The 70349-nt window shown below is 39.5% G+C and overlaps 8 protein-coding genes across 17 annotated transcripts in view; 6 read left to right on the top strand and 2 right to left on the bottom strand.

Moving 5' to 3' along the window:
* The window catches only part of LOC131676764 (uncharacterized), a 36155-nt gene extending 22976 nt beyond the window's left edge, over nt 1-13179 (bottom strand). Inside the window, exons 1-2 of one of the 4 annotated variants that reach the window (XM_058956062.1) lie at nt 12856-13179; nt 11902-12764 (exon numbers count right to left, since the gene is read on the bottom strand). In XM_058956062.1, coding sequence (XP_058812045.1) covers nt 11902-11961 — 60 coding nt within the window. In that variant the 5' untranslated portion in view covers nt 11962-12764; nt 12856-13179. The remainder of the gene's footprint in view (nt 1-11901; nt 12765-12855) is intronic. The other 3 variants (XM_058956063.1, XM_058956064.1, XM_058956065.1) reach the window with 3 other exon arrangements.
* Nucleotides 13180-17088: 3909 nt separating this feature from the next.
* Nucleotides 17089-21876, top strand: LOC131676762 (uncharacterized). Of its 5 annotated transcripts, none has more exons than XM_058956058.1 (9): nt 17089-17313; nt 17768-17919; nt 17978-18202; nt 18271-18526; nt 18656-18776; nt 18894-19103; nt 19306-19538; nt 20113-20366; nt 21024-21876. In XM_058956058.1, exons 1-9 carry the CDS (start codon nt 17212-17214, stop codon nt 21235-21237), a joined length of 1767 nt encoding a protein of 588 aa, XP_058812041.1. In that variant the 5' UTR covers nt 17089-17211; the 3' UTR covers nt 21238-21876. The 5 variants fall into 5 exon arrangements, with proteins under 5 accessions (XP_058812041.1, XP_058812039.1, XP_058812038.1 ...); XM_058956056.1 differs by having other exon boundaries at nt 18891-19103; XM_058956055.1 differs by having other exon boundaries at nt 18656-19103; nt 21024-21174; nt 21484-21876.
* Nucleotides 21877-25798: 3922 nt separating this feature from the next.
* On the top strand, nt 25799-27337 carry LOC131676760 (golgin subfamily A member 6-like protein 26). 2 transcript variants are annotated; one of them, XM_058956053.1, is made up of 5 exons: nt 25799-26265; nt 26323-26378; nt 26645-26703; nt 26768-26823; nt 26885-27337. In XM_058956053.1, exons 1-5 carry the CDS (start codon nt 25925-25927, stop codon nt 27249-27251), a joined length of 879 nt encoding a protein of 292 aa, XP_058812036.1. In that variant the 5' UTR covers nt 25799-25924; the 3' UTR covers nt 27252-27337. The 2 variants fall into 2 exon arrangements, with proteins under 2 accessions (XP_058812036.1, XP_058812035.1); XM_058956052.1 differs by having other exon boundaries at nt 26627-26703.
* A 201-nt stretch (nt 27338-27538) lies between these two features.
* LOC131676759 (PDZ and LIM domain protein 7-like) lies at nt 27539-33487 on the top strand. Of its 2 annotated transcripts, XM_058956051.1 has the most exons (4): nt 27539-27973; nt 30005-30156; nt 32475-32614; nt 32724-33487. In XM_058956051.1, the coding sequence occupies exons 1-4, from the start codon at nt 27803-27805 to the stop codon at nt 33098-33100; spliced, it is 840 nt and encodes a 279-aa protein (XP_058812034.1). In that variant the 5' UTR covers nt 27539-27802; the 3' UTR covers nt 33101-33487. The 2 variants fall into 2 exon arrangements, with proteins under 2 accessions (XP_058812034.1, XP_058812033.1); XM_058956050.1 differs by lacking the exon at nt 27539-27973 and having other exon boundaries at nt 29716-30156.
* LOC131693439 (uncharacterized) lies at nt 33145-34398 on the top strand. Its single transcript, XM_058981245.1, has 3 exons — nt 33145-33160; nt 33674-34217; nt 34281-34398. Exons 1-3 carry the CDS (start codon nt 33145-33147, stop codon nt 34396-34398), a joined length of 678 nt encoding a protein of 225 aa, XP_058837228.1.
* Nucleotides 34399-36463: 2065 nt separating this feature from the next.
* On the top strand, nt 36464-37466 carry LOC131676758 (probable small nuclear ribonucleoprotein Sm D2). Its single transcript, XM_058956049.1, has 2 exons — nt 36464-36941; nt 37011-37466. Coding segments are annotated over exons 1-2 (360 nt in total). The 5' UTR covers nt 36464-36939; the 3' UTR covers nt 37369-37466.
* On the bottom strand, nt 37382-38481 carry LOC131676757 (proteasome subunit alpha type-6-like). Its single transcript, XM_058956048.1, has 3 exons — nt 38259-38481; nt 37864-38196; nt 37382-37807 (listed from the first exon to the last, which is right to left on the bottom strand). The coding sequence occupies exons 1-3, from the start codon at nt 38332-38334 to the stop codon at nt 37476-37478; spliced, it is 741 nt and encodes a 246-aa protein (XP_058812031.1). The 5' UTR covers nt 38335-38481; the 3' UTR covers nt 37382-37475.
* A 10101-nt stretch (nt 38482-48582) lies between these two features.
* On the top strand, nt 48583-68443 carry LOC131676756 (battenin). Its single transcript, XM_058956047.1, has 5 exons — nt 48583-49035; nt 66495-66634; nt 66697-66855; nt 66924-67284; nt 67347-68443. Exons 1-5 carry the CDS (start codon nt 48817-48819, stop codon nt 67773-67775), a joined length of 1308 nt encoding a protein of 435 aa, XP_058812030.1. The 5' UTR covers nt 48583-48816; the 3' UTR covers nt 67776-68443.
* The last annotated feature ends 1906 nt before the right edge of the window (nt 68444-70349 follow it).

Below are 70349 nucleotides of genomic sequence, written 5' to 3'. Positions count from 1 at the left end.
TTTTGTTTTCAAGCTTAAAGGTTATTTTTCTAGGCACCGGTGATAGGCCATAGGTACGTATAACCTCAGGTAGTCTTTTAGTTACTGAATTGAGAAATCAAGAGTACTTATTCAAAAGGTCCTAAGTGACATTGAGCTCGAACTGAGAAAAACGAGGCTGAAGTTTCATGGACCTAAAACAAATCCCTATTAGAGAATAAATATGCGTTTTGATTGAACAATTATGCCAATATAGTCTAAGGACTATGCTCTTTAGGTAAATAATACTAAAAATATGAAATGTTTAGTGCTAATGTAGTTTTTAAGCGCTTTAGAATGATGCGTCCTACGACGCTGCACATAAGGCTTTTTTCAGCAAAGGTGGCTCTTACGACGAATATTGAATTACTTCAAAGTTTTCGACAAAATGAGCACCGGAATACGAATGTTCTTCATTACTATGGTAAATAGTTGCACTGGATTTAAAAGGTCGTGCAGAAAAAAAAATGCGGGAAACTTTAGTTTATATTAACAAACCATTGGCTGGAAGTGGTTAAAACCAACGAATGGCATGTTACTTTAGAATAACTAAGCTTCCCAATTATCATTTAATTTATTATCCTTTCTAAATTCAACTTCGAAAATAAGTCGCATGAACAGAGAAAATAATTTCTTTTATTTTGATGCTTAGGACGTTTTTACTAGGTACCTATGTGCAGTGGGAAAAACATAGAATGAAATGAATCTTGCGTCGTTTTTGCATGGCGCCTATGAACAGTTGCAGTGGTTTTGAAATATTTCGCGCATAGGTCCTTTCAATTTAAAAGGTCTCAAGTGCAAAATTTCAAAATATGATCATGGAAACTTTGCGACTTTTTATATAATGTTTGTTATTTTGATAAATACTGGGTATAATGAATCCTGGTTTTCGGTATTCGTTAGCTATGCTGTAATCCCATGCTGTGCTGCAAATAATTCAGTTTGTTTACATTTGTCACTAAGGACCATTTGAATCAGCACTCTTGAAATGTAAGCTACTCAGCTATCAAAGAAAATAGGCTCGGGGACTTTCAAATTGATCCAGATCCGAATCGAGTATGATTCTCCAATAGGAATTCCAAATAAAATTAACTACGATTATTTACTGATTTACGCTCAATCTTTAATTTAAAAAGCTCATTCAAGATTCTGCTACCACTGCTGGAGCTGATAACGAAAGACAACCTTCTCCCCCAGTACCACTATCCCACAGAAACCATTCGAGCAGAACATTCTCACAACTCTTTCACACATCGAACAGACGAAAATTGGAGGGAAAACAATCGCAGCAGTTCCACACAGAACTTAAAGCTCGTTCGCCTCGTTGTACGCTGGAGGATGGAACCCGCGCAACCACGAGGAGAGACCGAAACAAGCAGAACCGGTTTCCAATCTTCAATCCCATTCCGTCCAACTCCTTTTATGTGCGACAGCAGCAAATTGTACAAAAATAAACCAAGTTCGAGACGTTCGAAGAGTGAGGAGGAATAGAAGCAACCGCACAAGGAGGAAAAATATTTCACATGCTTGCTTTTGAAGATCTTCTGGTGCTTTTTTCTCTCTTTGGAAAATACTATTCCATTGTTCTTTGACCTCCCCTTCATCGGACAGAAACGTGTGTACGGGGGCCATTTTTTGTGGACTGAAGAAGCCACCAACTAGGTTTTTTTCCCTTTCTGTTTTGTTTTTGGATTCGATTGTGCCTGTGCCCAAAAATTCTAACCAGAGGATCAGCATTGACTCTTTCTTCGCAGTCATGGAGGATTTTTTTGTCGCTTGCTGGATTAAAGTGCCAACTTCGTTCGCATGTTTTCCGCGTTAGCTCGCTCCTTTTGGTAGGAGAATTTTTCCTAGTTTAAATGAGAAAAAGGTTCCCCTTCGTGTCATCGTGTGTTCGTGTCATCACGTGTTCTGCTTTTATCCTCTATTCGATGCACTTTAGCAACATCCTCCCCGCGTGACTGTTGTCCTGCACAACAACAGAGTTGCTGTGGCTGCAATTTGTTTGGTTTGTTAGCTCCCTCTCCCTCTCAATGGCACGGGTAAAAGTGGAAAGGATGTTTGTGTACTTTTGTTTTGCTTCCGATTTTCGTGATTAGACTGTTCATACAACTACTTCAACACACACAAGAACTAGCCAACATGTGGCCCTGGAAAAGTTTGCGAACTTTTTAAATACTCTACCACTACCATAGAACCACCGATCGGATTCAGGCGTTTTTTTTTTGGCCAAAAAACCACATTGATTGTGACCTACTTCTTGCTGCATTGGTAATTGGATGATTTCCTGTGCGGTAAAGCTAAGTTTTTCCTAAACATTGATGAAGAGTGAAATGGATGACTGCTGGAAGTCTGATCTAACGTAGAACAGAATGACGCTAAAGTTTTTATTTGGGAACGATCAAACAGGGGTGACATGAATAAAAGTAGTAACCATGTTACCCATTTCAGTCAGTCGTTAATGTTACTGGTGAGGGTAGAGCGCCAGAAAGCTCATTCCATTTATAGAACAGTTTTACATAGAGCATATTGAAATTGCGTCCAGCGAATCTTATCAAGATTCGACCAAATTTCTGGAAACTAGCTAATTCGATGATTCTTATCCGCTGATCTACAAAAGAGAAATAAATGTAGGTATATAGTAATCCTTCTGTAGAAAATAGCAATAATCCGAAAGTAAACAACCTTGAATTTTTATTGGCTTCAGTTGGCTACTGCCATTGCATGAGTATCAAACACGAATAGGATAGCTTATCTCTATTGCTTGAACCCGAATGATGAATTTTTAACTCCAAATACACTCTATTTCTGATTCGATTGTAGGACTCGCTAATATCCTATTCTGGATCAAAACAATCACAATCATATCGACTAATTTTGGTTAAAATTTCTCAGGTACCAGGATTTTCTGTACTTTAAAATAGAGGTGCTATCAGCGCTTACCCAACCTCGCCAAACATTCAGCCACTTTAGTTCTGCTTATATGCAGAAAAACTAAATCGTCACGATTGCTTGTAGCAAGAGTCCATCCGCTCGAACGAGCTATTAATTCCGTTCGCCAGACAATGGCAAAACTTGAAACTACAGTAGATTATCTCAAGACCACCAGACCAGACGAAACTCATTATCTCTGCTCGCAGATACAAGCTCCACACGTTTCGTCTTCAAGTTCATGGTACTCTGATGAAAAGCTCCCCCAACTATACGCTACGGGATTGTGTCGGTTTCTCATCCGCTCTGCTACAAGTTCGCGACTCGACTCGCAGATTGTATCTTTCTTTTGGGTTGAGTAGTGTGGGACCGTCACCCCGTGTGTTATGTTACTCTGGGTTTTTCGATAGTTTTGCTCCAGTTAGACCTGTGTGTTGCTCTCTTTCGCCCGGAGTTCTCCAGCCATTCAGGTTGGTGTCGGTGGGAGGACTTTGCAATATCGGTCCTCTTTTGTTGAAGGGAGCAGCTATTTTTCCACCCTCGTTGAGTACCGTAAAACGGGGGGAAATTGATGTTTTTGAAAAGTTTTTCGACAAACTTTGCTGAAATGATTCAGATGTTAATTGTTTAATTTCCCAATAAATACTGGTGCAAAAATATTAGAAATTTTCAAATTGTTGGACCTGTCACGTTTTATTATGAAAATAAAATACATTTAGTAGGTCATGGGTATCTTGACTTGACTTCGTATCTACTAAATACTGATGAGGCAGTGTTAAAACTGATCGAAATGTTACAGGTAAATTATCTAACTTTTACTTAGTTTTTCTTTATAAAACAACATGTTTTCTTCTAATCTATTTGACACGGCTCAATGCGTTAGCATAACTGTGCCGTGCATCTTGTTTTTTCACAAGATGGAAAAAACAAAGTTACTGCCAGTCCGCCGGGTCTTGTTGACGCAGCTTGTTGCTGCGTGTTAGGATTTCTTTTCTTGGCGGGTATGCATTAGCTGCGTTGCCCTCCGCGACTAGATGGTCAGTTCGTCTGCCTTCTCTCGCTTTTTTTTCACGTCCATGTTATCGGTACTGCTTTCACGTCCTGTTCATAGAGACGTTCTAATTAGTTTTTTGTTCTTACAAATCGCTGTTATAGTTCCGTCTTCATCGTCACTTGTTTCTTTATTGGTGGTGTTGGTTTGGAGGCATTTGGCGCAACCGTTACTTCGCTATTGGTTATGGTTATAGCTGGTGGCTTATCGGAACTGAGCACGATCGTTTAGCAAGCGGTTGTGATTTAGCATACAGCCTTGGTTGTAACAGATGAAATTTTCTTTAGCAACCTCTGCGTAATGCCTTCCGTGGTATACCAGCTGATCACTGAATTGGTACGGAGAAATCTGTCCTGGGTACGAGTTTCATAAAAGTATGAGTAGGTATGGCAAACGTTCTGTGTTTTGATCATTTTGTTTGAAGGAATTATCACACCACATGATCAAAGTTACTTCGATGATCAAAGACGCCCCGGTTCACAATATACAATGTTACATATTATACACATGGCACCCTCATTCTTTGCTATGCAGATCCTCTCCATATAGATCAAAATGTTTTGGAGTACACCTATGAATATTTCAATCGGAGACGAATTTGAATTGTAGAACATTTTTGCGCCATCACTGTTACAACATACGATCGCAGCCGTCTAAAATTGTCTCTTCTAGAATTTCTCTAAAGTTGCGCATTTAAAATACAGAATCAAACCTTTGCAGTAGGTTGATCACAAAAAACATGATCCCGATCGAATCACGTAAACTACTGGCAATCAATGGCACATAATCTAGGTTCGGAGTGTTTCAGCCTCAACAAAAAATTACATAATAAAACAAGACCTTTAAAAAATAAACCTTCGCCTGATACGCAACAAGGAACCGGACGGAAATGTGTACCAAAATGTGTGTGTGTGTGTGCGCGCATCGTCAAACGAAGCATGCCCCTTGTTTTTATGTGTGTAAACAATTCCTCTTCAGAATAGTTGTTTTTTTTTCCCATCGCCTGACAGACAGGATTATTTATTACTCGATTCAACCATCCATTCCTGGATTCGATGATTTGCTAGTGTTCGATGTGGGCACCCCATAAAAAATCCTCCCGATTTTCCCTACGACGAAATCGGTTTTCGTCGGCTGAATCGCCCGACTTTAAAACCGACGAATTTATAGATTGTTGCACCGACTCTTATAAGAGTTCAACATGGGCGTATGTCAATGAAACAACCGACGAAATCAGTCGACGTAACACGACTAAATCGGTGGATGCAAAACAATTAAATGGGTCGATTTATCGATACTTATAAATAAAGGGAACCTAGTTTGCTTCGGGAATTTCTGTAAATAAGTACAAAAGAATATTTTGGAATAGAAGAATTTATTGGTGAATTTTTTTCTCGCTAGCTATTATGAAGGGAGTTCAGTAGGTATTTTGAACTAGCACTAGCAATTAGCACCAGCATTCACTGCAGAAGCTATTCACTGGAAAACAAAATAAAAATTAGCTCCACCAGTCTTCAATAGGCAACGTCAATACACTTACGTTTGAATGCATAACCGATAGACAGTCTAGTATCTGTTCCGCTGTTAGAGGAAGTCACAAAATCTCGACGGTTGCTAATACGAATACGGAATATTATAAAAACACAAACGGAAAACAATGCAACTGAAACTTACCCAAAACTATCCGATTACCGAATAATTTTCGTATTCCGAAATTATAATCGGAATATTTTCCATTGCTCGTGCAATTCAAGTAATATTTGAAATAAAAAACTTCAGACCACTGGTTTTGTCAACCTCGCTGTCAATAAGCAAACCGATTTCGTCTGTTGAATAATATGTCAATTAAATCATGCTTCTATGTTCCCAACCGATGTCTCAGTCGATTAAATCGAGCACCAGATTTACACAGATTAAATCTGCCGATTAATATGTTAATTCGCAAATACATCCGACGTAATCCGATTTAGTCGGTAAATTAATAGGTCGATCTCGAAGACCCCCGATTCCGTCGGTCGAGTGTGCAATTTCGCAGCTGTCAAATTTACTATGGGGCAGGGTCAAATGTCTTGAAGGTTTGACTTTGAGCAGCCATTCGATGCCATAGTTGAAATGCTAGTGGGGAGCTGCACGCAAGTCGTATATCAAGCATCGCTTATCTGTGACGGCATCAATCAGGGATCTGAGAAAGCCGGTAAATAATTACGCTTGTTATCTGTTGAACAGTTGAACCGGATTTGGTAAAATCGATTTCAAATATTTCCTGGTGGGACAATATTGAGATTCTCTAATATCAATAACACTTCGACAAAATAAACAACTTGAATTTCCGTCATTAGTACATCAGGATCGGTTTTTATGAGCATATTTTTTGTAAAAATTGCCACAAAAGCAAAATAGAAAAAAGTGACATAAGTGACTATTTTTGGTGTACATTTGAGTGTTGGTACAATCGCATAATTAGATTTTGTAAAAAGTTAGAATCTAATGTTTCGCGTTTCACTCGTCAGTAACTGACGCTAACTTGCTGCCAGGTAAACGATATATCCAAACCTACACCAAATTGGCGCTAGTTAGACGTAAAATCCAAACAGTTCCATAACATGTGTGCACGTCCAAAGCTACTGGCTGGTACCGAGTGAATTCTCGGTTAGTCGAACATAGAAGCTCCAGAGTGCTGACGAGTATGTATAGGGAAACGAACTGCCTTTTGGCATGAGAGCCAAACGGCTGTACATAAGCGATTTTTATTTTTCCTAAAGGAAGCAAAAGATTTTCTATACTAGGTCACGTTCTCAAGTTATACGCTTTTAAAACCAAGAATACTAATATAGATGTTTGAAAACAGTCTTACGGATAAGATCACATAATTTCGAAACCGTCCATTTTAGAGGTTTAGTATCTTCTAAGAAATTTTATAACCCATCTTTTGAAAAAAAAAAAAACAAAAAAATAATTTGGGTGGTAATACCCCTAGAAGTAATAAGAGAGAATAAATAAATGTTTAAAAAACAATATCTAGAAACCCTGTCCAATGCTGCACAGAACAGGAACCGAACAAACTTGATTTTAAAAATTGTTATGCACGATAATTACGTGCTGCTTTACAGTGATTGCGACCGAGACAGGCCTATCTACCCATATGTAGCGAAGAAGAGAACCCAGAGGTAGCAGACTGCTGATTACTATCGTCGTGATTTTCCGGCCCTTGTCGTTCTCGTTGGTGCAATTTTGTGATGTATTCAAGGTCTCCCCTCGGTATGCAGTGATATCTATGCGTTCAAGCCTATCTAGAGATTCGTATGAGACCGCCGTGCTGCACATACATAGGAATATGCTCGACCACCCGAGGGAGAGTGAGAGCAAGAGTGCAGCAGCAATAGCATGAGAATGGAGACTCGGTGAAATATTCAAGGACACCGTTTTGTGTTAGCTGTTTCGCTGTAGTTTAAAGGTTGGAGTTTTGCGTGGGTGGCCCTCCGTTTCGTGTATGGATCCGCTGGAAGGGTTGTCTGGCAGCATAGAAGAAGCACCAGGATAACAGCATTTTTGCAGTGTCGTTTGCGCGTTTGTTTTTCGAATAAATAGTCAACTTCCGAAGCATGGTGGTGGACATTTAAACAACTGACTTCACTACTCAGCGTACCAATTAGTACTGGATCTCTACAGGACAACCGCTCTACTTTTTCATTCTCTTGCAAAGCCCATTCTGTAAAAACCTGGAAAGGTGGGAAATGTAACTTGGCTAATAAATCACTTCACGCACCGTGAATCGGATTCTTTCGGTTAGGTCAGTTATTCTGGATTTTTCCATGTCCCCCTTTCTTCCATGGCTCGGTATATGTGTTGAACCCTGTTTGACACATGACTGCCTGGGCCTACTGCATGCTACAGATTATGAACGACGAAAAAAAAACAGTATGTGAATAACTAACCGCTCAATTCTCTGGGAATATTTTGAACCTTCAATTGCTTTTCTTCTTCCAGTCTTCGTCGTAGTGAGTGTTGTTGCTTATTTCCGTGTGATTTTAGGCAACGTTGCTTTGTAATTCATTTATGAGCTCGCATTTGGGAAATGTGTGACGGGCGGGGAAAACCAATAAGAAAGGACACGTCGTAAATTTAAAGGGGCTCCTAAGAATGAAATGGGTATGGATTGGGATTATGTTTTCGCTGGTAGGATTTTCACTGGCTTACGACAAACTTTCGATTTCTGAAGCATATATAGTGTAATTTTAATCAGACAAAACAAGTTACGAAACACGTATCACTCAGTAACACTATAGCGAATTGCCACTATAACAAGCCACATCTACTGTTGGTAGCTCAAATCTGTTCTCGAGCAATAAATGACACCGAAAAAAACACTGAGAGGTGATACATGATGATTGAGAAAGTGCCGTTCCGAGCGAAGGGGCTCAGTACAATTTCACTTTAAACCAGGCTAATAAAAATTCGCCTTGACAAACTTCCATGACGTTTATGGCCATCCATCAACAATTTGGGACTATGTAGAATGTAGATGCAATAAAACTGAGCAGCCCTCATACCCACGTATATGCTAATCCATCAATAGAAGGTGGCACAGGCGTTAAGTGATTTGATCCCAAATCTCTAGGTTCGAATTGAGTGCCGACTCTTGGCGCCGAAATGATAATAAAAGTGAGAGAAACACAAACCCATCCGGGGGGTATTGACCTTTTTTCGGGTTTGGCAAAACTTGCTAAAAGCAGATACAGAATAATGTCAGCAAAAGAAAGTTGCCGTCGAGAATTTGTTCACGTTGAGAACACGTGGTCGAACTCGAACGAAATCGCCGGTGGGTGACGAAGTTTAGATGCAAATAGTAGGTGAAATAATAAGGTTTTAGAAGTTTTAGAAATACGACACAATTTAACATAATGGAATACAATTCGCTATCATGACACACTTCAAATCGTAGTAGCCTGGTTTGAAATTTACCCAAATCAATGACAGTGCATCACTTGCCAATACAATGCTAAATGTACATTAGGGTGGGGCATTGTTATATGGAAAAATGTAATCATAGCCACATCAACCGAGCACAGCACTTTTTTGGTTCCTTTTGAGGTCCCAAACAACTGTGCAAAATTTGGGGTCGATTGGTGTTGACCCGGCGTAGCGCATTGCGTTTGAAATTTGTATGGAGATTAGTATGGGAAAACCTACATTTTTGCATTTTTAATTCTACAGACTACAATTCTTTCTGTAGTGTGCCAACAAATAGATAGAAGTATAGTACAGGATATGCTGAACAACTTTGCCGAAGGATGTATGGTGTTAGAATGTCTCTAAGCCATGTTATAGCTGTTCAAAGTTCGATACATCTAATTAAATGCCAAAAATCATTTTTATTGCCAACACTGCGGGTGTACCAATGGTATTTCATATAGCATTCCAAAATAACATTATATATTTTAGTTTTACCACATTGATATGTTTGGATGAATTATTCAAAAGCCTTAGCTCAATTTCATTAGCGTAGGTAGTTGAGCAATGTGGCGTAGTGAGGGGGGGGGGGGGGGGGGGGACTTTAATATGTAGAAATTCGAACTGAAATGTTGTCGAGTTGGAATGTTCAGATGAATTATTTCAAAACAATTACACAATGTCCTACGCATAATTATAACGATGAAATAAAACATACTGTATCCCTTTGCCTTGACTTTTATCAATAGAAGTTACGTTGCAGACTGAATCAACTGATGTCGATTTGATATGTCAGAGGATTATATTTCGGTTTAATACGCATTATGATTTGATAGCATGCTCATTTCTATGCTGTTCGATCACGAGGCGTGAAGCAAATTTCTGGATTTCAACATGAAATGCACCAGATCCCTACAACAATTTTTGCTTCAGGTGATCTAACAGCATCGAAATGAGCATCCCATCAATAATAGTGCCTATTAAACTGAAACATAATCAATGCAATCCTATGACATATCAACTCGACATCAATTGATTCAGTCTGTAACGTAACATCTATTGATAAAAGTCAAGGCAAAGGGATACAGTATGTTTTATTTCATCGTTACAATTATGCGTAGGACATTGTGTAATTGTTTTGAAATAATTCATCTGAACATTCCAACTCGACAACATTTCAGTTCGAATTTCTACATATTAAAGTCCCCCTCCCCCCCTCACTACGCCACATTGCTCAACTACCTACGCTAATGAAATTGAGCTAAGGCTTTTGAATAATTCATCCAAACATATCAATGTGGTAAAACTAAAATATATAATGTTATTTTGGAATGCTATATGAAATACCATTGGTACACCCGCAGTGTTGGCAATAAAAATGATTTTTGGCATTTAATTAGATGTATCGAACTTTGAACAGCTATAACATGGCTTAGAGACATTCTAACACCATACATCCTTCGGCAAAGTTGTTCAGCATATCCTGTACTATACTTCTATCTATTTGTTGGCACACTACAGAAAGAATTGTAGTCTGTAGAATTAAAAATGCAAAAAGGTAGGTTTTCCCATACTAATCTCCATACAAATTTCAAACGCAATGCGCTACGCCGGGTCAACACCAATCGACCCCAAATTTTGCACAGTTGTTTGGGACCCCAAAAGGAACCAAAAAAGTGCTGTGCTGAAAAAACGATCATTTTGCCCCACCCTAATGTACATCTGATTTGCCAGGCACTTTGAAGGGGAAATCTGGGTTACAGAGTCAAGATCCGATAATAATAGTACAAGATATTAAAAATCTAGATCCCAGTATAAAAACACAAAGCATCGGATTTCTGTTGAACAACTCATTGGATTGAATGACTACTCGTTGAGAGTTTCACCCATAACCTAACTTCATCAACAAAAACAATCGCGACTCTATTTATATCAGGGTATTGTTTCCCAAGACCAGCACTAGGTACCTAGTATACAAATCTGGCGTGCGATCAGGTTCGTTGACATGCTGTGCAATCAGTCTGTATTCTCTTCACCTCCTCCTCCTTGCCCACGAGAGAAACAATCCGAGATGGAAGGATCATGGTGACTGATGAGTGATGAGCAAAAGCACGTGCTTTTTCGCCATTAGACAAGCCGCTCCCGAGCCCCCTTTGATCAAAACTCGCATAGTTACAAAAGAGACCTCGCGAAAGAACGGCAGCAGATAGACAGAGAGGGAGAGCGAGTGAACGCAAAAATAAAATAGTCAAAGTAGAATGATGACGAGAAACCGGCTTTTTTCTGTTGGCCTTGAACTTCATTTTCCGTGCGAGTACAGAGCGAATGCCGGCCGTAACATAGAAACAAAAAAATAGAACGAATGTTTTCCTATTTGGTAAATGTGCTGATCAGCGCGTGTTTTACAACTAAATTAACTAGCATGGAAAACACTCCACAAGATGTAGTCTGCAATCCACTTGAAGTTGAAATTTTTAATGCATAACATCTGCCGTTGCAGCTGCCTCTTGCAGCCGGTCAACCATTTAAAGGGTGCATGCTATTTGAAGAATTGCGCTCAATGTGAAAGTGGTTAAATCTAGAGAAAATTTTCAATAGGACGTAACATTGAGAGCCTCTGTTTACTTTCGCTTTCGTTTATTACGACGTCATTACAATACTTTGTACTAATTTTCCAGTACATATCGAAAGCCGACGGTTTTTACTACAATATTATGCAAAGAGTAGAGTAGTAAATGTTGAAATGGCCGAGTAATGAACAGAAGAGAAAGACCTCAAAGAGAATCTCATTGTTACTTACGTCCTATTGAAAATTTTCTCTAGAAATATGTGTTCGAAACCCACATTATATGCGAAATATGACCCTTATGAATGAAAGAAGTTGACACAAGTTAATTATGGACCTATGCAGTCAGAAATATTATTAAAAATATTAAAAAAAATTTACTTACGTTGTATTTGTTAAGTAACACATCGTGAAACCCGTTGCTCATTTCTTCCAACTCGAACATTTTAACAGACAGGATCAAGACGGCTCATACACTTCCTCAAGGGTAGATAAATATATTTGATTTATGGTCGCACGTTTATTTCGATTTTCCCTCTGCCGCTCATTAGCTCATATTTTTCCCTTATCTTCTCCACTTTTGCAAATCCGGTCAAAACACAACACAGCAAATCAGTCCACGTTTCCCGGAAGAAGAAATGCACAGCAAGACGGACGAGGGGTACTGCGGTTGCCTAGTAACACTCTTCTCTCCCGTAAAAAGGGGTTTCCGGAGAGCTGAGGATGCGGTGGTCGGACACAAGTGTCGTAGCAAAACACGGCAGGCCGTTCTTCGATGGCGGGAAGTGAAACGAAAAGAGAACGCACTACTATATCACATCGGAAGATTATCCTTCTTTTCTGTCTCTTCGTTTCGCACAGCCGTCGTACGTCTAGCAGGGATAGGCAGCCACAGTAATAGCAGGGACACACCGCAGCAACAAAACGTTCGGTTTACCTTTCACGCGCACTACACTCTTCATACGAACCACTCTCGTACTCGACTAAACTCCAGGAATGGAGGGAAATACAATTTCAACGAAAGTTTATCGTCCCCAGAACTCAGCAACCGGCGCCTTCAAAGTGTTGGTGTCGCGCAACACAAAACCGCAGTCGAACTAAAAATTCAAAATACTCGTTTCTGGTTGGTTCTCTGCAAAATGAACTTTTCCGTTGGTATTGGTGAGTGCCTTTGTTCATCGACCTCACTTCACTCAAAAATTGTACAATTTCCGTGTTCGTCCCTGTTCACTCAAGAATTCACATGTCCTGGAAAACCATTTCGTCACTAACGATTAAATTTCATCATTCCAATCAAAAATATTTTTTTCGAATCAAAATCTCTTCCGGTAATAATTACCGCCAAAATGATCTGTCGTAATGAGAACCTGTTCTGTCAACAACCCGACATTAATTTTACCGGGAGACAATGGATGTCGATTTCAAAATGGCGACCCTGACTGTACTGTTCACTTGAGCACTTCAGAACACTGACCGCGAAACCGGCAATCGCTTTTTTGTTGCTGATAAAAAACTTTTCACATCCAAAATTAATGCCGAATGGTGAAGTACAGTTTAACGAAACGGTGACACTATCTTTTCACTGTCGTACTGGCGGCTAACCGTGCTAATTTGAGTACAAAAAAATTTGCGAGGGAAAACGACTGAACGTGCTCCGAGCGCTGAGAACTGAGTGAGATACCTTTGTGGGAACAATTCCACCGGCAGACGTGCTTTCTGCTAGCATACAGGCGGCATGGACGTAAAATGGTATCGCACTCATACATGGTAGTTTTGTTTGTATACAAACCCCATGCAATCGTTTTGCGGGGCATGGCAGGCACCATGCGCTTAGGCACACTGGCACGGCTATTTGCGTTGGTGTGAGTGTTTTACTGGACAATACACGTGCATGACTCCCTTGAATGGTGTGATAGATGACTAAAGGGTGTACCAAAAGTGACGATAAAAAAATTTATAAGCGATGGAAATTTTTCAAAATGGGCTACTCTAAGTGCAGATTTCTTCACCCTCGCTTAACTTTTAAACCAGCCCGAATAGAATTTTACAATAGCATTTACCATATAAACAATCATAAAACAATAAATATTATAGTTACTACTGTTACATCATTGTTCGTAGCAGAGTTTTCGCAGTAAATTTACAATAAAGTTTCATGTAACAATCAATTCTACTGTTCAGCAAAAAACTGATACAGTAAATTCACATTCAATTTTACTGTTTCTAGAAAAAATGTATTGTGAAAAATCGGTTTTTTAATGTTAAGATACATAACCACCCTCCTTATTACTGTAAAAGTTGATTTTACATTGAAATTAGAACTTGCTGTAAATATTATTGTAAAATTACTGAACTGTCACAGTGAAAATCATGGTTTTGTTACTATACATTTCTATTCGGGAGGTTCACCAGTACGTTTGAACCTGGCTTAAGCGTTAAGCGAGGGTGAAGAAATCGGCTTTAAGGTGTTTTAATATTGACGATTTTCTCATCCGTAGTGCGGGACAGAATAATAACTTGTAAGAGATGTAAAAATAACAATATTACATTTTTCCAAAATAAATATTATGAATAATTGCCATATTATAGATGTAAATATTTCTGTAAATTCAAAACAAAACTTCATGGAACATGTCTCTCGACAAACTGTTTGAAAAAGGAAAAATGAGGACGAAAATATGTTTTTCCATGATATAATTGGAAAGCATAAAAAATTGTTTTGGAGTTTTATGCGTTTTTATATTTTAAACTGCGAAAACATTTTTTTCTGTAGTTCAATGGACTCAATGCGCAAATGAATCATGTTTATGTACATTTTTCTTGATGACAGATTCACTACCATCCATAAACTAGCTTTGTTCATTCAGTTGTTTTTAAATTACTGTTTCCTAATATGAATTCTCTTTTTTCACTTACCTACCTAATTGAATGTAAAGAAAAGTCATGCGCTCCAAAGATACGAAAAATTACCATTAAATAAAGATAAAAATCTCGACAAACATATGATTACGGCCTAAAAGCCAACTGACAGTTGGCTTTTAGGCCGTAACAAATCCACTTTGAATGGAAATTTCGGACAAACCGTTACACGCCAATCACAGATGTTGGTAGTAAAGGAAAGAGAAAAGTTTTCTCTTTCATAAACTGTTGTGAACTGTGTTCGACTAGTAACGGTTTGTCTGGAATTTCCATTCAAAGTGGATTTTGACAGCTGGCTTTTAGGCCGTAATCACATGTTTGTCGAGAAATGTAATCGAATAATTCTGGCGTCTATCCTGGGCGCACTGCTTTCCACTCCATGTATATTTTTTCGCAGTGTTGAATGGTCAGGTTTAAGTACGATTCAGACGATACATCAGCTTCCGTCAACGTCAACGAAACGTCACCGTTCCGTCAGGATAAGTTTAATACTTTTCTGTTGTGCCCGTTCACACATGCCGTACGTCAAAACATTCCGTTCCGTTGATGTTGTGTGTGAATGCCTCCATTTAACTGCATGTAACTTATCCTGACGGAACGGTGACGTTCCGTTGACGTTGACGGAAGCTGATGTATCGTCTGAATCGTACTTTAAGCCCGATTAAGACGATACATCAGCTTCCGTCAACGGAAGAGAACGTCTACGGAACGTCACCGTTCCGTCAGGATAAATTAAATGCGTTTCTCGTGTGCCCGTTCACACGTGCCGTACGGCAAACCGTTCCGTGCTCTTGATGTTGTGTGAACATGAAACTAATTTTGACGTTCTCTACCGGTGACGCAGGCAAGGTGATGTATCGTGTGAATCGTACTTTACCCTCTGCTTCTTGCTGATCGTTCTGTCTGCGTCCTTCGATGAGGCTTCGTCAGCATCTGGGTGTACAGTTTACAGGCTCGTGACTTCCCACCGTATTTTGCCGTTCGTCACGATTTGGAGCCATCTGAATTTTGGGCGTATGCAGTCCCTCCGGTCCTTGGCTCTCTGAACGAAGGATCTGGACAGATTCATCCTTTTGACTACATCCCTTATCGAAGAATTGGGATTTCGCTAACTCTTTCACTATACGCTTGTGATCCTGATCACTAATATAACATCTATTCTGACCGCGTTTCTCCTTCCGTTCGATGTTCAGAGTTTGGTAGTAACGTTTAATCACACGACTCACCGTTGACTGCACGATTCCGAGTTGTTTTCCGATGTCTCGATGAGAGAGTTAAGGATTTTCCAGGTGCTTGCGCAAAATCAATTCGCTTTTCGGGTGACGCCATTATTTTTAATTTTCGGAAAACTGACAGCTATAAAAATACAGTATAAACAATACACTCTAAACTGCTTCTACCCAAATTTTCAAAAGAAAATACTCAATGTGTTATTTTGTACAGCGTTTTTTTCTGTGAAGCAACTTTATTTGGGACTCCCATTAAATTGAAACAAATCATCGGAAAGTGCACATAGCACTTTATGGCACGAAAGTTTTGTCCCTTTAAATTTATTTACAACGACATACCCAAATCTCAGAAGCTGATAAGGTTTCCTATGCTAACAATGCGCCTCATATCATATTTGTTTTGATTTTGAATTTATTGTTTTAGAGTAATGAAAATGTCAACTGTAATAGGCATTAAAATGGCATCGGTGACTACCGTATCTGGTTTATAGCTAGAGGTTTTTGGGCTCTACAGTACCCAGGTAACTAATAAGCAAGCAGAATGCGTCTTAGCGGCTACCTGATAAGCATTTAAGTCGTTTCAAATGCTATTTAAAAGTCGCTTTTGGCAAAATATACGGCTTCATTAGTGCTGTGCCATGAAAACGCGTTTTTACTGCTCTTGTGCATTCAGAATGCTGCTTACTGAAAAAAAGTTTTTAAACAGTTTTTTGAATGCTGATTAACAACAGTTATGCATAAAGAATACTAATATACTGCAAGATGCATCTAAAATGCAAATTATATGCTATTTTACTGCATACACTAATGCTTGTTGGTTACCTGTTTTAATGCTTGATATTCGTAGCACTTATAAGCATTTGCAAAGCATGTTTAAAGCTTGTAGACATTTGCAAAGTTGAAAAGCTGTTATATAGTAAATATAGTGCTTGCTTTAGTACTTAGGGGTTTTCGATGGTTCGAATTGAATACCAAATATTTATATCACTACCGGTGTACCAAATTGAATATCAAACGAACTTAGCCTTGATTTTTGTTCAGATGAATTTCTCAAAAGCAAATTTTTCATAGACCCTAAACAGTTTTGAAATAATGATTATGTTGCCCCACCCTAGTGTACACTATACAGTGTATAGTGTACACTAGGGTGGGGCAACATAATCATTATAGTATACACGCTTATCTTCGACGGGATAAGCTCACGCTACTTTCTGATGGTTCGATCTATTACTGATGATCATCGAAAGGGACTCATCGATGCATCGTTTCGTTTGTTTACCAAACGGAAGCCACCCCACGTGCTCGATCGTGCGTAAATGAATCGCTCGTTCGGGAACACGATCATATCCCGGCCAGCCGATCCCCCGATGATCGGTAAAAGTGATTCGATTGATTCGAAGGTTCATCCTCATTAAGTCACCGTACGCTCGCAAGGATAGTTGTGCATTGTAGCGAATGCAAAAGATCTGTTTTTGAAATATTTAAAAATTGATTTTGTATTTTTGTATCCCGGATCTTTTATCTGTTGAGGTGTGAAGAACTTCAAGATGGTGCTGGATATAGCTATTGCCAGATACGACAACACTACTCCGTTTGGGTTCAAACTCGTCGGCGGAGCGGATTTTGATGTTCCCCTGCAGGTCGTTAGAGTGAGTTGGGAAGGGTGAAAGTCACGTAAATTGTTATTTTCAAAGAGTTCCTAGTTACTCAGTCAAAAATTTAAAAAATCCGTCAATTTTGAAAAAGAAAAACGGTTATTGGTTACGTAACGGAGGTAAAACTCTGACAGAAAATAAACAAGCAATCGATCTATGTCAAGATGTTTCCTATGATACGCTTTGTAAACACCTTCAAAAAGCACTGAGTTGGCGTCAACCGTGTGCAACAATTTAATCAAAGAAATTTATTGAAATTTTCTCACTAACGGTCGCCATGTTGGAAAACGCGTCAGCTGTTGAATCTAATCTAAAACAAAGTTCGACAACGAAAGGATTTTTTTTGCCAGCGATCGACGAGTGCAAAGTGGATCTCACCGATCGCGATGCGTACGTTAAAAATAGATTCAATTTACTATCAGAGTGCGCTTTTTCTTTTCGACTGTAGATCATACCCGGAAGCATCGCCGAGGAGGTTGGCATGCACATCGGTGACGTGGTGGTGCGTATCAACGATATACCAACCAATAATCTCTCGTACTACGATGCCCATCAGCTGTTGGCGTGCGCTGGGAATCGATTTGTGCTCGGCATTTTAAGGTTAGTTCCGAACGACGATATGACTTGATTTGTTTATGCTAGATGAATCGGATTTCAGGGCACGAGAAGTTCCGCCCCAGCAGCGTGTGGTCAAGGAGCGTACTCCAACCGGAGAGGTCGAGTATATCAATACTTGTCCGAAACCGTTCTGTGCAGCCAGCGTGCAGAGCAGAGAAGAGAGAGAAATCGAAGAAAAGATCCCGGATGTACCAATCACAGATGAGCAGATTGCCGAGATCCTCTCCGGAGAAGCTGAAGTGCTTAAACAACATAACGTAATTGGGTAGGTTATTTGGTACTGGAAGGATTCTGGAGACGAGTCAATTCAATTGTTCTCTATTCCTCTATCAGGGTTAACTTCAAAAGACTGATGCCCGCATCCGAAGTGTTTAAACAGAGTGAAGTATTCAAAACGCTCAACAACGAGATTTTACAGGGCGAAGAGAAGAAGCGAACTACGTTTATGCAGAAACCATCGCGACCTCCACCGAAGACACGCGAAGAGCGATTGCGCGAGTTGAATCCTCCGACGGAACGCTATCAGGTACGAATCGTGAAACAGCCGAAACCGAAAATCGCACCCGACTACAAGCCACCCAAATCGCCGGTAAGTTTTCTATCGCGAGTAGTCTACATTAATAGTCTTCTACTGTCGACGAAAGTTGAAGGCCACACGATCGAATTTCCGCTCGTTGTCGCGAAGTGTTCAAAGTTGATTGTGTACGATTTGATCTAGGAGCCAGTTCCTGAACCAGAGCCAATACCACTGTACGACGAATATCTCACTGCTCGAACGGAAGCTGAGGTGGAAACAATTAAGATTCTAGAAGCGGAACAGCCAGCAATGCAGAGCACAGGTAACACAGGCTACCCCGATCCTACTTCCGATGACCCCTACATCGATCCGGCTGAAAATCCCGATCCCAGTCCTGACACGCTTTGCAATGATTATAACCTTGGCCCTGCGATAGTAGGTGATGCTGATGTCCCAGTGGACGAACAGGAGGAAGAAGCAGAGACATCGGAAGAATTCCGTGCCCAGTTGGAGAACGTCCAGAAACAGTTGGAGGCCCTATCGAGCCTACCTAACACGATCCAAGCCACGATTTCTGCGCTTACCGAGCAGTTATCTGCTCTAGCACAACCAAAACGAAAATCTAAAAGTGTTACCCCACGTCCTGAAGGTATTAGAATATTTTGTGATCTCGTGGCACTACACAGCATCACAAATCACATACACACAAACACACAACTTATTCCGTCTGTAGTAAGAAAGCTCATAGTAATTCTCTAGGGTGGGAAAGCCTTGCGGGTATGGCAAGGCTGAGCTATCGATTACGGGCGTGCGTGTAGTGTGTGTGACAATGTGTAACTATTTTCTTACAGAAGGGTCATTGACGAACGTGGTGCACAGCAGTACCGAAGCAGCATCGGAAATCGTTGCGGAAGTGTCGGAAACGTTTGAGGTCACCGAATATTGTAAAACGGAAACTGAACCCACTGATCAGTTCGCTAGCTGCGACGAGGGAGAACACATCGTTTTCACCGAGGAACAGTTGGAGAAATTGAAGGAAAAAATGAGGGAACACGACATTGAGTGGACCGATCGGAACGATAAGGTAAGTTGAGGGACTCCAGCGGTTCCTCCGATAACCGATAACATAGATGATTCTAAATGTCTGGAAATGCACTACACTCGCGTTATTCAATACAGAAACCACAATATCAGACAGTGGATTGGGCAGTCAAGTCACGGATGTGTTACTTGGCTCGGTACGATGAAGAGGAAGTAGAGTACATTACACTGCCACTAAATATCAAACCGGAACCGGTTGGAGAGGAAGAGCTACTGAAACAGAAACAGATCATACGCAGATATCTTAGGACACTTTCACAACTATCGAAAACACAATCTTCACCCGAATCTACGCCGGAATTTACACCCCCTATATTTAATCCACAAATTATAGAAGCACAAGGAACAACATTCTACCAAATAGCTTGATTTTAACAACATATTGATTTTACCATTTAGCCACAAATGACACACAGGGAACCTAAATGTTGTGGATATCTTACCTCGGACTTTGGGTGGCTTGCTTTAACTAATATCTAGTACTATTCCATTACAAATCCTCAATCTAATCGCTTTCAATCCCCGTCATCCTTACTAATCCACACCCACCCACGCAGAGTTCGGAAGAATCATCTCAAGGGGGTACGAACGACGGAAACACCCGGACGGCGGTTCAAGATGAACTCAAGATGCAGGTCGTCAAGAAGAAGAAGAGAGCCGTAAGTGCGTTCGGTCCGTTAACACCCCAGGAACGTCCCATTTATCTGCCGGGTGGTCGCAAATGGCGCAACGCTAAGGACGCCTTCAACGAGCAGTTCATCGCCGAAGTTATCAGCTCGCAGGCCGAACTGATCCAGGGAACTACGTTAGGGTAATTAGAGTATTATTATAGTTAAAAGTTGTTCTTTACAGGCACCATGGTGATCATCATTCAAAGTTAGTCGTTTTTCATCTGACATGATTTTCGCTCATTTCTCTCGTAGGAACTTCTACGAAAGCCCCCATCTGGGATACGACGATAGGTAATGTCATTACTTTGTGTGCGTTGATGTCCCCAGAATCGAATACCCCTTGGCAGAGCAGGTCTCGGTTCCGTGCTTAACATGACCAATTTGTGGCTAATGTCAAACACACTGCACTCAACACCACATCAACTTTCATCATCACGTCACGTTTAACTAATAAATCAAAGCCATATAACAACCGTCATTTTGTGTTTTAGGTGAAATTTTGGAACTACTACTGGGCAGAAAACAAGGAAAAGAAACCCAAGGTCTATCGGTATGTATACGGCATCCGTGTCATTCTCATGGTCTAACTGTTTCCAAATTTTAAAGAACTACCTCGAAAAAGTTTTCAAACTGCGAAGTTCTGGTTGAAAAGTTCGAGCAGGAGCTGTTCAAAAAGGTAAAAGTTTGTCCTCATACATCCACACTTCAGAATTCGTTTTGCTAGATGTTTCCTTCGCGAACAAAGCTCTCTAAACCAGCAACCTGTTCCTAATGGTTGTTTTTATACTCATCTCTAGGGTTAACTTCCTCAAGTACCAGAAGCCAGAGAAAGACCTTAGTTTCATCAAAAACAGCGACGTCTACAAATTGATCCACGACAAGGACCCACCGAAGACGGGCATCGAGCTGCGTCCGGAGATGGTGCTGGCCGAGGAAGATGTGCGGAAGGTAATGCATGACGAAACCATTTTCCAACCCCGTAAATCTCGGGTGTTCTTGTACCAAAATTGACCTCCTCATCTATTTCATCCGTCATCCGATCGTTGCTCACCGACATCGACAAACTGTGATTGGCATCTATTCTCACGATTCTTCGAAAATCCTGCACATCTCCCCCACCGGACCTCGTGATCTCCTGTAAAACTCGATTTGATTTGGACTGGCACGTGCCAAATTCGTTCCCAATGACCGAAACAATAACCATGGTTGGTAAAAATAACTGGATCGGATCGAAATCAAAACACCGCCCATGGACAGTGTGTGTCACCGTGTTGAAACAACGGATCAAAGTTTGTGCATATTGTATACTGGCGTCGATTGTTTTGCTATGTTTGCCAAAAAGTGGCGAACTTATTTTTATAACAAACAACCTCACCAGCCGATGGTCAGATGATTTTTTTCGAACCTTCTCCTACTTCCCAACTGCGCCGTGTTTGTAGAGCGTAAGAATGTTGTTTCAGCAAGCTTTTCAATTTCATTACTTCATTTCGAGATTAGTCGAACTTTTAGCCAATTGCATCATATAACGTGTTCGATAGACTGTAGGTCACCTTAGCAACCAACTGTAGTTATTTTTATCACCTAGATTAAATGATGCATTATACTTTTAATTTACTTATAACATTGAATGAATATAAAACGAATAAGTGATCATTCGAGTTTCACTGCATCCGAACAAGCCCAATGAATTGTCGACAAATGAAATCAGTCATCACGATATTGCCCAGAATCATGGCCGTATGAATTACAAATTCTCAGGCTACTTGGTCTTGGTCCGCCAGCCTTTCATCCGATATTGCTGCTTAACGCTTAACGTTTGCTGTTTCTATTATCCTTCGGATAACAATACTGCAATGGCCATGATTAAGGGTTCTTAATTGTAACGGGTAGTACCAGTGTCTTGTATAAAGCGATGCCAAGGCAAGGCTTACTGATTACACAAACCTTAGAGAAATCTAATTGCAGTTGCAGTGCAACACATTTTATCATCTTGCAGCGAATACTAGGATCAGTTTCGTTTCAGTAAATCGTTCGCTGCTTTAAAATCCTCGTTAGTGTAATCGTTAAGTAAGTCTTATACAAAAAAACTATTGCGAATACGCATTAGACAGGGCTGAGTTCATTGTGTTTTAGCAAGAGGTGAACCGTCGCATAGTATGTGGTTGGATGATTCCTCCATTTAATGACACTTCTTGTAGCCTTGAGCATTTCCTAACTTGACCAGGCGTACTCTGTGGAATTACTTCTAGTACTACTTTACGTAAAGCAAGAAAGTTTCTAATCTTCTTTGGATAAATAGTATTTATTGACAGCGTGGTGGTAGAGCATCAAAAATGTTGGCCCTATATCCCTTGCTTCCAATCATCAAACTTCACCTTAAGATTGCTAGGTCCATGTGCATAGCATGGAACAGAATGCTGCTCCTATGATAGCCAGCGCACTCCCATTGCCACCCAGTTTAAAATGAGCTTACATTTGCTCACCAGATCCATAGGAAATCGCCAAAAGCTATAGATCATGTTACCATTTTTAGCTCGCGAGTTTTCCGCAGCTATCTCACTTGATCCACGAAATGGCGCGACATTTGAGCCATTTCAATCTTGACTCTTCTCTTACTTTTCGTCTCCATCTATCGCCATTCAATTCTCGTCTCAGTGAGTCGTTTAGCTGTTGATTACATTTAACTCCTGTTTTCCGTGAGTCATTCAGCTTCCAGCCTTATCACGAACTACTCGCATAGTCCCCGGCAGTGAACTCACTCTACTCCGAAGGAGAGTTCCCCGTGGAGGAATTGCTCCCGACATCGATAGCCGTTTGCTTGAATCATTTAGCACCCAGCTTTATCGAGCCGACTAGACGGCTATAGTCCGGCGGTGAAACTACTCCGACTGAGAACTCCTCGGTGGCGGAATTTCTCTCGATACCGATGCCTGTTTCCTGAGCCAATTAGCTCCCATTATTGTCATGATACTGTCGGATAGTCCACGGTGGTGAATCTATCCTAATCCCGATACCGATGTTCGTTTCTGTGAACCATTTAGCTTGCCGCTTCGTCCCGATCTACTCGCTCTAATCTCCGGGCGGTGGACGACCCGATCTCGACGAAACTCTCAGGCGATGCTGGGTCATCCTATCGAAAGACATTAAGCCGAATTCTCATAAGGCCGAATGGGCAATATACCTAAGAGCCATTATGCCAAAGAAGGTTGGAAGTGATAACAAGATTTAAAAGAATGATCCCCCTTGCTGCATATTTACTGACGTAGTAGAATACATAAATATCATTGACCTGCGCCACATCACTTCAGTTACAGCGCTCTTGTTTCTTAGGACATAAACTAAATCATAGCCTTTATGTTGAAGAATTCGGGCAAATGAGCGGATCAGAGGTTTGCTTGCGAGGAGCCACTGCTTCCCCTTCGGATCCTTGGTAACGGTTATGCGGTAAACCTGAGCAAATTCTCATGGGCTCAGACACCATACAACCTCTTAAAAAGACCATAAATTTGATCCGTGCCAAGTTTCACATTACTCAAAACACCATAAAATGGTCTCTATAATCCGTAATACTCAAAAACTATGTTTTTTATATGCGATCTACCGGACCATGGTGATGGAGTTTTCATGAGTTGATTCCTTTTAAAACACCATCAAAACACCATGAAGTGGGGGTGAAATTGGACCATTTACATGGGGGTATTAAGGGCTTTTCATTTGCTCGGGAAGCCATATCACACTGACCGATTGAAAATTTATCTCGAAAACTCAACGTAGGGGTTAGGTATTTTTTACATAGAATGTGTATGCAAAGCTTGAAAGAAACCGGTAAAGTAGTTTTCGAATGGCAGGTAACACCGCAAACCATGTTTTTGCAGAGACGTTCTACAAAAAGCTTCGTCATCAAGTCGTTCGTCGCTATTTTTGCATAGAAAAATTACAGAATGTTATTGAAATGAAATTATAATGTACAAAAGTTTCGATCAATTCACTTCACGCAAAGTTCTAAAAAAATCACAAACAAGTGTTTTTTCAGGCTGAAACCCTTACTCCCCCCTTTAATGATTGCTTTTACAAATAGTGTAACATATTATAATACATGGAGCATTCATTTCTTCAACAAAGTTGGTTGTAATAGCATTCTCGAAAACTTTACTGGAGACATTGAATTTCGTACTGAATTAATTTTGGTGTGGCTTTGATCACCAAAACTACCCCCTACCTACACCACTACACCTATCGATTACGTCACAATTCGCCGTAAGCAGGTTGCCACTAACAACCTTACGCATATTGGCTTGTGACATATAGCCGTTACACGAGTGTTTGTCCTTCTCGTAAAACTTCCGTGTTTCATTCACGCGTTTGCTCTTCGTTCGATCTCGAACGATACTACAGCATCCACGCCCTTGCTGCGGTCTTCTCTTCTATTAGTTGCTGGCACTAGCCCTCAAACCAATCATTTTCTTTATTGAACACTGTTGATGCCCTTATAAACTGTTTCAAGAGACAATTGTTTTGGCAGATAGCTACATCATACAAGGAGGGGGATAAATGTCAAATGATTTAAAATACTGTAATTTTGTTTTCTAGCATACTTGGATTACTTCACCTTTTACATTAGATCGCCAATGATTCAATATGTAGATACAGATCAAAGTTACCGAATTGCCATAATTTGTACTGTACGTCAAGTTGAACAATATTAGTTGTATGTACAGGAAGTAACATTGAATGCCACAAACACGAAACTATTTCACTATTAACCCGCGCAAATATTTTCAAAAGGACCGTGGCGCCAATATCAACCTCGATCTTTTCACTCGAGCTTCTTCATAGTCGCATGATGATCATTGCCAACAGCATTGCGAACTGTCTAACAACAGGCGTTTTAGGGAAAGTTTCTCATAAAACGTAGTTTTTTTCGTTAGGAAAAAGTATCGGATTGGATTACACCTAGCAGCTACAAAACGGCTTTTGGCAGACATCAGACAGAAAAACAAGAACAATGCATCATTAGTATATCTATTTTAGGCTACGATGACAAATGCACGATCGAATGAAAGAGAAATTTTCCCGATCATTCTCTCCGCTTTTAAACCACCCGTACCGTGTGGTACCCAATCGATAAGTTGGCATCTGAACTGTTGTTAGCTCACAAGTAGCAAAGATTGGAATAATGACTGACTAGCGTCGATCTGTCGATTAGAGCTCTATACCGAAATTAGCATTAGATATTTACAACTATCTAATATAAATAACAACGATCAGTGAAGACTGTGTACTTGTCAAGTGCTGATTTCAATCAGAGGGAATTTCAACCTTCAGGTTCAGAGCTCTGCAACGTCAGTGACCGACAGCACTACGACAGTGCACGATCAACTTACGCTTCACCGAAGAGCTCTTTTTTCGCTATTTAGATAATAATGACTGCAGACATCCGATCGGGAAGCACACTCATCCACTAACTAAAAAGAATTCGGTATCCGGCCGGATATGCCGAAGATGCTTCACAACCTTTACGTCGGATCGGCTTCTGTCCGATCTCGTGTCGGGTGACATTGAGTAATCGGTATTTTAAGACAATCTTCAATTGTTTGATAAATTTTAATCGATCAACTGCTTGCAGCAGAAGTAGTTCATCTTAATAGACTTCCGATCATTGAAAGTGGGTTATTCGGTCAATCGCTGCGTGAAGAAAATGGACGTTCCAGTTGATGCTCAAGAGCTTGCTCTGCCGCCAATCGAGGCGTTCAAAAACTGTCAATACCATGTTCGGGTTAGTGGAACAACGGTACTGGACAAACGGATCATGTCCTTTGTGGATAACTTGTGGGGTTTCGAGGTTACCGGAGGGGTTGATCAGTTCGAACCTCTGACGGTGATCGCGGTCAAACGGGAAGGCTTGGCGCGGCGGGCCGGTATCCGGGTGAATGATGTGATTACTAAAATCAACGAGACCTACGCTGACAAGCTAACGCTGGCGCAGGCCCAGGAGTTGATCGCGGAATCCGGAAGGACTGTGAAGATCTTCGTTAGGGGGTAAGCTGGCGATTGAAAATAGTTGGTGTTATAATTCAACATTTGAATGCATTACAGTGATGTTGAGGAAGAAAGTGAGGATGAAATGACCGTGGACTATTGGTTCCAACCTTGTAAGTACTGTGACGGAGAAAACATTCATCTACGTGTCACACATCACGCTTCATTCGGACGATCATTCTCAAAAAAGATAGAAGAACTTTAGCAAACAAACTGAACGTGATTAGCGACCAATAGTGCACTCTCTATGTTTCTTTCTCTCATCCGACCCCGCGAGACAATCTCATCCTTTCTTTATCCTATCCCATCCCATTTCCGTGTCGAATGTTTGGAACAGTGTTCCACACTTGTTGATCAAAAGATGGTTTCTTTTCCTCAGTAAGTGACGCCGATCGATCATTGTTAGACTGGGAAGCAAGGATGCGTGCAAATCGAAACGTAAGCTACATCTGATTGACGGGTCTGAGTTGTATAATTCTAACCGGAACCGATTTTTTTCCAGCCGGACAAATGGAACGGACTTTGGCCATGGAACGATCGTAGGAAGGTTATCTATAAGTAAGTTTATACTAAATTGCTGTTGTCTTGGCAACCCCAATGTTTTATTTTCCTACTCTAGAGAATCCAACTGCTACATGGTCCCGAGTGTAGCAGAAGACAAGCGAGAACGGGAACTTAAGCTGCGGGTCTCCGAAATGGACTACAAAAAACATCTGGTGCTCGAAAAGGAGGAAGCGGAACGAAAAGCAGAAGAACAACGTCAGGAGGAGGCCAAACAAGCTGAGAAGGATCGAAGAGCCGAAGAGGAAGCATTTTTCGCCAAGTTTGAAGCAGAACAGAAGCGACTGGAGGAACAGAATCCCCAACAAGCCGCAGAAACCGATCAGTATATTGAGGAGCTGATGCAACAGGAGAAATTACTGGCCGCTGGAGACGGTGAAGAGGTGAGCACCGATTTTCCGGCGGAGATAGAAAGAGATGTATAGCAATCAGTTAGACTAAGCGGATTACATTCTATTGACGGTCAATTTTACATGTAAATAATAAATATTTTATACAGTTTTATTTCTAACAAAGATTTCCACGGCCACGTAGTATTCATTCATCCGATCCTTTCCTAGAACCAAACTCCCAGAAGACGAAGAGACAAAGAGAGTAGTGCAGTTCTAAATTTATCGATCGATCGAACACGACCTGAGACACGAGGGAACACGTTGTCCTCGTTTTTGCTGGGTGCGATGCACAGGCTCTCAAACTGTACTTTTACTTTTAGTTCAGATTATCTTGACCAGTGGACCCGTTGACACGTACCTGCCGTTTCGTGAGTCGGATTGTTTTCTTTTGATTATATTGTCGGGAGATCGCTTCCAGAAACTGGAGTGTAGTGAAGCTCTTCTCTCTGTGCGTGTGCTTCTTAGCAGTGCTGTTGTGAATTGACAAAGAATTGGAATTACTCAAAATCATCAACCGATCGTTAACTAGGACGAATACGTAACTGAAATTATCCACCCGTGTATCGAAACAGAAAAGTAGAATAATGCCGGAGTTTGTGATTGAAAAACGCAATATTCCAGTGCTAACGATCGCGTCCAACAGTAGAAACGGTAGAACAGGTGGAGGTGCGGATGGAAATGGAACCGGTGAAAATCCGCTCGGTTTCCGCATTACCGGTGGCGCGGATTTTGAAATGCCGATCACTATATTTCAGGTGAGCTAGAGCGGTGCACGGCAGAAAAAAGTTCGGGAGCATCATTTGCTGCAGCTTGGAATGGGGAACGTCCGCCGTCAGCTGGTAGACTGGTAGGTGATGCCTGCCTTCACGTGGAACTAGACGATCGAATGATGGTAAAAATAGAACGCCGGCTCTTGCTGTATTAGCAGTTGCAGCATAACTGCTGAGCGATCCGGACGTCATTGCCGGCAGAATGCATTCGCTACGCACTTACATGTTTTGTGATGCCGATCGCGATGAGTGCGCGAAGTTGATCACATAACCTAGGATGCAACAGGTTTGGTTGGGGTAGAACTTGTATTCAATTTGTTGCATGAAAGATAGCTTTCACGCAGGCGCTTTGCGCTAGAGATGTTGGCAAATTGTTGTTGTATTCGAAGACTACATAGAAGGTTTATAACTAATGATAGTAGCAGCTATTAAATTCAAAATTTTCTATCCGAATTATGTCAGTCAAAAGAACAAGTATCTGAGAGCAATTCAAAAAATGAAGGAAAAATATGAGATCAACGATGAATGAGAAAACGAAATTGAATTTTATTCCACTCATTATTTCAGCACATTCTCGAGGTAATTGACTACGAAGAGGATGGTATGTCTCGGAGAAAATTATGATGCCGTCACCACAAGCTTGGCATTGGCTCGTGAGGTTAGTTGGTTATCGCAAAAATGATCCTAAATAGCGGAGACATTGTTTATGTGGTTTAAAATTAGGTTTGGCGAAATGGATAAATTATGGTCTGTCGAAAGACAACTCAAACAAAAATTACAGGCAGTTGATGTGGGTAACAGTCGTTCAGGCTGTACCATAACGTGCGACGTAATTGTATAGTGATCTCGCGACTTTGATTTACAACATATTTTGGATTCGGTTACAATTTCAATGTAATAACCATTGCAGTTATTATACGATTGGAGGCGCTTCAGATTAGATGCCTATTGCTAGAATTAGAATTGCTTTTCTTGAAATTGCTGTGTGAAACTGTTTCGAGACACTCAATATTCAAATCGAATCGGACGAAGCAGTTTTCCAAAATTATCAAACTTGTATCCACCAAATCGATTAAGTATTTCTTTCTCATTTATTCACAAACTGCTAATCAACATACATTCTACAGATTAACACATATTTTAAAATAAAACGACTGAGACTAGACTACGGCCACTTAGATTTGTGCCTTGCCGTGCCTTCCCATCATTTTCCTGGGTAGAATGAAATGAGTAAGTAGAATTAGAAGGGTTGGAAAAATTACAGCACAAAAACAAACAGTAGGTAAGTTAAACTCACAAGTAGTTCAAAAGGCCTGCGAGAAAATCTAAAGCTCTTCACCGCACTGGATTAAAAACACTGCGGGAAATTGCTAAGGTAGTTCCAATTTCAAATTCCCACCAACAATCCAAACAAAAGCAATAAACTTTCCTTTGGTGCGAAAATACGACTGATTCAAAAGGGTAGCATAACTGTAAAAGATTATAACAGCATTGAATTAAAATTCCTGATTTCTAGTTGCTCTTCTCTTGATGATATTGAGTTTATAATTACGCCATTGCTTTGACGTGTTGAAAATGAAAAAAAAATGTTTTCGCCTCACTATAAGAGAGAACAAATCCCTTTCTCATCTTCGATTGCCTGAGTACGTAGGCTTGAGAACAAATTTTAAAAATATCAATAACCCAACACACAAAAAGAAAAATTTAAAAAGTAAAACAACTCAGACTCGACTGATACTGTGCCCGAGCGAACGGCTTCAGTCTAGTGTCTATTGTTTGACCGGACACACCATCAATAGCTCGGTCGGTCGCGCTAAATTGTCCATGGCACTGGAAGAACCACAGCTTGCCACGGAAGGCAACTCCACCGGCGGCGAACAGCACCCCGTTTCGAGAAAACGCGACGATGCTCCCGACTACTACAAGCGGCCCCGCTTCAAGCGGAACATTATCCCGTTCGATACGGACGATCTAACGGTGCGGGTCATCCGCGAACGGTTTCTTATTCCGGACCAGGTCAAGGAGAACAGCCCGGCGGCCAAGGCGGGTCTCGCTCTGGGCGATCAGATCATCACGATCAACGGTGCGGATGCATCGGCCATGCGACTAAAGACGGCCGAATCCGTCATACAGCAGGCTGGCGAGCAGCTGCAACTGGTGGTGGCCAAGTAAGCGAGTGGCGTGTTTAGCATGGAGTTTTATCCGGTTTTGGTGTGGTTATTGCATGGAAAAAGCAAAATGTGTGGCACTAGTTGTACCGTCAAGGGTTTTGTGTGCGGGTAATGAAAATTGTTTTTTTTTCTTTCGTCTCGCGAGGATGTGCTGCTCAGTTTATTTTTAACCTTTTATATCGAGTTTCGGCGAAAAATTGATAATACTGAAGTGGAACAAAGTCATGATGTGATTGTGCATGAACGAATGTGTTTCGAAAATTTGTACTCATTGGCCTCAATTCGCGAAACGCGGTGTTTTATTTGTGCCTGCTAAGTGTCCATGTGATGCATTCACAAGAAAAATAATACCCTTAATTTGTCAAGAATCTTGAGCACAGGTAATGGGTACTAATAATGATCAAAACGATAAAAAAAAACTTTGTTATTTAGTTTATTATTGCTAGGTATCATAATTTTACAACTTTGAATGGTAATTTATTAATTTTCCAGCTCTAGTATAGTTAGTTTATTATATCTCCAGATGTTCTTATTTAAAGGATATAATTATGCCTGCAAAGGTGGTTGGCGTGACGTATCGTCATTTTAATATGTTTGATATGCAATAATAGATTGTTATAATATTTTCATATTGAAAGTGGGCGACCTTGCAAGCACAATTTTATCTGATTTTTCAACAAAAACAAAAAAATAAAATGTTGTACCTGCCCGATGCGATGGGAAATGCGACACGTCACCCACATATATAATCTGATACTTTGGCAAGCCGATATCTGATTGCAATCTGACGTGACATTTGCAAACTACATTAGTTCTAATGAAGCACTTATTTTTGTTTGAATCTCATGGCTTCTGGATAAATCATTATACCACGATATTAGAAACAAAAGTAGGCAACAATAATTCTCTTCACAAAATTTAATAATCTGCGTACTCCTAAAGATCCCTATCGATCTCTATCTACGAGTGATAATGTATAATACGCATAAAAGTTATCTTTAGTCACACATACAACGGTATTTATCATGTCATGAGACGTGAATAAACGATGGATCTTACCTCGCTCAGGATAAGAACCGAAATCTGGAAACAGAAACGAGAACGTCTGATTCACCAAACACAATGGGGTCTGATTCTTCCGGTAACAGACAAATCCAAGAAGTGAATAAACAAAACATACCTTAGAGCTAAATTCCGTTTGGCAACATACGCAACAGGTAGACGTAGCAGACAGTATGGCACGTCATCGTCAGTCAGTGAAACGGAATAGGCATATCCAATGCAAACCAAGCACCGAGAGTAGTAACACACCTGTCCATTGGATTGTGTGACACCACCATTCATGAAGTGCTTGCATGTTTCGTCAAACGCCTGACTGGTAAAATCATTCATACATGACCTAGAGGTTGAAATCCCCAGAAGTGTCGGTTTGATTTCACTCCTCCCATCACCGAACATCAGCTGAATATGTTAACGTCACATTGTGCCAAAATAGAATTGTTTTCACGTTCGCTTTTCACCACTGCGTCACTCTGACCAACGATAACAAAATTAGATGAGACGGTGTTCGGCCGGTGGCAGAAAAAGCTCGGGAAAACCATTTTTTAGAAAAAAGGCATTTGAACAGTGAATCGACCGAGACTCTTGGATGCTATTTTGAAATTGCCACGAGATTTATATTGCGAAATGATCATGCTCGTGAAACGCTGGCTTTGCTGTAAGTCATAAATCATTTGATATTTGCTCAAACTGCAACCGATATAGCTAACTTTTGCCAGATGTAAATATATATCTTGAGATGAGGTTCGTTGGGCGATTTGTGATCGCTAACGTTCAAGGAGATGCACTTTTAAAATATTAATATTGCTGTCTGAACAAAACTTACATTGTCATAAGGTCAATTCGATGTTTCATTGATGCTCTCGATCGTGTTAATGTTACTTAACAATCTATTTGGTGTAATATCTAAACCATAAGAAAGACGATTTATATTTTTACTAATAAGACTTCATGAACCTTCAGAACACATTTTTTCTTTTCACGTCAACCATTGACGGCGTTCTTGTGAATTAGTTTATTGTAGGTAAACATAGTTTAGCTTAAACAGTTTAGGATATATTTTAAAAAATCGTTCTTAGTGCATGCCAACCATGTACTCACCTGAATCCGAACTGCTCGAGTGAATCGATGTGCCATGTGTGTTTGCGTCCACTGTTTTCGAATGTCGTTTAAATTCCTTAGTTGAACTGAAAAAAAGAAAAAGACGAAATAATAAAATGTTTCTATTTCCATCCATCATTATGAAAATACTCCAGGGACGATGAGGAAGCTGCAAAGAACCCCAACAAACCGAAGGAGACACGTGCGGTCAAGTTCGCAGGTACAGACGATGCCAGCAAAGCCGATGTTACTAACAATCCCTCTGCCCCCAAGCACAAACCAGATGCAGGACGTGGTATGTTGTAAGCTAATATTTTCCTTCGACCACTCAAACCGAACTAACAGCAGCTGTTTTCTTTGTTTTGTATGTGTCTGCTGCTACTTATCTGCCCCGACAATACCAGCTGACTGGATTCAGCCGCCGGAACGTAAGGTGTGGCATCCGATCGTTTGGCAGCAGCCGCCGCCTCCGATTCCACCGGACGTTTATGGCAAGGATGCTCCTCACCAGCGGCTGATCGCCAACATTCGTCGGCTGCTAACGGAGACGGTCGGAAAGCCGGAGGAACGCAAGAAGCACATCGAAAACATGATGCTTTCGCTGCCGACCGGTTCGAAGAAAAATGAGGACGACGAAGATGAACCACCGAAGCCGCCCCCGAAACCGAAACGGAAGGGAAAGAAGGGCAAGAAAAAGACGGTTGTCCGGAAGCGTACCGAAAGCACCACTACGGATGATGATTCGGTGTCGCAAGATTTGTCCGCATCGTTGCCGGCCTAGGCAGTGGATTGTTTTATTATTTTCTCGAACGTCTTCTGTGTATCATGCGCCGAAATGTTCGTTAGTCTGTACGTTCTATTGTTATTGAAATGTTACATTGACACTTACACTACAAAAGAAACTAAAGGCTCATTTTATACATACATACACTGAAATAAACTTTTACAAGTAGGAATAGGAAACGAAAACACGATTTCTGTTGTCCGGACTACGATTCTGGAAGGTTCTTTAGCCGACATACTGTTATAAATAATAGTTTTCTTCAATGTTTTCGAATCAGTTTATACTTATTCGATGTTACTTGTGGATCTTTGTTTGAAAGAACTGTGGCTAACAGGAGTTTTACCGAAATGTTTACGAATAAATCGTGCTTGTTTTAAAAATTAATTTTCGTTTTGTTGACAATATCCGAAAATTCAAATATTATTGACTACTCCTTAAAATACACTCAACAGTTTGATCAGTCAATAGTTTGGGACAGGTTGGTGGTTAAGGAAGTGCCAAGTGACCCTCCGTTTGACATAAGCACACCGACTCCGTAAACTAACCAGTTAAACATTGAACCAATTTCAGAAACCCCCTCCCGCTCGGTAACAGGAAGTCCGAAACGTTCACCGGAACCCACCCGTTCTCCGTCGTGCGAATCTTGCGAGTACACTAACGCGTCCGCAGTTGAAGAGCAGCTTCGGCAGATGCAGAAGCAGCTGAACGAAATCAGCATCATTCCGATGCAGATCCAGGCAACTTTGTGCTATCTAACGAAAACACTCGCAAAGTTTGCTCCACCGGAACTGCAAAGAGAACTACCAGCATCGCTACGAAGCAGTTCAGTGCGTGAAACCATTCCAGAGGAAGTGGAAGAACAGGAATCGGATCAGGAAGACGAATATTTGGCAGATTGTTTGGAGAAACTGTTCGACGAATCACAGGTGCTGGATGTAGTTCCTCCGAGGGATTTCGAATACGAGTATTATCCTCGAGAGGAATCAGAGTGCGATGAGGATGAAGAAGAGCAAAAAACTGACGAAGAGGAACGACTGAAGCAGGAAAAATTGGAACGAGTTACCAAAATGGAACTATCCTGGCCTTGGAGTCAGTCGGCTAAACCAATTCACAAGTATTCTCACCGTAGTCAGATATATTTCACGAGAAAATCTAATTGTGATCTTTTTTTTCTCAGGCGATCAAACTGCCATTTGGTACCCAGTGTAGCGCTGGAAAAATGTAAAATAAAACAATTGACCGAAGGCGATCTTCCGTTCTATAACCGTGGTTACCGTCAACGGATCGGAAATTGAATGTGGTTTTGGATGTGTTTTAGAAGCTTACCTGATCGATGATCTATATAATGGCAGAAACATTCAACTTTCTTATAGGACCTTTTCGGAAGGATTCTTCGCACGTTAGCTCACTTCATAAATGACAATCACTTTACAAATTCATTTCACGTTTAAATGAGTCATTTTTGTTGAATTAAAATCATTTAATACAATAACTCCTCTATTCGCACTATCAACGGGAAAATGCAGCTGAAGAAACATTAGGCGTCGTTTTTGAATGAAATTGCAGTGTTGCAAGATTATTGTGCATGTGACATATTGAACTCCGACATCAATTTCAGACCCGAGCAAAATCTAATATCAGTAGTTTTTAAGCAATTTATTTCATTTACTTAAAACTATTTAACTCTATATTTACCTTGTACACTCGAATTTGATGGAATAAAGAAAATGAAACAATTAATTTCCGATTATATATTTTTCGTAGCATCCTGTATTATTAGTATGGTGATGTCGATTGCCAAACTTCATTGAATTGTGTTAACGGTATAACGACATCCCGTTGTGCTTCTGGATTGTCTACGATTTTTTGACAATTATTTTACCTCGAATTTTTATACCATTTGAGGCCGATTTCTTCACTCTCGCTTAACGTTCAAACCAGAATTACTGGGGATGTGTTAAATTGGCTTTAGAAGTTTAGCGAGGGTGAAGAAATCGGTCCTTAGTAAATAGAAACTTAGATGCATGTTTTTATGGCTTTTTTATCATCTGCTGTTGTCAAATTTGAACAACATGGTGGCAGATACTATTCTGATATCTATCCTGCATATTTTTACCTTGAGCAGGACTCACAGATACAAAATAACTTAACGTCAAATGCAGTCTTATATATCTAATGAACTTGAAGGTTTTAACACAGACATAACACTCCAAAATAATGCTTCGCCCACTTTAACGGTCAGTTTAAATATATTTGTAGTTGGGACTGTGGCCGCTTTTGAAATTATGGCGCCACTGACATATGAACAAGCATATGGGGGATAGACCACTAGTGAAAACTAGGACCGTGATAATTGACTTCATATTGTTTTCGACGACCAAATTTTTTTTCTTCTCCTCGAAAGTGCTTAGGATAACATTCGGTCTTGGTCTAGCTTCTCTATTTCTGTTACGACGGTAATGAAAGATTTTCCTCGTAGTTGCTTTCGTTTCTGGATTTTGGAATCCGCTGTTCGTTATTTGGGTTCCCAATCCAGTACGAGATTCTTTTAAATTATTGTCATAGACTGGTTAGTTCGTCTGTCTGTCTATGAAAGTATCATCTATGTTTTGACAGCTCGCAGTTTTGAGATCACTCGCACTTTGAAAGTGCGTAGTCCAGGTTGGTGGGAAGTGCGCAATAGATTCTAATCTTTGCTCGATCGAAGGCGAATGTCGATGATGGTTAGGGGCAGGCCTTATCTTTGATGGGTATTGGGTAAGCTACTGCAAATAAAGAATGAGCCAATTCAACAGCGTCCGTCAAATCGCTCCATAAATTGACAATCGTCGTCGGTTCTGTGCAATCACAATCACACGTTGCGTCAGCAGCAGAAGAGGTTGACCCAGAACCACTCTTCAATCGATCTCTGGTTAGTCAAATTGGCAGATTGAATTTTGCGAGCGATTACAACACCCGCGAACGTTGAGGTGAACGGAATCTTTGCTTCGGGACTAGTTCATATTGGCCATCTCGGATTTCTCTCGGTTGCATACAATGCACTACGCTATCAATGAGTATATATAGTGCCATCTTCGCCATACCTGTATATACTTGATTGCTACGCTATAACTGAAGATATACAAAAACGCCGAAGGACACCAGGAAAGTTAAAAATACAATAATTCGTTTACATGAATAAAGATTAACCATTTGCATGCATAAAAAAGATAAATATTTGCTACCTACCTTTTTGCTTCCTTTTTCATTAGAAGTTGTGAATGTCATATAAAACTATCTGGCAACACTGATTACTAGCCAAGAACAAATTTTGGCTTATTTGCCCTTTTCAAATACCAAGCGTGATATTCTTCTTCTTCTTCCAATTCTGTTTATTTTCCGTCGGCCTATTTCCGCTACGAGGCCAAACACCGACGCCAGAGAGGTGACACTCCCACTATCTGGATTGGATATCGACCCATCAACTCATGGACCGGGGACCAACGGCTTTACTTCCCTTCCGAAGGAAGGCGTGACCTCAGATTTTTCTCACCTCTGAAAAATCTCAACGACCTCGACTGGGATTGAACCCAGACCAACTGGGGTGGGTGGCGGTCACGCTAACCACCCAACCATCGGCGCCGTCAAGCGTGATATCAAAGAAGTGGAACTCCGACAAATTGCACAGTCCCATTATTTTGACATCTGACGATTATCAGCGTCTTTTGCCGAACGAAACCGCTTGCTTTGCTTTATAAACATTTTGGAGAAATAACACGTTTATCGCGAATATAAATCGTCATTTCGTTAACAGCTTCTTCGCAAAATTCAGGAATTTTTAACAATCACTACCAACTATGTAAGTTTTCCACAAATCCCTTATGAACTGGATATCACATTCGTCTAACCAAACTTTTTGTGCATATAGGGCACTCGCTAAGCCGAAATCCGAGCTGACTCCGGAGGAACTGGCCCGCCAGGAGGAGGAAGAATTCAACACTGGACCGCTGTCGGTGCTGACCCAGTCGGTGAAAAACAACACTCAGGTACTGATCAACTGCCGCAACAATAAAAAACTGCTCGGTCGGGTTAAGGCTTTCGATCGCCATTGCAACATGGTTCTGGAGAACGTCAAGGAGATGTGGACAGAGGTACCACGAACTGGAAAGGGCAAGAAAAAAGTCAAACCGGTTAACAAGGATCGGTTCATTTCGAAGATGTTTCTCCGCGGGGATTCGGTTATTTTGGTTCTGCGAAATCCTCAGGCCACGGCTGTCGGAAAATAAACTATTCAAACAGTTTGGAGTGGAATAATTTTAGATTAATGTTTCTTTCTAGAGTAAGAACGAATGCGTATTTGAAATAAATCGAATTTGAAACTTAAGCGGGATGTTTAATCTTTTTCGGCGATAGCAGTTAGATGAACTTCAATCTCTTCCTCGGTCATCATGCGAAATTCTGGATTTTCTCTTGTAACTAGACCCAGTTCGATTTCTGACGGTTTGAAGTCTACCGCCAACACCGTTGAGAGGCAGGTGATAGCAAGCTGGATTGCTTCCTCCTCGTTAAAATTGGGTTTTTTCTTCAATTTTTTCTCCAGATAACTGTTGGCTTCCGTTTGTTTGACTCCAACGGAAACAGCACGATATCCGCAGTAGTACCCGGCCGGGTCCGTCTTGTACACACAGGGACCATTCTCGTCGTCGAATGCGATAAGAACCATGCCTGAAACAACAACCAACATTATTTCTTATTCGATTTTTGATCAATAAAAAACATACTGCAACCCAGCGGTCGCATCTCGGCGTTCTGTGTGTAAACCTGCGAAATATCGGCCATCCTTCGACAGAGCACATCCACCGGCATATCGTAGCCGTACTTGTAGCGCCAATTGGCCGCTTCATACCGGGCCCTCTGCACCTGTGATTTCGAATCGGCAATCCGGCCAGTCATTACACAGCCCACATTCCGGGTGATCCGGTACAGATGCGTCACCGTTTTCGGATCGATCAGCTTATCGGGAATTTTCTTCTGAGTGGCCACCACAGCTACATCCTTCCCTTTGAGAGCAACCGAGGTCAGTCCCTCCTGGTTGATGGCTTTAAATGCATACTCTAGCGAATGGGAAAATTTGCTTTGTCACTCGAACCAGCGCAGAGAAAAGCAGGATACTTACCAACTTGATAGAGACGACCTTCCGGCGAGAAAATCGTAATGTGACGATCGAAACCAGCGCTGCTTCCACGGGACATGTTTGCTGTCTCTTTGTTCTAACTAGTTACGAACGATTAACGAGGATAAGGTTTGATTTCGTTAGATTTTATTGAAATTATTTTCGCAGCAGCAAAGCAAAAGAAAAACGAAACAGCACTGGCAGAGGTTATGTGCGAACGATGACAACAAATTGACAGCGATGAGCTTGTTGTTTTTGAAGCTGTCGGAGTCGGAGCACCACAAAGGAATTAAACTGTCAAACGCTGTGTCGGTACAGAAGATAGAGCTGGTAAGCACAGGGTGGCTCGGAAAATTTATTCACTCTTTCGAATGAGCCGTTATAAATAGGTCTGTTCCAGTACCAGGAGAAACTGGAAGTACTCCGGAGAAAATCGTTCCTGTACTCTCTTCTTCTCTTTTTTCTTCTTCTGGTAGCAAACCGGAGTAAAAAGGAGCAAAGATTTTTTGCTCCTGTTTACTCCGGAGTGACTTCCGTGTACTGGAACAAACCTAATATTGCTAAAAATGGTAACGGCAGTACTGATAAAAAGCAGTATATATCTCGACAAACATATGATTACGGCCTAAAAGCCAACTGTCAAAATCCACTTTGAATGGAAATTCCGGACAAACCGTTACTAGCAGAACACAGTTCACAACAGTTTATGAAAGAAAAAATATTTTTCTTTCGGTTACTATAAACATCTCTGATTGGCGCGTATTCCATTCAAAGTGGATTTTGACAGTTGGCTTTTAGGCCGTAATCATATGTTTGTCGAGATATGGAATGTTTAATTATACACTACAGGATCAATTAATGAAGCACCAAATTCTTTTCAATATTACATACATAGTGGTCAGCTTTCTGAATGAAATAAAAATCCAACTAATAAATCTTCAGAATGCTGTCTATAATGGGGGCGTTAAATGAAGAATAAATTTTTTCTTTTATTGCCCACTTCCCACCAACCTGGACTCCGCACTTTAAAAGTGCGAGTGATCTCAAAACTGCGAGCTGTCCAAACACATGTATTTCAAGTGATAGAGTTGATACTTTCACAGACAGACCAGTCGAACTAACCAGTCTATGACAAGAATTTATAAGAAGAATGGTAAGTGGGCTGTGCGGTTAGAATCCAGTTTTTAGTGCCACAAGCAATATTGCATATATAGATAGGGCTCAACTATCACATGTTTGAAGGAAAACAGTCAGGTTCTAATCCCAACTGCTGTCAACATGCATGAACCGCTGTCAGGGTTAGAACCTGCCTCAGTTTCAGGTTCAAGCAAAATCCACATAAATTCTTATCAATAAGATATATATATATATATATATATATATATATATATATATATATATATATATATATATATATATATATATATATATATATATATATATATATATATATATATATATATATATATATATATATATATATATATATATATATATATATATATATATATATATATATATATATATATATATATATATATATATATATATATATATATATATATAACCCTTAAAACTTCAGAACGGCTTTTGATTTTCTACGAAAATGTAAACATTTTTTTTTGTTTAATGTTTCGGCCACAGGGGTTAGCAGCTTTGACAGATAACCCAGCAAAAGGATAGGGCTCAAGGAAGGCGACGGTTAACTCCTTCTATTTATCAGTTGCATCGTAGTTTATCTCTTACGTAGACGATAGTCCACTTTTAAACTAGCCAAAATAAATATTGTCAGCTAAACGAGCTATTTTCCCACTTCTCCGGTCGCTGGACGAAACAGAACGGAAGAAGAAATCGTCCTACAAGCGAAAAGTTTTGCATGTTTTGAAGTTTTCTCCTCCGCTTTGGTTTTTTTCACCATTGCTGCACCCGGCGTGCGTGTGTGGATTTTCGTGGATCGTTTCCTGGCTGCCTTCCGGCGTTGGGGCGGTGGCAGTGGCTACGGGAGATGTCCCTAAGCACTGTCTATTCGTTCCATTCGTTGGAAGGCTGTAGAGAAAGTTTTCAATTGCACTTTAATACGAGTGTCTTGTTTATAGTGCGCTGCCGTGGGAGCAGAAACAGATTTTCAGCTTCCTTTTCCGGTGAAGGTTGCTGGAGAAACACTTGTATCCTGATTTAATTATAACAGCTGTTGTTTTCCGCACTCTAGCTGGGATCTGGTTCGTATGATGATACATATGAAATTAGTCTCAATGTTGCAGATTTTGACTATGCCAATTGTGTATTTAGACCATGTGCTGATTAGAGCACTATTTACACCTATTTGATCCGATTCAGTACCGGGCACGGACATCAATATTCTTTCATATGCGAGCATTCTTGTCGGGGTTTAACTTGAATTAACCCTTCACACAGAAAAAAAAATGTTAGTAAATATATGTTTTTCACTCTCAGCAAAAAACAACCAACGCATACTCTTAGTTTGAAAATAAAACTTTTATTTTGATTACTATTCTTCACTAGCTAGTGGAAAACTTTTATTTTGATTATCATTCTTGATTATTTTAAACGTTTTACTTTCAACCTAATAGTAGGCCTTGGTTGTTTTTAGCTAAGAGCGGAACACTCTTTTACCAATATTTTTTTCTGTGTGTTCCATTCAAGCACTTGGCTTCATTAAGCTGTTCACGCCCTCTAAGAACGGTTGGTTTCAAAATCGTCCAATGAAGGACATTCGTTGGACCAATTTTGACATCGTCCAAATAACCGTTCCATCGTTGGACCCGTGTTGAACGATTTTGAAACAATTTTTTGGACGTCTCAGTGGGCGCTGACGAAGTCGATTAGCAAGTCGACATAAATTGACTTGAATTTATGTCGATTTTGTCCAGGGTGGCCAGACCTACCGATTTATCGGTAGTTTTACCGATTTTGGTCTTCCCTACCGATTCACAGACGACTAAGGTAAAACTACCGATATTTTGTTATTTCTGCCGAAAACTACCGATTTTTATTGATTTTGGACACATCCTACTCAACATTCAATTTTTGGGTTGGGTTTGGTCTGAGATCTGTGTTGTCCGTATTTTACAATTCTATATCAATACTACGTTTTGGGGACAATAATCGGCCTACCGATAGCTACCGATAAACGTTTAGTGACCCTACCGATATTAAGGAATGCTATCTGGCCACCCTGGCGTGCACAGCCTAGTTGTCAAAAATGTCGACTAATTTGGTTGAAACCAGAGTGTATGTGAGGAGAGTGAAGACAACTGTCATGATTATCTGTCAGTAATATTCCAAACGAACAAACGACCTCTCAAAATACATGGATTTGACTCGTTTGGAATGATACTGACAAATAATCATTGTTCCAATTTTGACAGTGTCGTCACTCTCCTTTTATGCACTCAGGTTGAAACCCTTGTCAAGTATGATGGAAAGTGTCAAACAGGGACCAGTTTACATATTCGTATAAAATCAGCTTATAACCGTTCTTCAGCCTTAAGTTTTTTTTTCACAAAACAAGCTTTATCGATGTATGTAATAAAAGATGAATTTCATTCTTCATTTAATGACTCAATTCCAGATTATTTGACCGGGTGGGGGCAAAGCAATACATTTATGTATGTATGTATATTTAAATAAGTGCTGCCAGTCTGTGTGTGACCTGACCGGCGATGAAATACTTTACTGTATGCATTTTAAACCAGCCAGAATTCAGTTCGGAATCTTGGCTGTTTCTGTCAGATTTATGAATTAAGTAAAACATTCGATTTCGACTCGAAGGTTGTGTTTAAGCCAGAATTCCAACGGGAACCAGCTAGCATTTCGAAAAAAATCTCTTTTTAAAAGTTTGGAAATCGGTTTAGGCAGACCGGAAACGAAATTAGTTTGGTTGTACCAGAAAATTCACACCGAATAAGTGGAAATTCATTATCTACTCCAGAGCTTCACCTGTTAACAGATCAAACCAACCCGCTACGGTATTGGCATTCAAAGCATAAAGAAGAGATTCACCGGAATGCGGTTTTTACCTCTCGGTGAGCTGATTTCGGAAAATGTATTTTCCAGACCACAGTGTTGAAAACATCATCATCATCAGATTGTGGGGTGGTAGGAAACTGCGTACACGAAATCATTTCAACGAACCAGGCGTCCCTGTACTCTTGCACGGAACGGTGCCGTTGAAATAAGGTTCACGAATTTTGGCAACGAATTATCACTGATGAGTGGAGAGCACGAATCAGAATGGAAAATGAAGCACGCATTCGATACAGGAAAACGGTGTCTTCTCAATGGGCGCATAGTTGGTTCGCGATAGTTTTCGGGGTGGTAAACTAAATAAACATTTGGCTCGGAACAGATTCATAGGTGTAGGAATTCGATTTTTTTCTAAGTGAAAGATGATTCAATTTTACTTGGTTATTAGAAAAAATCGTTAAATAACATATCTTGTGTCGTTGGAAATTATTCTAGATATTAAACGTCTTGACATATAAAAGGCTGATTATTTTTAGATTTAGAGTTCATAACTTTACAAAATTTATGGTTGACCCAGAGAAGAAGTCTTGAAATAAATTAGCGAAGTCTTTAAATTACTGGAATTTATCTACGGACAAATGAGTAGGAAATATTTTGAGTTAAATATATTATAGGCTGGGATTTTATTTTCAGACTCTTCGCGAGAGAGTTGTCGAATACATCGATGACAGATTACATCTACTTGTTGCTGAATTTTATTCCAGAAACTTCGGAGTACAGTCGTGATTCGCTGGTTGGACCGACTGGCAGACGTCACAGACTCCAAAAAAAGACATAAATGCATCAGTTCACATCTCTAATTCAGTACCGTCTTTACGCATGGGCACACTGGGCCAGGGCCAGGGGCCCCGGGCTTTTAGGGGCCCCCAAGTTAGGGTGAATTAGAATCATTCTGAAGGCTTTGTACCAAAAAAAATAGTAGCATTCAATTGTTTGTAACTCTATAGCGTGTGGGTAATAATGGATCAGTTGCTCGTATTCGCACATTGCACCTTAACCCATGTGCCATGTCACATTTAAAGAGCATCAGACAATCGAACGAAGTTATGGTAGCGGCAGGAAACGAGGTACTGCATGACTGGTATTGGACCAATTCAAACGTCAGCCCAACATTTCGATTCAAGTTTCAATTCATTTTGAGCAAAAACAATGAAATGTTTTCTACAACATATAGAAAGTTCGAAAGACACCAACCAGGAGCAGCAACCAACAAGGTGGCAAAATTTTTACGAGAAAGCTGTACAGAAAATGGAATAGAAAGATGTCGAAATTCGGTACAAAATCCTTGTTTGGCAAGCGATCCGCGCATGTGTCAAATTTTCATTTCTTCTTTACATTAGGGATTGTACACTTCATTTTTTCTGCCGCATCTCAGCTTTTTCCGCATCTTTTGCCGAAACAGCTGAGATCTCAGTAAACAATTTTTTGAGATCTCAGTAAAATTGACGTTTGATAGCTGATACTCGCAAAATATTTCAGCAAACAAATCTCACTTTGCTGAGATTTCAGTTTCTAAATTTGCTGACTACACAGCTGTTGGAAAATTGCCGATGCGAATTCAGGGTGGACAAATCTACATGAAAACCTCTAAAAATGAATCTTTAGGTCTCAATATACTTTCGCGGCCAGATTAGGCATTCTCCACTATGCCGTCGTAATCTGGTACAGTACCAATTATGTTATTTTTGTACGACAATCCGCCCTATCAAAAATATTTTAGGCCGTCAGAATCAGGAATCAGAATATACTGGTTCAAATGGAACGTATTCCGTAGGTAGTCGAGGATTTGTGCAGCATGCATTCGATGTGTTTCCTATTTCGACTGGTATTGAAATGATGTTTTTAAATTCAATTTTTTATTCATTTATGCTTGAGTTTACATTTTATATAATATTGCAGTCTAAGTGATATAGCATATGATTGTCGTCTTTAATGAGCTTCGTTGGTAGATGGTTGCATCTCTGATTATAAATGATCTCCTAAAAGTTGTGGTAATGAATTATTAAAATGAATTGTGTTGCTCATATTAATTGGTTCGAGTAATTTCGATGTTTTGCTATGTTTATTTGTTTAAGTAACAATGAAGGTATTGAATATTTGTACTTTCGAAAGGTGAAAGAGCTAATTATTGTTATTATTTTTTTTCCTTTGGTCTCTCTGTACTGAGTGCCTATCACCGACACCAGAGACTTGCCACTTAACTAAGGGCGCCGTCTTTGAGATACTAATTCGTTAAATATGAAAATACTAATATTGCTTATAATGTACTTGTTTACTATTTTTGCCTCTCAGAACCGTTTACTACAAAAGAAAGCACAAAACTTCTGTCAGAATATGTAACAAAAATCTACTTCACCAACAATTGTTGCAGGAAGAGACACTATTTCAAAGAATCGTTCTATTTCTGCGGTGAAAAATGCGAATATCTAAAATGGATGAACCTCTAATCGCACAATTTGATTTGACATAAAATCGATTGGTTTCAATGGCTGCAATATTCAATATTGTCATCTGTAAATGTAGTTGAATAATGATTGAAAAAATGTGGCTTTTTTATAAAGCTGGCAATTGACTTTATCCAGCTGCATCATATCAGGAACAGTAAGAAATTGAGAACAACATTATACGAATCAATGTAACTTTTGTAAATCACGTAGTCGTCATCTACTAATAAATGGGATTTTATTGAATAAATATTGCTAAATATTTTTCCTAGATTGTCATAGTGTAAGGATAATTATTGAATGAATCGTCGACATTGTATGTTGACGTTTAACCCGCCTTACTCCATCATCCCTCATTATTGACGGAGGCACTCTTCAGTTTCAAACATCGTCTTAGACTTAGATCAATGAAGGTCAGATTATATCATATGGGGAACAAATAACGCAACTCTATACGCACCTCACCTGAGTTCGAACTCCCACAACCGCATATAGTGTCTTAGGACATTTGCCAATTTCTGTCAAATTGGTCAGAAATGCTAATATCTTTTTAAGATCTATCAAAATTATCTTCCGTTTTTCGACCGTACCTGGACAATTACAATGATGGAACCATAAAATTTTTTCTCCATATATTTTGATTTCTCTAGTATTTTTAATACTTTCACATAGTTAAATAAATCTCAAAGTGGTGTTGATGGTTCCCTGATGCTGGGGATCATTTTTAGATCATCTTACTCTACAGAAATTTATACCTGTTGAATTATAGGGGCCCCTCAGTTCAGTTGTGCTCAGGGGCCCCCAGTGGGCTTAAGACGGCTCTGCTCTAATTATTTGTCAGTTTGATTGTCAAAGTGAATTTGACATAAGATGTTGATTAGTTGGATGTTGAGTTGGACAACCAGCGGGTCAGTAAAAAAGTCATCAACCAGCGAATCGCGACTGTACCATATCGAATTGAATTTCTACACGATCTTCATCCTTACTAGCTCAGACACATCAGACAAATACCTTGATCCTATATGAATAGCCATCTTTCTTCTACTCTTTGCGATTTAAGTACATCACAATCCTTCAAAAGCAGTTGTTGGGGTGTATTTCAAGCATGTGCATCAGCGTGCGAGTGAACTGCTCTCAGCTATTTTTTCTCTCTTTGAATGAACCGGCCATTGTACAGCGTGGTTCGACTAGCCGATTGGCGATTTGCGGCAAAGCCAAAATTAGTCATGCGACACCTATGATTCAGCTCATGAACTGGCAAAGTGATACAGTTTGCTTTTTTTCACCCGTAAGTGAGTCGTAGCTTACAACAAAATCTTCATTATCTTCTCGGAAAAAGCTTACCACTGCCAAAATATGAATGAAACGAGTAAGAAATTTTGTTTTATTTGCAATTATTCTGAAATTACAGCCATTTGCAACTATTTCACTCATACATTTCTTCGAAATGTAATCGGGGTATTATTGTGGTTATAAAAAATCGTTCCATAAATAAAGTTCCAACTCGAAACCGAGACCCAATCACTACCAATGTCAAACTCCTTCATATTTTGAGCTACGTAGGAGATTCAGTGAAGACTATCGGAGAGAAGGATCGGCTGTGCATGATACAAAGCTGACACTTTCCTATTAGCCGGATATATTCTTTCCTCGCCTGATCTGGAGAGTTTCATGAATTTACACCATCTCATGAAGGTTTAGCTTAACTTAGGACGAACGGGAAATGCTGTTGCGGCGGCTACGGTGCTCAACAAATTCCATTTCGAAACAGCGCGCATATAGCTCTACGAATAATATTAGAAACCACTATGTTTTACACTCTTCGCAAGATGTTTACTCATCATCTTATAAAATGATGGTTTTCTTTCATTTTCATAAACAATTATCAACAAATTGATCGGTAATTTGGTGTTTAAAAGTCATTTTTTACCAATGTTTACAGAAAATATATGCACTATGACAGAACAGAATCAAATCAGTAACACTTTCCTTCCAGCGCTATCTGCGAGCGGTTTCAACGTAGAATCGCCAATCGAGCGATTGCCGACCATGAATTCCACAAAAGTCCTCAAATTCATTTCTAGAACGTCGCTCCAATTTTAAATGCGCTGGTAACTTGTCTACTAATTAGCCCAATAAATGAGGATTTTTCTTTCTTTCATTACAAAAATCGAAAGAGATCAGCTTTTAACCCTTAAATGCATACTGTTGCCATTTGGCAACATACCGAATTCTGTGATATAAATCCTCAACAAGATCATGCATCCATACCGAAAAATCAGTACCAAAGAAAAACGAGTTTCATGCATTTAAGGGTTAAAATGTAACAAAATATATTTCCAACCTTTAAAACTACAGAAAGATTAGGTATTTTTATCATAGAATGTGTATGCTAAGTTTGAAAGAAATCAATCGGTTAAGTAGTTTTTGAATGGCAGGTAACACCACAAATCACGTTTTCACCAGAGACGCTGTCTAAAAGTTTCGTCACCGAGTTATTAGTCGATATTTTTGCATATAAAAATTACAGCATGTTATTGCATTGCTACACTATAACGTACAAAAGTTTTGATCAATTTGCTTCACACAAGGTTCTAAAAAAATCGCGAATTGTTTTTTTTACGCTGAAACCGTTAAACCACCCCCCCCCCCCCCCCCGCTTAGGTAAGGTTTAAACGTACTGGTAAACCTGGTTTAAAATTTAAGCGAGGGTGAAGAAATCGGCCCTAAGTATGTTAACCCTTTCATGCCCAACTTGTTTCTAGCGTTTATAACGTTCTAAACCTTTTTTTTTTTCTTAAAACTGTTGGGGTCAAGGAACACGGAAAATTTGCTTTGATCAAGATAGGTGCTTTTCCTACAGTGCTTGAAGCTGCTCTATTTTTACTTTCCGATGCTCAATGCCATTCTCCTAGAATTTTTACAATAGTACAATTGTTTGGAAAATGTAATCGAAAGCAGTAGAAATTGATAGGTTTTATTAACTTACAATTATATTTCAAGACAACGAAGATATTTCAGAATTTTATTTTCACCGTAAATTAAAACTGCGCCTTGCAGCACTGCTCCACGGGAATCCCATCACAATAATATCAATAACTTTTTTTTTATGGAAAATAATTACAACTGTTGGGGCTCAAATAAAAGATAATAGTCACAGTTATTAGTCTTACTTGTTCTTGTGAGCAAATCTTTCCCACATCAAGTTTAAAAGCGTTGTTGTTTATAAACAACATGGGTATGAAGGGGGACGGGTGTAGCGTAGTTGGTAAACCGATTGCCTCGTACGCAGCTCACCTGGTTTCAATTCCCAACCTCGCACATAGGGTTAGAGATTTTTCCAAAAGAGATTTCTCTAATCCGAAAAGAAGCGAATGACCCTAAAGTTAAAATTTCTATAACCAAAAAAAAACATGGGTGTTAAATTAAATAATAGAACGAAAATGTTCTAATGCAAATGCCAAATCGAAAATCAGCTCTTCGCTCACTAATCTAATGCAAAGCTTGAATACCACATGCAATGTAAACTAATGAAAAAGAACACTTAAATAGAATAAATTTTATTTTCAAAAAATATAGAGATTCGAACCCTTAACATTTCGGGATGGAATCGAATATCTCTTGCATGAAACCATTTCTCCGATCAAGACCTGATAATTTCAGTAATCGAATGATCACCTTCCGCAGTAACACTGACAACGCAAGAGACCACTGATAATGCCACAATTATGACGACCAACGTTCGCGTTGATTACAACACAATGGAAGCGTACTATCAAACCCGCAGTGCAAAATGAAATGGGTGTACGTGTGCTGTTTCGAGTTTGGAAGTTCCCCGAGCGTTCACAACCGTCGCGCATTAATTACCAGTCTAGTCGTAACGGTTGAGCTAGCAGGTCGTCGTCGATCGGCAAATCCGTACCCCGTACCAGTTCGTAGTAGGCGGTTCAAAGTGAACCCCGGGAAATGTCAACTAGTGAGTGTAGTGTACAAATATTGTGACATATAAGACAAACCTGTGTGAGCAAAATAAAAAAAAATCACAACAAACAAAATCAAAGCAGGCGGCAATGGTGATAGACGAAAGCGTGCCTTCGACAACGGCCGAAGATGCACCGACGTTGACTGGCAGCGAGCAACCCCGCGATCGGGGTCTCTGGCGAGATCTAGTAGCCTACTGGTTCCTGGGCATGTGCAACAACTATGGCTACGTGGTGATGTTGACAGCTGCCCACGATATCCTGAAGGATCTGGACGGCAGCGGTGGTGGTGATCATGAGAAAGTGTCGGTAGGTTGTGGTGGTGGTGGATCTTTTGCAAGTTTTTTTTTGTTTCGCACAATGTAATAACGAGCGGGTGAGTTTGCTCAGCTGATCGCTCTGACTGCGGTTTGGTATGTGGTTCGTTGTGATGGGCGAGACCTTGTTATGGAGTTGTTTCTCTTTTTTCTACTGTCCGGTTTGCTAGCGCGTTTGAGAATCAAAACAGAAACGTAGTGAACTACGATCGAAATAGAAAACACAAACAGTTGAAGATAAGTACCGTAAACCGGGGTGACTTTGATCAGCGGGGTGACTTTGATCACTCGAAACTTTTTTCCTAGATCGCTTATTAAACCAGAATAATCTACCTAATCATTTTAATTTGAACTGATTTTTACTCTAAACTTATCAAATACTGATTTGATATTCTTTTTGAGTATATTGTTCTGTTTTTGGGTACAAAAACTACAAAAAACCGAAATTTGACATTACCTGATTTTTACGAAGCTTCGTAAAGTGTCTATTTTTTATAAAACAAATAAATCTCAGATTTGAGCAAGAGTAATAAATTACAAGCGTTTTTTTTTCTTTTCCTTTAGGTTGGGATATGCTAAATTTAGTTTTAAGAGTTTGTTTATTTTTAATACCTTTTTTGTGAAACTAGTTGGCAATTATTTCAAATTATTTTAAGCTAAAATTCGCAATATTTTTTTTATTGTTCAATATTTCAACGTGTTAAAATGGATGAAACTTTTTGTACATTGATAAAATACTGAAACAAAATAATTTTAGTAGTTTTAAAGCTTTTCAGAATCTTTTATTCTAGTTGGACACGAATTATAGGAATTTTGGTTACTCGAATTTTACAGTACATTGGAATACTTTGTATAATAACAATTAACATCTATTTAACAATGAATATCTTTCCAGAATCAGTTTAAACAAGCATTTCAATGAAAAACATTGACAATGATAACTTAATGTGGGTGAACATGCAGGTTATCAAAGTCACCCCGGAATACGAACACGGACTCAACTTGAAATCATTTTTGGAAGAATAGCTTTAAGCGGACAATTTGAGGTAAAACCATCCAATCTTATTCTCCATACATCAGTACATGGTTTAAAAAATATTAAACTTAAAAAAAAAGTTTTGCGTCTAGAAATATGTAATGATTACTTCGAAAAGTGATCAATGTCACCCCGGTTTACGGTACACAGTATGTGTAGGTCACTAGAGCCGAGTTGGGCCGTAGAAAACGTGAAAGGTCGTTGTAGGTGTGATTAACTGTTCCATGGGGGATTTCAATTTGACAAAGAATTGGATGGCGAATTGGTATTTTCAATTTGACGGATAGCCGGTATATAATAGGTTTCTTCTAGTACCAGGAGAAACTGGAAGTAGTCCGGAACAAACAGAAAGAATTTCTGTATTTTTTCTATTTTCTTCTGAAAGTTTTTTTGCTCCTGTTAGTTTGCTCCGGAGTAACTGGAAGCAAGAAACGTGTGGTTAAACAAACCTATGAACAACTGGTTGTTTTTATACGATTCTCGACCAGCTTTGCTCACAGAGGTTTATAGTAAACTAAAAAGAAAAGCTTCTCTTTCATTGACTGCTGCTTGGTCTTTACGCTCTAATATTAAGTTGTTCCACAATCATATTTAAATTTGAATGTCGTTCTCAACAAAATAAATTACAAGAGAAAGCGTAGGATTAAAAAAAAGGGTCAATATCGTTTACGCAGTCGAATTATGAAAAATAGTCTACGATCAGACGAGAAAATCATTGGTAAATCTCGAAAAAAGGCAGGGTCTCAAAGTAATTCCCAGTGAAACCGTCGTTAACAATCATTATCTCAACGCACTTTCCGTCGTGTACCTAAGGAAAAATTTGGCGAACTGCCGGTATCGTCGTTCAATTAGGAAATCTCACATTGTAAAGTAATAATTTAAAACACACGCACCCTCGGTATTTTCCATCTAATCTATTTGAACAGCCACATTTAGCCATGTGGTCATTTCCTACCGTATATTCCCATATCTAATCAGCCAAAGTCGTGTACCGCGGACCTTGTCTTCTCGATTTGATTGTCATACTATACTGGCATCAACACTGCTTAAGCCATTCAAGTGACAATTGAGAGGCCAATACGAGAATGGCGGTAGCCATAACTGATAAGGTAATCAGTTCTTCGCACGATTTGCCCCCTTCATATATGGGTGAAAATATTATTTTTTTTATTTATTTACATTGGTGAAAGTAAGGTGACATGGACATGCCTTTCACGGAAAAAGAAATTCGAATGTATAACTAAAATAAAAATGACGTATTCACTATGCTATATTTCTCATAAGTGGAGAGAAAATTAGGTAAATACAGTTTTTCCTCACTAAAGAGAAAATTGTTTTAAATCACATGTGCGCGTTAAGGACACAGAATCTGTAACTAAATTAGTTATGGAATTTGCGTTTCGACTTCGTCTCATCAGAATCCGACACTGCAGTAGTGATAGGACTAAGCTGGCTCCAAAAATGAAAACACCATCAAGATCGGAAAAGATGAACGGTTACTTTATGGAAGCTGTAATGTCTGTTTGATTACATGATTGTTTTACCACAACTTGGGAAAAAGTTAAAAAAAAAAATTTAATTAAATGAGGATCTGAGTGCCATTCCGAAAGTACTTGTGTTGAGTGTATAGAAAAGATAGTAGACAAGCTCTTGTGTCGAATTCAATCGATTGATATTTTTTTTCTTTCTTTTCTTTGTGTTTTCTGATCATCTCCTTCATTGTATTTCATAACAAGCAAAAAGAACGAGCCTGCAAAATTATTGACCTAAAGATTCAGCCAGTTACAACATTTTAGTCGCCTTCCGTGATTGCTTATTGACACCTGTCTGCTGTATCGTCACATCGTTTTCAAACTTACATGGATATTAATTGGAATCTATAGAATGTGACTAAAATGCTGCTGCTGATTGCAAGTTCTTTATGCTTAGTTGACTAAAATGTGACTACTGGTTCACTACCATGCAAAACTAACTCGGATATCACTCCATTGAAAGTTTAATAACTTTTCCTAAGGAAGGTGGATTGATTTGCTGTCTTCGACAAAGTTGTAGACAATTAAATTATCTTTGTAATTTTTTACTTACAGTGATGAACTGATGAATACAGTACCAGCTAGCGGTGAAAATGCAAGCTAATGCGCTTTCTTCGTGTAAATTGTCGAAAAATCCCATACAAACTTTAAGCATGTTGGTCCGGTAGCTAGACTTGTTCGATTTGGTTCAAATGTGGAGTTGACATTCCTGGCAACACCAGGAATCGACTCAGAGGTGGGCCGATTGACTTTTCAAAAATTAGTTTTTTTTTCTGGGCTGTCTAGTGCTCATTTTCGAAGAGTTCTAGTGCTCGGTCCTCTATAAAACTTCTTCCTTTTTTAATTTTAAAATTCATTTACTTGCCTCGTTTCAATGCGTTAGCTAAACGAATAATGTAAACAATAAAAATAATAAAAACGAATTTAAATGTTAAAATGTTGGATAAAATATATAAATATTGAAAAAAAAAACCATTAAACAATTTTACCTGCTCTCATTTAATTAGGGTGCAAGAATTCTCCTCCATCATCAGTGAAATCGTTGCATCAACTAGTTATTTATAGATGGCGCTACGGTGAACAAGCGGGTGTATTTTTGGCGACTAAATTCACGCGCATGCATTGCAAAGTTATCAGAATGTGACGATAAAATCACTACGTAAAATCTCTATTTTCACGCTATTCACACCTATTAACACGTAACTCTATAGAAGAAATGACTATGTGTATGATTGACTTCGATTTTCCTTCAAACGCATTATATAGGGTAAGGTGGGGCAAATCCGACCTAGTAAATGGTTTTGGCTGTAAAATGCTCATTTCACATCGGATCAAGTCGTTTTATATACCAAATTATAGGTTAGACTCCTGGGCAACTTTCTATATATATCATTTTATTTGGATCTTGGGGATATCTTGTGATACATGCGTCTTACAAAAATGTTCATTTTTGCTGTTTTCAAAAATGGTGGGGTAAACCCGACCCCCTATGTTTTTGGTTGATTTAGTGCAGCTATTATCCAAATTTTATGGTTTTTCAATGATAAATCAATGAATGTTGTGTTATTAAATTGTAACATAAAGAAAATGGAGTTCAATGTCAATCTTGGAATGCTAAAATCACGAGCAGTAGCCCGTAATGATATTCCCATTTGCATCGGAGCAATTGTTCGACGAATAATATAATCATCATGTTTTTGTGTCTTTCGTTTGTAATCATGAACCATTTTGCATAAAAATAATAAATAATAACAATAAAAATGTATTCCAATCTGAAAAATAAAAATTTTCTTAGCAAAAAAGCGGTCGGATTTACCCCACTATTTAGTGGTCGGATTTACCCCACCGTGTCATTTTTCATTACGATGCAATTAAAAAAAAAATGTTAAAAAGGTTGAACTAAATTCTTCTATGCACTTTGTAGGACTTTAATCAAAGAATTTAAATCCACTTACATTTATTATGCAATCACTTTAACAATCAGAAATATTCTGTAGTCAATGATGCACAAAAGTCAAATCAAAAGTTTTAAAAACACACCGTTTGTCGTTTGAGCATCTCAATGTAGACTGATGAAATGCTGTCATACCACCATTATGATTATTTTCGATGCTCTACACGACAACATTGATATTAGTTCGCGTAGTGCTTCTGATTTTCGGTAACAGTGGGGGGTCGGGTTTACCCAGCGGTCGGATTTGCCCCACCTTACCCTACTATTAAAAATATTTCACGAACAGAAAAGACATGTTCGAGCGGTTCGGCAGCGCTGCCACTTTTTCGGTTCCCCTACGCTTACATTACAAACACATAAAATCAATGCCTTTGTTCGTTTGAAATCGTCGTAACCGTGGTAGATCTCGTCTGTGTGGAATCAGTTATTGTTTTGTTCTGGTTCGGAGTGATTTCTGCACGTGGTAACGGATAATATGACAGGCTGTATGACCGACGGCTCAGTGAAAATGTGTTTGTTCATTACTGATACTAGAAATGTTCCACAGTTAAGTACCAATTCATCCATTCTCTTGAATTTTGTTGCATTAATTTCCCGTTTCCTCCGATAAAACTTTCTTTTCGGTGGTAGTAAAGCCGGTAGGATAGTGTTGGCGAATGGGAAGGCATCTCGGACCGATATCCTCTCAGGTTTAATTGAGGTCTACCAGGTGTATAAACTCAAATCCGCTGTTTTTTTGTCAAAAAACTGATTTTTTATATATAACGCAAAAAATTATTTGTTCAAAGTATTTGTCCTCGCTGGCTATACATTTTTCCCATCTCTCGGTAATTTTTTTTTACCCTTGCCATTTTCGGGTGTCTTTGTACGAATCGAAGTGCTGTTCTTCGGGCGCGCGACCCATAGATGAAAACAGATGATAATCGGAAGGGGTCAGGGTCTGGTGAATTAGCGGGGGAGGTGGCACCTGCCAGTTGAGTGTCTCCAAGTAGTTTTGGACTATTTTTGACTTTTGCGATTGGGGCTTCTAGTGTCTTTGTTTAAAACCTGGCCTTTTTCACGCAAAGCACGGCGCAATTCGATCAGTTATTGGTGGTAGAAATGAACATTGACAGTTTCAGTTTTTTTTAAATTTTTCCTTTTTTTATTTTAATGTAGAATACATTTAAGCTTTCAATATAGGGGTCCCGTTTCAAAATATCGGCTGCGGCGCCGCGTCAGATTTTGAACGTTAATAACTTTTATCATACTTAACAGAATGATTTGATTTTTAGACCAATTTGTTGCAAATATGTTCCTCTATGCTGTATTAAAATTTGAAGTATGTATAACATGTACTAATAACAAAAAAAAATGTGTTTTGAAAAATCTTTCGAAAACGACTCGGAAAAGTGAAAATTTTCAGCCCATCCCGCACAGAGCCGTCGTTATGGTAGACCAACCGAACAATAAAATAATGAAAAGTTTATATATAGGTCCATTACATGTTTGTTCGTATGGTTATTCGCATTGGGTTGCTTGACGAGAGCACTTGGTGGGGGAAAGACGGCATATTCCTTTGGTTAGGCCATTAGAAGCCGGACGGAAAGGAAAGGCTCATGCACGGCACGAGAACGAGCGAGAAAGCGATAGTAGTGCATATTAGCGCGATTATATAAATATCTGTCGGTCGATTTTTCTCATCATTCGTATTCGTTCAAGCACTAGCAAGCAGCCAGTCCACCGAAGAAAAGCAGTCGGCGATGACGACGGCGGAAAAAGTGCCCCAGCTACTGGTGACTCATCGCAACCCGATCAGGAACTGTCGCCCTGCAAGAATTTCGCCCCAACTAAAGGGCAACAGAGTAGGCTATCGTTCCAGCGTCTGGGTCGTGAGATTGTGCAGGACTGCAAAGTCGAGCTACGCTTACAAAGCTCAGTCGTAATGATGCCCCGAGAAGCCAACGATGCCTACTTGGTCGGTTTGTTCGAGAATGCAAAATAGTGCTTTCTAGCTCACCGTGTCCGCGGGGAGTGCGTCTGAATTATGCTCCCGCAATAAAACAATAAACGGTTCTTTACAGGACCAATTAATTGTGTTCTAATAAGAGTTAAACTGAAATTTACATTTTATGGTGTATAACAAATAATTTTCAGAAAGCAATATAAGAAATACGATGTGTGGAAAGAAAGAAAGAGAATTTAAATTATCCTCTCTCGCTCGTTTTCGTGCACTGCTTTTCCATTCCTTTCTGCTGCTACTACCATCATAACTAAAACGAATGTGCGTGTTCCCCCACCATCTCATGGCCAGTGTTGCCACAATTGCATGTCGCTATAACAATTTGAATTATTTTATTGATCCTCTCTAGTATTGATAAAATATAGAACGTGCAAAGTACACTAGTCGCATGCTTTTATTCGAACTTTTTGGCAGCCTCCGTTGATTAACTGCATAAATCGATTTGTTTGTGCAGCTCCTTGCTAGTAGCAAACTAAATAGCCTTTATCAGCGCTAACAAATAACACGAAAGAATTTAAATTTGTGAAAATCTTTTCCTTCCTTCTTTTCAAATCTGCAACATTCTTTGAAAATATTGTTTGAATGTTGTTATTGAAAAACTGAACATGCAAGTTTGCTAGCATTGGCCACTAGATTGAAGGCGATGGAAAGACAGAATATTCGTTTTGGTTATGCTAGTATTGGTAGCCGAACGGAAAGGAAAGGCGCAGGAATGGCACGAAAACGAGCGAGAGAGCGATAGTAGTGCTTTCTCGTATATGAATATTGGTCGTTCGGTTTTTCTCATCATTCGTATTCGTTCAAGCACTAGCAAGCAGCCAGTCCACCGAAGGAAAGCAGTTGGCAATAGCGACGGACGGAAAAAGTGCCCCAGCTACTGGTGACTCATCGGAACTGTCGCCCTGCAAGAATTTCGCCCCAACTAAAGGGCAACAGAGTAGGCTATCGTTCCAGCGTCTGGGTCGTGAGATTGTGCAGGACTGCAAAGTCGAGCTACGCTTACAAAGCTCAGTCGTAATGATGCCCCGAGAAGCCAACGATGCCTACTTGGTCGGTTTGTTCGAGAATGCAAAATAGTGCTTTCTAGCTCACCGTGTCCGCGGGGAGTGCGTCTGAATTATGCTCCCGCAATAAAACAATAAACGGTTCTTTACAGGACCAATTAATTGTGTTCTAATAAGAGTTAAACTGAAATTTACATTTTATGGTGTATAACAAATAATTTTCAGAAAGCTATATAAGAAATACGATGTGTGGAAAGAAAGAAAGAGAATTTAAATTATCCTCTCTCGCTCGTTTTCGTGCACTGCTTTTCCATTCCTTTCTGCTGCTACTACCATCATAACTAAAACGAATGTGCGTGTTCCCCCACCATCTCATGGCCAGTGTTGCCACAATTGCATGTCGCTATAACAATTTGAATTATTTTATTGATCCTCTCTAGTATTGATAAAATATAGAACATGCAAAGTACACTAGTCGCATGCTTTTATTCGAACTTTTTGGCAGCCTCCGTTGATTAACTGCATAAATCGATTTGTTTGTGCAGCTCCTTGCTAGTAGCAAACTAAATAGCCTTTATCAGCGCTAACAAATAAAACAAAAGAATTTAAATTTGTGAAAATCTTCTCCTTCCTTCTTTTCAAATCTGCAACATTCTTTGAAAATATTGTTGGAATGTTGTTATTGAAAAACTGAACATGCAAGTTTGCTAGCACTGGCCACTAGATTGAAGGCGATGGAAAGACAGAATATTCGTTTTGGTTATGCTAGTATTGGTAGCCGAACGGAAAGGAAAGGCACAGGAATGGCACGAAAACGAGCGGGAGAGCGATAGTAGTGCTTTCTTGTGTTTTCATATATGAATATTGGTCGGTCGGTTTTTCTCATCATTCGTATTCGTTCAAGCACTAGCAAGCAGCCAGTCCACCGGAGGAAAGCAGTTGGCGATGATGACGGTCCGCAAAAGTGCCCCAGCTACTGGTGGCCCATCGCAACCAACTACCGATCAGGAACTTTCGCCATGCTAGTATTTCGCCCCAACTAAAGGGCAACGGAGCAACTAATCCGCTGGCTAACATTCCAGCGTCTGGTTCGTAAGGTTGTGTATTACTTCAAAGTCGAGCTACGCTTACAAAACTCAGCCGTAATGAAGCCACTGATGCCTACTTGGTCGGTTTGTGGGAGTGGGCGTAAATTACAATAAAAGCAACGGTTCTTTTCAGGACCAATCAATTGTGTTCTAGTGAGAGTTAAACTGAAACTTTTATTTTAAGGTGTGTAGCAAATTTTCAACAAGCAACATAATACGTTGGGTGGAAAGAAGTAGCTTGCACACGGAACAAAAATTTAAATTATCCTCTCGTTCGTTTCCATTCCTTTCTACTGTTATTATCAGTATTACCAAAACGAATGTGTTGTTGCATGTGTTTAAGAGAAACGTTGAAGTCGCATGCTTCTATTCAAGCTTTTTGGCAGCCCCCGTGAACTAACTGCATTAAATGATTTTTTGTGCAGCTCCGTGCTAATAGCAAACAAAATGGCCCTACCAGTGTCTGATTCGTGAGATTGTGCAGGATTTCAAAGTCGAGCTAAGCTTATAAAGTTCAGCCGTAATGGTACCCGAAGAAGCCAGTCTTGTCGTTTTGTTCGAGGCTACAAAACAGTTCGCCAGGCACGTAACTATCATGCCAAAAATATCCAACGATCCAGCGCATCACCATCAACACCAACGCCGATACCAAAGGTTCTTTTCAGAACCACCATTATTACCATAGAGAATTATTTGAAAATTTCCCATTCAAACGTGATTCTGTTGAATATTATTAGATTTAAATTAACGTCTCGAATTGAAATCACGACGCTCCGGTTATGTGACAGACATTACCCACCCATCTTTTTTTTATTGTGACCACGACACCCCATTTCAATATTTCTGAATGAACAGAAGGTCGAGTTTGGAAAGTTTGTAACTTTCATTGTACTTAACCAAATTACACAATGTTCGCACTAATGATTCAGAAATATGATCAGGAATCTTCTGTTAGATTTGTAAGTATGTATAATTTACATGAATAAAGAAAAATTGATTTTCAGGAATCAATTATTATCTGTTCTTCCATTGGCCAGTACTACGCGACTTCCTCATGCTAACAATTAATTTCATCGTTAGCCATCTCCCTCACCAAGGCCAACAACGCCAACAAAACCGGTCCTTTTCAGGACCACCATCATTTTTGTAAAGAATAATTTGAAATATTCCTCGCCCAAATCACCTTTTGTCCGAAAATTCCAATGAGTATCAACATATTTGAAGAACGTGTTCCTTATGTATTCTACATCTCTCCGGTTATGTCGCAGACATTACCCACCCATCTTTTTTTTATTTTCTTATAACTCACTGTCACTATAGGCCTCCACAAGCATTCGATGCGATTAGACAGACGATTTCTTCAAATTTAAGCAAAAAATTAGAGCTTCCCGCATATGCTCTTTTTGTGACTCAAACTTAGACCTGATTACGCAAGGGAAAATGTAGGTTGTCATATGAAATCACTTATGATGTGCAATGATTAATGTAAACAGATGTCGAACTCACACAAAAAAAGTATGACGTTTCTATGGTAGCTAAATATGCTCAGTAACGCCATCTATTAGCAAGCAGCGGATTTAAGCTTATACACCTAGTATTAGAACACTTCCCCGGGTGGCAAAAATAATGCAGAAATATCTCCTTTTCGATACAAATTATATCCATCTAATACAGCCGGCCCCTACATGGTTTACTTCCGACCAAAGATAAGCCCATCAACATAATCCATATATCGCGTGATGTAACTAAACAGTACTCGGCCGTGACCGATATCGCCATGATTCCACCAGATGAACATAGGTTCTCTGCGAGCGATCTTGGACAGGTAGATATTGTTGCTCGCGCTGAGCTTTTTACGAAGAAGTATCTTGTCTACGTATCCGCCTGGGAAGTAGAGATATATAGTGTAGTCTCCGACATGAGTCTTAATTGCAAAGATCTGCCGAAGTATGGGGTTAGCTCCTGCTGACTGACTCCTTGCTTCTGTCAGTGAAAATTTGTCGAGTAGACTGATCCTTTGCTTTAGTCAGTAAAAATCAAGGAGTATATGAAAATAGCCTCATTTCGGACGTTTCGCCGGATCTGCTTTTCCAAACTTGTTTCTTTTGAACGTAGTTCGTCTGCCTGTTTGTACCGCGGGGCATGAACTGCTATCGTTGTAAACAATTGGGCCGTACAGCTACCCATTGCAGAAACTGGCCAGGGTGCGAAAAATGCGAAGGGAATCAAGAAAATGATTCTTACAATGGAATGCTGAATAGTCTTTTAAGAAACGCTCCGAGAAGAAATGTTCAAAAGGGCCACGCCACCGGCCATGACTAATCCATACGATCCTTAGTTCACTAAAGAGCGCAAGTCTGACATATCCGTAGAGGGAACATCTTGTAATGTGCCTAAAAATTTTCGGGAGAGAAACATCATTTCCTCTCCTACGCTTCCTCGTAAAGGCACGAGGTTGTCTCGGCAATCGTAGAAAGTAGTATCAATTTCCACATGGGACATCAAAGCCCCAAGTGTCCCTATATTCCAGTCAGAGATTCTACCTGTAAGTTGTGTAAGTAGAGGTTTGCCCACTTCTCTTGTTCTTGTTTGCCCGGCGAACTCTTCTTTTCAGGGTGGCCTAGATGCTTCTACTGGAATTTCGGATTTACGTAACAACAAATAACAAAAGGTAAACACAAATAAACTTATAGATTTACCGACTTTTATTCCACCAAATCTCCTCTTTGCTGCACTCTGTCGATGAAGCTGATCAGCTGCTTCTGAGGATGGCGGGCGGTTCCTTCCGACCGGCCGTGTTCGCCTTGGTCGTTTCTATCAGCTGGTTCGGCTGCGGTCCTTGGCAAATAAGCTAGGGAGGTGAGCTTTGCTTTTTTGTTGGAACCTCCCTAGCGACAGGGCGACTGATCGCCGGGTCCACTCACTCCCCGTGAATGGCACAGGTAGATACCGCAGTAAACTACCTCAGGTGGATCCGTTGTCCTACCTGCTTCGCCCTCCTTTGCGATTAACTGTGGAGGAGAGCTATGCTCGTTCGGCTGATCCTCCACAGTGAGGGCGGTGTAGTATCACTGGGTCCTTTGTGTTTAGCCGGGTAAGCGAATGGCTCCTTCACGTTTAGCTTGCCGTCTCGGCGACCAAATACCACAACACTTGAGTACCCGAACCACGACCGACACTTTTCGATGGGATTACTGGCCGTCGCACGCGCGCACTTCACTCGGTTTAGTGGCGGGAAACTGTCCCGAAAAATTTACTATTTACGGACGTCTGCTATACGCCGTGGTTCGTCACTTTCTAAATATTTTGCGATGGCCGCCTTCCGCACTCGACCATTAAAATGTTAAAAACTTTGAATAGTGAGAAGACTTCTGAGCAGTTTTCTACTAAATGGTCCTAATTTGTGGAGCAATGGATGTTTAGGAATCCCAAGGGTATCAACAGGGGTATGGATGAGGGTCGTGACTTCATTCGGGTGTTATCCCGGGTCATGTCCAATCATTATACATTGAATGTACATCTCCGACTAATTGGGGTCGTGGACAGCGCTCTCTGCATTTGTGGTGGCGGTTATCGCGGCATTAAACATGTTGTCTGGTCGTTCGCCTAGTATTATGACGCCAGATCACCGCTAAACGATTCCCTTTTGCCTCGCTCCAGTACTAGATATTCTGGTTATCATCAATCTCCTCTATATGTCAATCGTATTCGTATTTTTAAGCACGATCAATTTTGTTGTCTTTTCTCACTTGGTTGATATGCGAACAGCGACCTGGAAATCTGGCCCCCAAAAAGTTTCCAGTGGATCCAAGGGGACCAGTCAGCAATCCTGGCGCAGTGATCTTCCGTTTGTCAAAAACTGCACGCTTGTCTTCTTATCCTTGTCATTGGTGTCAGCACTCACTTTACTTTCCCTGATACCGTCTCTGCCTCTCTGATGTTGGAATCAATCCCCCTAGATTATGTCTAAAATGTTCATGTTAAAATATTACAAATCGTTAGTCTTTTAAATATATTAACACTTTTAAAAAATCATCCCCTCGGTTATTTTCAAGTGGGTAGTACTACCCATACTACCCACGTGATCCGCCGGCCATGCTAGAGTGCAATAAAAGAAGAATAACATTTTTCAAGTAATTACCCAATTAATGGCAAGTGGTAATGATTCGTCATTTCGTGACTGACGTTTCACCGTATAGCTTCTACCAATAAATAGCATATTTTTGGTGAGTACCCTGTTTGGCCTAAATTTCCAGTTCTAATTTAACCAAGGCTAAACCGTGCGAACTTGACATTGCTATATCTAAACGTAAAATTACTTTTTCACAGCCAAGCATGCGAAATCAATTAAGCAAATACGCGATGGCCAAATTGAATCAGCCCACTACCGACCGATTGCTTATCTTTCTGCATACTGGAAATGGCTAGCAGGGTCTAATCATCGGTAGCATACTGATTGATGAACAATTGAGCTTGATGAAAAGTCCGATGACGGCTGTGTATCGACTGTTGTAGAGGTATAGTAGATTAGTGGAGTGAATGCGACGCCAGCAGCGATGAACGATGCCCGGTGCAGAACGCCGCTTGGAAGACCAAGATTATCAGCAATCCAAGCAGGCCAGGCACGTTTCTCTCCAAGCGTCACGTGATTGCTTCGGCTCAGTGCCATTTGCAATGTGCTTTGATTTATCATGCATCAGGGTAGGCGACGTGTGGAGACTATTGCCTACACGTTGTTTTGTATGGAAGAAAAGTGGATTTGAGAGAAGAACTTGCATGAGTTATTACTGGCTTTGAATTTTAATATTACTTCAATAGCTGAGAACATTTTATTAGCACATGGATCAAGAGAGCTGATCCGATGAATAACAAGCTGTAAAACTTGAGTGTCTCTTGCAGTTCTATTTATTTATTGAAAATTGCCTACATTGCTGCTGTCAGTTTATCTGTTTCAAAGTACATATAGGAATAGTAAACTGAAAGTGTGCTACATATTGGATCATCTTAGCACATGAGTAAGAGTGGAAGACGATTTGGATGGGGAAGGCATCTTTTACTATGCAATAAAATCATGATTAATGTCGGAAATGTTACCTGAGTTCTCAGTTTGAACGTATCAAATCGGGCGATTCCTTTGAAAAAAGAAACCCTTTTCGATTAAGCTATACGTAGAACAAGTTTTGTAATTTTTAAAAAAGTTATTTTTTTTTTTTGAGGTCGCTAGCCGTGCATTGAAGAATGCCTAAAACTCTGAACTAGGCCCCGTCGAGTCCGGTCCGTCATCTGTCCGTCTCGTCCTGTCGTGTCTGGGGCTTCCAGGTTACATACATTCACCAGACGAGACTAGCTTATGTCAGCTTAATTGTGCACTGGTTTCGTAGAATCGAGGCGATCATCGAAATGATAGATCCTACGAGTGAATGCACTTGGCCCAGTCACCTGTCGAGCATTTGTATATTTGCGTGTGTGAATGTTTACGTGTGTATGGGAAGTGTTGCATGTTAAGATATGTGTGTTACCTGTAAATAATATGTTAATACAAATATGCATGATGTTAAAATAAGACAAGTGTAATATGCTACTTACAGTTTGTTGTTCGTTCCTACTTATCTGATTCAATTGAGTATGAAAGTACATCTCAATTTTTCTAAAACCTTGCGACGTCTGATGGCAGCGAATAGTCATTGTTGACAGCAATGTTGCCCTTTTATGTTAGATTATCTCGGAGAAGTCATCAGAGGAATATGACGCATGAGATCGAAAATAAATAAAATAAAATAAAGAGTAGAGTTAGTACTGTTATTGAATATTAATTGAACAACACATGTACCATGCAATAAAACTACTTGGAATCGTCCAAATGCCAGAAAATGATATATACATATATATACATATATATATACAGGGTGTTTGGTTCATGGTTAAGAATCTCTCGGGGGATGATAGACTGCCATATTTGGAGAAAAAAATTGTTCTACACATACCATCAAATCTCAACCGTTACAGAGTTATTGAACTTTTTGTGTAAAAAACTTATTTGTCTTAAAATACCTCTAACTTTAAAAGTATACTTTGTATTTTAAATGTTTCAGTTCCATTCGAAAGGTGAGAAAATTCCCTATTGAATGGTGTTCTCATATCTTTTAAGTAATTAGTTTTAATTACCTTTTAGCTGTAAAGTAGTTAAAAGTTAGTGTTTTTGAGGAGGTTTTTGCTAATTTTCTCGAAATAATGAAGAATGATTATAGCAATATCCATTATCCAAAAGTTGGGTTTTAGGACGATTCATAATTTGTTCTTGGACGTCATATTTCTATCTCTTCTCATTTCTTTGTAATTTCATTACTATACTTTTGCTGTAACCGACTTGCAAGTGCTTAAAAGACTCTAATCTAAAAAATATGCTTTATATCGTAATTTACAAGATTTCATTGGAAAGCTGAGAAAATGTCCTATCAGTGTATGTACAAATATCTTTTAGTTAAGCGTACTAAATGATTTTTTACTAACGAAATAACTCAAAATTTGTGTTTTTTTGGAGTTTTTTAATTATTCTAATTATTAATCAACAAAATTTATCGTTAATATTGTTCATTTGATGCCCCTTAATGTTCTCTATAACTTTTTATTAGACACTTTGTCTATATCTCTTTTCATTTTGCTGCTATTTAATAGTTAACACAGCATGAGCTCGCCACGAATGTAGTGGGTTCGAAATCGTTATTTTTGCATATGAAGCGATGTGATAAAAACGATTTTGCGTCGAAACCAAAAGAGATAATTGAATGGAGTCAAAGAAAGAACTGTAGAACTTGCTGAGATGCATTATTTCCATGATAATAATGGTGATGATTATTATTTACTATTTTAAGAAAATTAACGAAAATGCTAATAATAGCACTAACTTTAAACTAATTTACTTTTAAAAGAATACTAAATTCATTTAACTGAAAGGTATTAATACATTTTTCACAGTAAAATTTTCCTGGCTTTCGAATAAAAAGAAAAAAAGTACAATAAGTGCCGTAATTTTTCAATTAGAGCTGGTACTAGTGAAAATGAGATAAAAATATCCAAGTTGAATAACCCAAAATCATGAAAATAAGAAAAGGTAAGTGTATCATGTCAAAGAACAAATTAAGCAGCTCATCAAGACTAACAACCTGAATTATTAAAATGATGAGGTTAACTATTAGGATTTTCAAGAAATGAACGAAAAATCGTTTGAAATTGTTTATTTTCAATAAATTACTTTGAAAAGACTACTTAAACTCATTAGCTGAAACATGTGAGGGCATCACTCAATTCGAAATTTTCTCACCTTTCGAATGGAACTAAAACATTTAAAATACAAAGTATACTTTTAAAGTTAGAGGTATTTTAAGACAAATAAGTTTTTTCACTAAAAGTTCAATAACTCTGTAACGGTTGAGATTTGATGGTATATGTAGAACAATTTTTTTCTCCAAATATGGCAGTCTATCACCCCCCGAGAGATTCTTAACCATGAACCAAACACCCTGTATATATCACACATATATATACACATACATACACACACACATACATATACATATACACACATATATATATATATATATATATATATATATATATATATATATATATATATATATATATATATATATATATATATATATATATATATATATATATATATATATATATATATATATATATATATATATATATATATATATATATATATATATATATATATATATATATATATATATATATATATATATATATATATATATATATATATATATATATATACACATACACACATATATACACATACATACACATATACATATATATACATATATATATATATATATATATATATATATATATATATATATATATATATATATATATATATATATATATATATATATATATATATATATATATATATATATATATATATATATATATATATATATATATATATATATATATATATATATATATATATATATATATATATACACACATATACATACATACATACATACATACACATACACACCTACCATTAACGACAATTAACTCCGTTAGAAGTTTCTCATGCTATGCTGGACGGGAATGGATCATTGACGTGCATCGGTAAATCAATCGTACCTTCATTTATCCAATCCGAATGAATCGAATCGAATGCACGAATTGAACACCAGTAAAAAATGACCAACGAATCCCAAGAAGGATTCCCCACTATTCCATCATATAAGTCAGTTCTGCATCCATTCCCTGGTCCACATGTCACAAATACTCAGACGCCCACATACACAGATAGACACACGGCTAGCACACAACTGTACACTAGTACCAAAAACCACAATTATTACAACACAACACAACTATTAGGGTTCTACTGTTATTTTTTTTTAATGCGCCTGTGCACGTTCCCGAGGTCGACCGACAAATCGACACACAATGACTTCCACTGCGAGCCGTGCTCACAAAGACTGCCGTTAAGCTGTTGAACAATGTCTGCAAACACAGCCCACAGAAAAAGTCAATCCACGGCGACCTGCCAATCGGCCACGCCAGTGTGCGCAGGCTCTTAGTTGACTGTTAGTTTGGACTGGTGCAGAGTATGAAAAAACACAAAACATAAAAAAGGTCCATAAGCCCTCTCGGTCTCCTCGATGCACCACTATCGAGGCGCAATGCAATAACCATCCTAAAGCAGGTGTCTGCTCAAATATGCTTGAAGATGTTTACAATACCGTCAAACCCGTCAACCTAGGAGAGGGAAGTTTTGTAATTTTTAAAAAAGTTATTATTTCTTAAACTTACTTACAGGACAGTATTTTCAGAAGCGATGGATTTCCCTACGACAAACGACCGTGCAACAAAATATCGACCGGAGCGATTCTACTGGCAGATATTCTACCGGCTCTATCAGTTAAACTGGTCGCTTCGTTCCTTCCGCTCTGGAAACAGTAATCAACCCTGCGCTACCATTGTCCATACTCTATAACTAACAACAGCTTGATCATTTCAGTGCCCGAGTAGCTCTCTGTATCGGTCTAGCCTGCGCAGGATTCATACTGGTAGCGTTCGCCTCCAGTGAGTGGTTACTGTTCCTGGGGGTGATCTGTACCTCGTTCAGCTCCGGCCTTGGAGAGGCCACCTTCCTCGCATATGGCAGTTATTTCAATAAGTACGTAAAACTTCTAACTGATCAAGTTATCAATAGACCAGCTTATAGTTTTTGCTTTCCCTCACCAGAAACGTCATATCCACATGGTCATCCGGAACTGGTGGAGCAGGTGTGATCGGTGCCCTGTCATACACCGGTTTGACTGGTTTCGGACTGACACCGAAGGCGACGATGTTGGTCATGTTGGTGGTTCCTGCAGTGGAAGCTGGCTGTTTTTGGCTTCTGCTGCGGCATAAAGACTCTAGCAGAACTCCGAAGTCGGCTAACGTTGAGGAAGTTTCGATGAAGGAAGACTACCAAACTCTACCGGAGAATGATCGTCCGTTGGTTAACTGGCGGCAAAAGATCAAGTACATCCCATCGCTGTTCATCTACATGATTCCGCTGGTGTTGGTATATCTGTTCGAGTACTTTATCAATCAGGGATTGGTAAGTAGAAAACGTAATTTTCCGTCTACCCCATATTGAAATCTGTGCTTTCCTTATTTTAGTTTGAACTGGTCTACTTCCCGAACATATTCGTGGACAAGGATGAGCAGTACCGATGGTACCAAGTCCTGTACCAGGTCGGCGTTTTCGTGTCACGCTCATCGGTGAACATCATTCATTTCAAGCACGTCTGGATTATGGCCGTACTGCAGCTGGTGAACGTGTTCTACTTCACGTTCGAAGCGATCTACATGTTCACACCCACCATTTGGATAATCTTCGTGCTGATACTGTGGGAGGGTTTGCTCGGTGGTGGCGGATACGTGAACACATTCTACCGGATGCAGATCGAGGTGTCGGAGGCTCGGCGGGAGTACGCCATGATGATCACGTCCATCTCGGACTCTGTCGGTATAGCGTTGGCGGGAATTGCAGCGATACCCTCGCACAATGCCATTTGCGATCTGCCCGTGCCGAGTCGATTGACGTGATGTTTTACCTAAGGTGGCTGAGGTACTATAGCTTTACTTGTACGACGAACTTCTATACAGTAGGGATCCAATAAAATGGTATGACTGACGCGAGTAGCTCCGCAAAGACTGAGCTGAAAACGACGAGTAAAAACGGGAGTTTTTTTTCCTTTGCGTGAAAACAGATTTTTTTTTTAAAACCCGCTAGATGAAAAAATAGCATACCACCGCCGTCGCTGTCACCCGCTGAGTAGAGTGTTCAGCACACGTTTTTGCCAGCAGGTGGAGAATTGAAGCCTATCTAAACTTCACTATTAATTCACAAACATGCCAAAAAATTATCTAACCTATCTATGTCAACAAAACGATTAAAAACAAACGACATGAACGAGTATACTAAATAACGGTGAGTCCTATTCTATAAACAAATACACTCCATGGAGTGTACACACAAAATTAGCTAAATTGTTACCATAACGAGTTAAGTTTGATATCAAATAAGGCCCAATATATTTGGTTTGAAGGTCTTCAGTTAATTGGACTATTGCACTTGTCAACGTGGAATAAAGAACTTTTTTCCTCCACTGATACTATATCTTTCAAAAGCACTCTGTCGCTCCTAATAATATTTTGTAATTTTTGTCTAGAGTACATTTCCTCGATACTTGTGAGCTACTACGATCTGGCAAATACACCTTCGGAAAGCCAATAAAACTCCCAATTATAGCACCCTAAGGTTGAAGGCAAATGTTTCTGCAGCCAAACATACAAATTAGAGGTGTGCGCCGCGCCGCCGATTTCAGGTAAAGGTCGGCGTCACGCCGATGTGCTTACTATTTTTACTTGCAATTGTCGGCGAACCGCGGCGACGGCGGCGTGGCGCACACCTCTAATACAAACACACCCAGGTTTTTGACGCAATTTTTTTTTCCGCGGTTTTTACGAGGTTTTTTTACGCGGATTTTCCAATTAACGCGGTTTTTTTACGCGTATTTTCCAATTAACGCGTTTTTTTACGCGGATTTTCCAATCAACGCGGTTTTTGCAAAAATATTCTAAGTCCTTTTGAATGGAAAAGACTTAGAAGATTTTCGGAAAGATGGAAGAGACGGGTCTGCAAGACTCCTTATGGCCCACACCCCAACAGCATAGGTATTTTCGGAATGGACTTGAAGAGTAGGTGCCAGAAATTGATTTTTGACGCCATTTTGAAATCCAAGATGGCGACTTCCGGTTTAGTGAAATTCGCTGTAACCCAATCAATACGGGTATTTTCGGAATGGTCTTGAAGAGTAGGTGCCAGAAATTGATCTTGACGCCATTTTGAAATCAAAGATGGCGACTTCCGGTTTAGCGAAAGTCGCTATAATCCAATCAATACGGGTATTTTCGGAATGATCTTGAAGAGTAGTGGCTAGAAATTGATTTTTGACGCCATTTCGAAATCAAATATGGCGACTTCCGGTTTAGCGAAATTAGCTATAACCAAATCAATATGGGTATTTTCGGAATGGTTTTGAGGAGTAGGTGCCAGAAATTGATTTTGGCGCTTTTTTGAAATCATAGATGGCGACTTCCGGTTTAGCTGAATTCGCTATAACCCGCTATATGGGTATTTTTGGAATGTTCTTGAAAAGTAGGTGCCAGAAATTGATTTTTGACACCATTTTGGAATCGATGATGGCGACTTCCGGTTTAGTCAAATCGCTATAACCCAATCAATATGGGTATTTTCGGAATGGACTTGACAAGTAGGAGACAAAGATCCATGTTTGACGCCATTTTGAATTCCAAGATGGCGACGGGTTAGCCACATTCACTATAACCCAGTCAATATGAGTATTTTTGGAATAATCTTAACGAGTAGGTTCCAAAAATTTATTTTTGACGCCATTTTTAAATCCAAGATGGCGATTTCCGATTTAGCGGAATTCATTATAATTCAATCAATATGGGTATTTTTTGAAGTTGTTTTAATTAAACAGTTGAATTTACTTAAATTTAAGCAATATGTTTAATTTGAATAAATTCAAACCCCAACTCACACCACATATGTCTCTTTCTTCTATCTCTTCCATTCTCACCGCACTCTTCTGGATGAACACATAAAAATATTTTGCATTTTGCTGGTTTATGATTAGATCTTATATTTGAGGGTGATTTAGATGATTGCCCAGATTTTTCATGCGGGAATTTCGGCATACCGGAAGTCGCCATCTAGAATTTTAAAATGATGCCAAACATCGACGTTTGTCTGCTACTCGTCAAAACCATTCCGAAAATATCCATATTGATTGAGTTATAGCGAATTTCGCTAAACCAGAAGTCGCCATCTTGGATTTTAAAATGACGTCAAAAATCAATTTCTGGCACCTACTCTTCAAGTCCATTCCGAAAATACCCATATTGTTGGGGTGTGGGCCATAAGGAGTCTTGCAGGCCCGTCTCTTCCATCTTTTCGAAAATCTTCTAAGTCTTTTGCATTCAAAAGGACTTAGGATATTTTTTGCAAAAACCGTGTCAATTGCGAAATCCGCGCAAAATAAATACTGCTAAAATTCTTCTAATTTCTCTGCATTTAAAAGGACTTAGAAA

The sequence above is a fragment of the Topomyia yanbarensis genome, chromosome 1 (assembly GCF_030247195.1).
Source record: "Topomyia yanbarensis strain Yona2022 chromosome 1, ASM3024719v1, whole genome shotgun sequence".
NCBI lineage: Eukaryota > Metazoa > Arthropoda > Insecta > Diptera > Culicidae > Topomyia > Topomyia yanbarensis.
This window is presented reverse-complemented; position numbering and strand designations above follow the sequence as displayed.

What these genes read in the sequence shown, in the direction of transcription:
- LOC131676756 (XM_058956047.1), top strand. Translation starts at nt 48,817, where the DNA reads ATGGTGATAGACGAAAGCGTGCCTTCGACAACGGCCGAAGATGCACCG. An exon ending in GTGATCATGAGAAAGTGTCG is followed by an intron (nt 49,036 to 66,494) that starts GTAGGTTGTGGT and finishes ACTTACTTACAG; the next exon opens with GACAGTATTTTCAGAAGCGA. An exon ending in ACTTTATCAATCAGGGATTG is followed by an intron (nt 67,285 to 67,346) that starts GTAAGTAGAAAA and finishes TCCTTATTTTAG; the next exon opens with TTTGAACTGGTCTACTTCCC.
- LOC131676762 (XM_058956054.1), top strand. Translation starts at nt 17,212, where the DNA reads ATGGTGCTGGATATAGCTATTGCCAGATACGACAACACTACTCCGTTT. An exon ending in TGTTACCCCACGTCCTGAAG is followed by an intron (nt 19,104 to 19,305) that starts GTATTAGAATAT and finishes ATTTTCTTACAG; the next exon opens with AAGGGTCATTGACGAACGTG. An exon ending in GGACCGATCGGAACGATAAG is followed by an intron (nt 19,539 to 20,112) that starts GTAAGTTGAGGG and finishes CCACCCACGCAG; the next exon opens with AGTTCGGAAGAATCATCTCA.
- LOC131676760 (XM_058956052.1), top strand. Translation starts at nt 25,925, where the DNA reads ATGGACGTTCCAGTTGATGCTCAAGAGCTTGCTCTGCCGCCAATCGAG. An exon ending in GGACTATTGGTTCCAACCTT is followed by an intron (nt 26,379 to 26,626) that starts GTAAGTACTGTG and finishes GTTGATCAAAAG; the next exon opens with ATGGTTTCTTTTCCTCAGTA. An exon ending in GGATGCGTGCAAATCGAAAC is followed by an intron (nt 26,704 to 26,767) that starts GTAAGCTACATC and finishes ATTTTTTTCCAG; the next exon opens with CCGGACAAATGGAACGGACT.
- LOC131693439 (XM_058981245.1), top strand. An exon ending in TCGGCTAAACCAATTCACAA is followed by an intron (nt 34,218 to 34,280) that starts GTATTCTCACCG and finishes TTTTTTTCTCAG; the next exon opens with GCGATCAAACTGCCATTTGG.
- LOC131676757 (XM_058956048.1), bottom strand. Translation starts at nt 38,334, where the DNA reads ATGTCCCGTGGAAGCAGCGCTGGTTTCGATCGTCACATTACGATTTTC. An exon ending in AGGTCGTCTCTATCAAGTTG is followed by an intron (nt 38,197 to 38,258) that starts GTAAGTATCCTG and finishes CCCATTCGCTAG; the next exon opens with AGTATGCATTTAAAGCCATC. An exon ending in GATGCGACCGCTGGGTTGCA is followed by an intron (nt 37,808 to 37,863) that starts GTATGTTTTTTA and finishes TTGTTGTTTCAG; the next exon opens with GCATGGTTCTTATCGCATTC.
- LOC131676759 (XM_058956050.1), top strand. Translation starts at nt 29,813, where the DNA reads ATGGCACTGGAAGAACCACAGCTTGCCACGGAAGGCAACTCCACCGGC. An exon ending in CTGCAACTGGTGGTGGCCAA is followed by an intron (nt 30,157 to 32,474) that starts GTAAGCGAGTGG and finishes AAAATACTCCAG; the next exon opens with GGACGATGAGGAAGCTGCAA. An exon ending in CAAACCAGATGCAGGACGTG is followed by an intron (nt 32,615 to 32,723) that starts GTATGTTGTAAG and finishes CGACAATACCAG; the next exon opens with CTGACTGGATTCAGCCGCCG.